Source organism: Mytilus galloprovincialis, chromosome 1 (genome assembly GCF_965363235.1).
Source record: "Mytilus galloprovincialis chromosome 1, xbMytGall1.hap1.1, whole genome shotgun sequence".
Taxonomy (NCBI): domain Eukaryota; kingdom Metazoa; phylum Mollusca; class Bivalvia; order Mytilida; family Mytilidae; genus Mytilus; species Mytilus galloprovincialis.
The window spans coordinates 92,930,959-93,003,047 of NC_134838.1; the positions used below are offsets into that span (position 1 = coordinate 92,930,959).

General features: G+C 32.3%; 2 protein-coding genes and 1 long non-coding RNA gene across 4 annotated transcripts; 2 read left to right on the top strand and 1 right to left on the bottom strand.

Moving 5' to 3' along the window:
• Positions 1–2,007: 2,007 nt before the first annotated feature.
• On the top strand, positions 2,008–7,407 carry LOC143049885 (uncharacterized). The gene is made up of 4 exons (XR_012970359.1): positions 2,008–2,144; positions 4,019–4,097; positions 4,668–4,825; positions 6,141–7,407. It is a non-coding gene; the product is annotated as an uncharacterized LOC143049885 (long non-coding RNA).
• A 5,980-nt stretch (positions 7,408–13,387) lies between these two features.
• Positions 13,388–29,392, bottom strand: LOC143045026 (solute carrier family 25 member 3-like). Its single transcript, XM_076217309.1, has 7 exons — positions 29,312–29,392; positions 29,080–29,206; positions 21,992–22,296; positions 20,933–21,114; positions 19,360–19,532; positions 14,559–14,669; positions 13,388–13,860 (listed from the first exon to the last, which is right to left on the bottom strand). Exons 2-7 carry the CDS (start codon positions 29,198–29,200, stop codon positions 13,706–13,708), a joined length of 1,047 nt encoding a protein of 348 aa, XP_076073424.1. The 5' UTR covers positions 29,201–29,206; positions 29,312–29,392; the 3' UTR covers positions 13,388–13,705.
• A 9,130-nt stretch (positions 29,393–38,522) lies between these two features.
• LOC143045033 (pyruvate dehydrogenase E1 component subunit beta, mitochondrial-like) lies at positions 38,523–52,586 on the top strand. Of its 2 annotated transcripts, none has more exons than XM_076217321.1 (12): positions 38,523–38,576; positions 42,186–42,248; positions 43,849–43,956; positions 44,678–44,740; positions 45,964–45,999; positions 46,530–46,592; positions 47,119–47,163; positions 48,630–48,807; positions 49,990–50,100; positions 50,780–50,871; positions 51,225–51,366; positions 52,202–52,586. In XM_076217321.1, the coding sequence occupies exons 1-12, from the start codon at positions 38,538–38,540 to the stop codon at positions 52,348–52,350; spliced, it is 1,089 nt and encodes a 362-aa protein (XP_076073436.1). In that variant the 5' UTR covers positions 38,523–38,537; the 3' UTR covers positions 52,351–52,586. The 2 variants fall into 2 exon arrangements, with proteins under 2 accessions (XP_076073436.1, XP_076073445.1); XM_076217330.1 differs by having other exon boundaries at positions 38,541–38,680.
• Positions 52,587–72,089: the final 19,503 nt, after the last annotated feature.

The window sequence follows — 72,089 nt, forward strand, 5'->3', positions numbered from 1 at the left end:
AATGGTAAATTGAATATGCATATTTGATACATTTTTTTAGAAATCAACCAAAACATTCAGTAACTGGAAATACCTTTACTATTGTCTTTAGAACCATAAATTAAATGTACAATATAATATATATTCAATATTGATCAAACAATTTCATGAGGAGGAATCTACGTCATCACGCAGGGTGTCGGCGATTGAAATTGGACCACCATCTTGTCGCGTTTTTATTTTGATGACAAATGAGATTTGCATTGTTTTGATTTTTTTACGGATGGCGATTTAGTGGGCGATCTGGGCGGCTGGTGAACATCAAGTTGTATTCGCGATCGTTTCCGCCTGCACAATTTAGATCTAGTCACATGTTGAAAAACATATGTGTTAAAAATAGTATATATGATGTGTCCCCGACATCCTTCGATATTCGATGTGTTGCCGACATCCTTTTTACATTTAAAAAAAAAACATGGTTTTTCGACCATAATGACGGATATTTGTGAGTAACAAGCATTTCCCCCCGAGTACAATAAAGAATTCGGACATGTTCATTTGTTGATAAAGTAGGCGGTTCTTGATAATCAAGATGTTGTTATGAAAAATTTTGCCGATATCCTGCATGTTTGACCTAATTCCTAAAACTGGTATCGAAGTGTTTGCAAAATTGAGATAACCAATAATATTGAGCGATGGCTCATTAATTTTCCTACTTTATATAGTCTTTGGTGGACTATTTTGTACAATCATAACCCTCATATAACTATCATAATAAGTAAAATTCTTACCTTGAAGCGACAAGATGGTGGTCCAATTTCAATCGCCGACACCCTGCGTGATGACGTAGATTCACCCCCTTTAAAACGCGTGATGCCTTCGGCATATAATTTAAATGCATCGTAAGCTGTACACGACGTCTTTTAGACATCGTATGGCCATCGCACCATCATCGTAATCCATCGTGTAGCCTTCGTAATCCATCGTGTAGCCTTCGTGATCCATCATGTAGGCTTCGGCTGAGATATGAAGCTTAAATACCCGTCTTCGATTAACCTTCGTATGCCCATCTTTTGCTATCGTATATAATTTCGGCACCATCGTATAGACTTCGTTATTCATCGTACTTGCTTCGGTCACTTTTTGGTATTTTAACGAGATCGATACCAACTTCGTACGAACTTACAATTTTCGCATTCGGGTGTCCATCGTATATAAAAATCGGGACAGTGTGACGCGGGCATAATCAAATAACAAAATCAGAAGCTCAAAAACATCAAACAAATGGATAAAATTGAGAACGGAAATGGGGAATGTGTCAAAGAGACGACAACCCGACCTAAGAGCAGAGGAACATTGTTTATCAATATTATGATTCGTTCGTGCTGTAAATATTTGTATTTAAAAAGAAGAATATATGCCAATGTATGTTATAGTAATGATGCATTGCATTGAAGTTGCAGAAGAACCATCAACATTGTCAACTTTTGTCAACAAAACAACTTGTCAGAATACAGAATGACTTTAATCTTATCATTTGCTCTGAAATCTTTAATTGTGCATTACTAATATTTCGATAACATATTTAAACAGATGGGGTTTTCTTATTTGTTGGCTCGTTATGTGTATAAGTGTTTATTCTAGTACGAAAACAACAGTTCACGACATAGTGATTCCTTACGATACGTTGAAAACAAAATGTGTTGATGACCATATGAAATTAACGGAATGCATACATACAGACAATCACACGTGAACATTAGTTTTATACAATAATCACAAATTGATCTACATTTGAGGGTATATTTCAAATAACTATACTCCTATGACAGCGTTACCTTTTGGGGTATGTTAAGGATCTTTTAACTTTGATAAAATGATTGTTTTTATTTTAAAATTTATATTCAAGTAATATGAAACAGAACGTACAATCACCGTATGATTGGGATATGCAAACAAAAATACAGCGTTATCTTTGTTAATTTCTAATCAACATTTATCATACACTGTATTTAAATAAACTTTCATTTTTGAACCAAATCTGAAATTTCAACCAATTTGATCTAAAATATTATTCTCGCCATCAATGCAAGTTATAATGGAATATTCAAAAAGTCTTTTCAAATGGTTTGCTTGCCTTGATTTTCTCTTTCATATGTTTGAAGGTAAGCTTCTAAGCTACTTTTATTTAAATTTTGGCTAATTGCCAACATTTATAACACGGATTAATTCAAAGTGTTGATACAATTTGTCCGCAATTTCTATCAATAAATCAACTTTTCATATCCTCCTACTGGAATATTTGTTATCTTGTTCTTACAATGAGTACGCTTGAATGATTTTCCACTAAGTTGTAAATCGATTATCATTTTGGGTTTCAATGCACTTTGACTTGGTTCTTTTCTTGGCATCTTTAACTTTTTAATTCGAGCGTAACTGGTGAGTCTTTTGAAGACAAATGCGCGTCTAGCGTAAAAAATGTTCAACCTGGTAATTCCGATTAGTCTTACCTTATCATCAGACTGGGATAAGTTTCATTCTGGGAACTTCGTGTAGTATCAACGTATTAAATGCCATTGGTTGTTCTCTGTTATCACAATAGGGAGATATATATATTTTACAGTAGACTTTAGGTAGAATTATTTCAGTCATTAGATATAGTTGACAGAATGCTTATAGTATACTAGTAAACGAAACAAACTAAACCATGAAAACATTACATTGACCAATGAACCATCAAAATGAGGTCAAGGTCAGATGATAATTCCAGACAGACATATACACATTACAATCATTCCATACCATTCCATATAAATAGTTTACCTATTCTATTGCTTATGTATTAAGGGGAAAACAAACCATAAGAACTTGACACTGAGCCTTGAAAAGTGAAAATGCCTGTACCAACTCAGGAATATGACAGTTGTTATCCTTCGTTTGGCATGTTTCAGTTTTTGATTAAGACATTTGATTAGAGACTTTTCGTTTTGATTTAGACATTTGATTAGAGACTTTTCGTTTTGAATTTTCCTCAGACTACAGTACTTTTTTTACTAAGGTCATATAAAACATGTCAGACTGGCATGTATATTGTTAAATATTTCCAAACAACAAAACTAGTTGACCTATATTGCACATAGTATCAGAAAAAAGATCTAAACACAAAAACCTAATTTAAACCACTGAACCATGAAAATGAGGTCAGACACTTCCTGTCAGTTGGACATGTTCATCTTACAATCATTCCATACACCAAATATATACCTATTGCTTATAACATCTAAGATATGACTTTGACCACGAAAACTTAATCTTATTAACTGATCAATGAAATGAGATCGAGGTCAGATGAAAACTGTCTGACAGGCACAAGGACCTTGCACGGTACACATATCCTAAATATATTTATCCTTTTACTTCTAAGTAGTAACTTAAATTAACCATGCAAATAAGGTAAAGGGCAATAGACACATAACAGATGGAAACTTCTTAACATAAGGCATCAAAAAACAAAGTATGAAGCATCTAGGTCTTCCACTCGTAAAATAAAAAAAGCTTATAAGAAGTTAGTTAACGCCGTCGCTTTAGCCACCGGATCACTATCCATATGTCGAGCTTCCTGCTGAAAGATCGACATTAAAACTATTTTATAAACCAACTTTGTAGCAATCTTATCTGGCTTCATATGTGAGCGAACAAATTTTAATCAAGATTCCTAAATTTTAAAGTTTGGTTTTTGTATGTTTTATAGTACGAAGCCTTAGATAGGCAAGGGGAGGTGTTAGTGCATATTTTTAAACACCTTTGAGGTCTACCACAGTATGACCCTATACCAAGTCAGTTTATCTTGACCTGTTTGTGTTTGCCTTTCTTTATATCTTTCTATGTTGGATGTGAATACGGTCATGTATACTGTTATAAAGTTTTTGAAATTCATGTAATCTCTGTTATGCATTTCTTGATTATTTTTCCAGAAATAAATGATATGTGTGTCTAAAACCAATAAAAATTGTTAATCACCATTTTTTGTTTGTTTCAGAAACGGGAGCCCTTCGTAGTGGCCGTAATAACGGGGATAATCATTATTCATCTGATCACAAATATAGATCAGCGACTGTGTAAGTTTTATGTGCCCTTTCTAGCTACCACAAGTATTGTATTTTTTATCAAAACAGATAACTTGTTTTACCACTACTTGGTTCCACTTGTCCTACGGGTCTATTTATCATTAACTAGTGTCATATTTGCCAAAAACAAATACTTCAGAACCGGTATCGGGTATAATATGTGATGCCATTACCATCTGACACATGTTATAACTGCATATTAAAAAACACTTCCAGCAGGCTGATGTAAATGTACACTATATGTTCGATATACAAATTATTTTATGATAATTGAGTAGGTCACCTCGGTTGTCCAGTGGGCTGAGTAGTCCAACTACTATATCACTAGCCTGTCAACACTGAGAGTTCGGATCCCGAACGTAACAAATGAACTCGACTACAATCATAATTGACTAGGACTGTCAGTTTTCTATTCGAAAGTTGATGGTTCTCTCCGTGAACTTAAAAAACCTGACTGCCACGAAACAGCCCAAAAGTATTTAAAGTTGCTTTAAAACGCACAATCTATCACTTGCGCTTTTAACTAAGAGCTTTGCATTGTATTAACGTGTTTTTTTCCAGATCAACAGCTGCATTATGGGGATATGTAATTGGACCAATTATAGTTATTGTTATTTGTATGGTTTGTTGTTGTTATTGGCGACGTAAGAGAAGCTCGTATGAACACATAGAACAGACTCAGCGGTTAACAGCAGCAATACCAAGAATGACATCAACAGGTTTGTTATGCAGTGTAAATTCCTCATTCTAATTAATATCCGTCCAACGGGTTTGCGTTCTTGTCTTCCATGGCGGTCAATTCATTGTAAATTCATCATTCTAATTAATATCCGTCCAACGGGTTTGCGTTCTTGTCTTCCATGGCGGTCAATTCATTGTAAATTCATCATTCTAATGTACTTCAAACACATTTTTTTGTTTTTGTCACCAATAGCATCGATCCACCCATAGTGGCCTGTTAATTATAAATACATCATTATTATGTCCCACCAAAAGGTTTTCTTTCTTGTCCTCCATGGCGGTTAATTCATTGCAAATGCATCATTCTAATGTACTTCCAACACGTTTGTTTTCTTGTCACCCATAGTGGTCTATTAATTGTAAATGCATCATTATTATGTCCTACTAATCGGTTTTCCTTTCTTGTCCTCTATGGCGGTCAATAATTCATTTTAAATGCATCATTCTAATGTACTTCCAACACGTTTGTTTTCTTGTCACCCATTGCATCGATTCACCCATAGTGGTCTGTTAAATGTAAATGCATCATTTTTCTGTCCCACCAACATGTTTCATTTCTTGTCATCCTTTGTGGTCTCTTCGTTGTAAATTCGTCATTCTAATATCCGTCCAAAAGGATTGCTTTTTTGTCCTCCATGGCCGTCAATTCATTGTAACTTCATTATTCTAATGTCCCTACAACATATTGCCTTTTTTCTACTCCATATCTGTTTGTTTGCCAAAAACTGATCATGCCAATGTCCGTGTAACAGGTTTGCTTTCTTGTCCCCCATAGCAGTTTATTCTCTGTAAATGTGTCATTTTTTTTTTATCCTCCATAGGTTTTCTTTCTTGTTATCCTTATGGTTATTCATTGAAAATTCATCGTTCTAATATCCCTCAAACGGGTTTGCAAATTAAGCCAATGACAAATCTATAGAAGGTTTGTCCGATCTCGTAAGTTTATTGAATGACTTGATACAACAGAATACTAATGCATTATTAATAATCTTAATGTGTCTGTCCCTACCATGAGCCTACAATCATGTTGTTGTCTTTTTGGACCGTCTAGATTTTTGTTTTCGTTTATGGCAGTGCAATGAATAATACCTTCCGTTTTCTCTTTTAAATGGTTCCGTTCCACATTTATTCAGTTCGAAACCTTTTCGGCATGGTGACCTTTCGTTGTATATATTTTTTTTTCACGAAACTTTATAGTAAAAGAGGCACAAAGGGAGTTCCTTTGGGAAACTGCATTGTCTATATTAACAGAAATGCAACCTGTACGTACATGAATACAATGCTTTTTTACAGATAAAAGAAAGGAACCAATAGTAATGTTTAGTTGTCATTCCAATCAACAACGACTTAATTATTCACCAGCTCCGTCAATAGAAGATAGCGGTTTCCATGAATGACATGCAATCAACATGTACAATCATCCTTATATAAACTATAAAAGACGTGTTTGTCACGGTTTACTTTAGAAGAAAAAACTTACGACCATGAAAACAAACATGTCTGGAACCGACTGCAAACAGATTGATAAAATTGTATTGAATGATAGTCTTGATCAACAAAATGCTCTAGCATATGCTTTTACTTTCATAATTATATTATGTTCATTCAAACTGTTTAGGTGTGAAAGTTTATAAGAAATATAAAAGCAATATAGCATAACTTGGAGGTGCATATGATAGAAGTAGTAAAATTTAAACGTGTTTTGCTGAGTCCAGTTTGATATTCTAGAATGATAATCAATCAATTAACAGATTTTCTTCTGATAACGGAAGACCTTGGAATCTAGCCCCTCACATTTGCCTTTTTAACTTTTTTGATTTGATCGTCACTGATGAGTCTTTTGCAGACGAAACGCCAGTCTGATGAACAAAATTTTAAGCATGGGGTCTTTGATGAGCTTTATGTTTTGATTTATATAATTGATATAAATCAAAACATCGTGTTATTTCTGATTAATTTTTCGAATTACTTTATTAAGGTGTTGAGAACCTTTGGTGACCCCATAGTTTAAGTGTCTTTAAAAGTACATAGTGAGCAGTGGTCGTTACATACAAACGTTCACCTAAATTGTCCCAGTCAATGGATGAATTTAATGTGTCAATCAATGGCCACAGCCACACTGTTTTGAATTTCATTCTAAAGAACTTGTGCATCTTTTTCATATTTTTTTTTTTTTAACTAACATCCTAGAATTAAATATTTTGTTTCTTTCTGTGATTTGTTCTAAATAAAAAAAAAACTTATGTTTATTTTCCATTATTTTCATACGTGTATTTGAATTATTGCTTGTGTCTACTAAATTAAAAAAAAAACTGTGCACTTTTAGAAAAGGTTTCGGTTTAAGCAGATGGCAAGATAAGTTTGATTTAACGTGAAGACCCACAAATAAATTACCAGTCAAGTGATTCAAGCAAACAGGGACGAAGAAGCATTAAAAACACCAACCGATCAAACGTTTGAATATTAAAGTCTTTGTGGTTTGGTGATGGATGATACATGTATCAAAAATACTCGTATCGTTATTCTAATTTCAAATTTCATATCACTTATGTATCTATACCAGGAGAGCGTATTTTCTAAAGAAACTTCAGTTATTTTTTTCTATTTACCAATAAATACGTTAAACATAATGGTGTGCCATCTTGTAACCCATTGCCGCTCCATAAATAGTCAAAAGGTGATCTCAATTAAAGGTGTCATTGTGAGCGTTTAAACCAGACATCCAGTAGGGCTTCTTAATTTGTTATTGGTCAAATATAGTATGCGCAGAATACAAATGACCAATAACAAATCAGGAAGACCCATTGGTTGGACTGAGAATAATTCTGGATTTTTATATTTTAACCTTTGTCAGTATGTTGATAAGAAACTAACCATCTCAGACCAAAGACATTTCTATTTTCTATAAGAAAAACGCAAACCTTATATCTTCCTATTGTCGACAGTAATTTTAGGAGGCATACTTGGGAGACTTTATGAGGAAATTAAGGAGATAAATTTGGGAGACTTTGGAAGACTATTTTGGAGTAAATATATTTTCTTTAGTATTAAAGAAATAGATTGTCTTGGTGAAAATCATAACAAGTTATGCTGATAGGAACTTGAAATAGATGTTGTTGATTTAAGGCTACATACTTTTATAGGTGTTCTTTTATTGAGACCCTTCTAAGCCTGAGTGAGCTATACGCTAAGGCAGCAACCATTTGATTTTCTGGGGGGGCTATGGGTTTTTTTTCTGTACAAACTTTTTTTTCGCGACAAGTCGAAAACAATTTTTTTCTTTCAATTTTAACATTACATATAGTGGCAGCTGAGGGTGAAACAAACAATTTTTTTTTCTCAGAATCAAAAACAAATTATTTTTTTCTCCAAAAACTGGAAACAAACTTTTTTTCCAAAAAAAACCATAGCCCCCCCCCCCCCCAGAAAATCAAATGGTTGCTGCCTAATGATAGTTTTTAAACTAGTCGAAATTTACAGAGTGGTTACTCTGGATTGTTGATAGTTATTTTGAATAAATATTGTTGATTTAAGGCTACATACTTTTATATGTGTTCTTTTATTGAGACCCTTTGTAAGCCCAATTGAGCTATATGCTATGAAACTGTAATTGTTTAACTAGTTGAAAGTAACACTGAGAGTTGTGACTCTGGTTTGTTGTTTACATTAAATAAGATAGGCTAACCATGCCGGGAGCCTGTACAGCCATTCTTCTCCGCCATTTTACTTATAAATAAATAATTCGAACTCTTATATGCTATGTCTGCTGTATCTTTTATTGCTAAATAATACGCAACCTAGATAGACCTCTAGAGTCTAGTTTAACGAAGATGTAAAGTGTCTTGGTTCGACGGTATTCCAATCAGACGTCGGGCCTTATATTATACAGCAAATCATCATACCAATTAAAGAAATCCCTTTTATTTGTAACCTGAGATCTCTGGTGACCGACTCTAACACCAGGGAGGCAGCGTCATAATACAATAATTCTTATGTCCGGTTATTAAATTTCAACGACGAAGGACGCCTTGATTAATTTCAATCAAACAGTCATTTCTCTGCCAATTTTCAGTGTATTGCCGGAGTCTAGTTGTTTCGAATCTCTTGTAATATGTTACAGCTCAAACCATGTTTATAAAGTGTTACTTAGCAATGGATCGATACCGCTGCTGGTTGACTGCTAGTCTCCGATGACAGACAACCCAGTAATCAGTGCTGTCAAACTGACAGGATTTATAACATTCTGTTCTGTAATTGTCCGTTGATAAAGAAAAAAATATGATTATAAACTTGGTTCCATCTCCCTCAGGACAACTCGACCTTGGAGGGAGTTGGCTATTATGTGTCCCATTTACTCTGAAAGATGACTCTTCAACAAACAACGTGGGTTTTCTTTTAATCTTGACTTTCAAATTGCTATGACAATAGGATATTCACAAAATACATGCTATGACAATAGGATATCCATCAAGTAACTGATATGACTATAGGATATTCATCAAGTACCTGATATGACAATATGATATTCATCAAGTAACTGCTATGACTATAGGATATTCATCCATTCTCGTATTTGAATGTAGGATATTCAACAAGAAGCTGTTATGACTATAGGATATTCATCATTTAACTGCTATGACTATAGGATATTCATGAAGTACCTGATATGACAATATGATAATACTCAAGTAACTGCTATGACTATAGGATACGGTTTATTAGTTTATATGCATATCACTGATATCAAATGCATAAGGGGAAATAACTCTCATATGGACAATCCGGAGAACTTTGGTTCAACCCAACTCATCATCTTGAAGATATAGCAAGCACTTTGGTAAAATAGATTTGTCGTAATCCTTTATGGTTGTGAAGGAGTAGTGGACACAAGGAAAACAGTGTTCGGGGAGATTACTCTTACAATGTAAAGTGTACGGTTTAACAGTGTCAGTTTCAAAAGCGCAATAACTGTTCGATATCATATGCGAAAAAATCTAGGCGACATCTTGCGAAACCACAATACTACGCAAGAACAAAATGTGGCGGAAGAAAAAAAATAAATCTCAGAACAAAACCAATAGGTCTTTCCACGGAAAAGTTTAAAGACCTAATAATCAAAACCAAATAAATGGGTCTTTCCACGGAAAGGTGGAAAGACCTAATAATCAGAACAAAATCATTAGGTTTTTCCACGGAAAGGTAGAAAGACCTAAGTAATATGATTGTCAATGAACTATGAAAGTTATACTATTATTCTAGCAAATAACCTTATGTCATCTCCGTGCCTATATCATCGTCCTAAGAACATATGAAATATTTGCCTCTGAACGTTAATCAACCAATAATCGATAATTCATTAATATGTCAAACCATTGAAGGTAACATGGAAACTAAGTACAAACTAGTATGATTGTCAATGAACCATAAAACTTATACTATTATACTACCAAACAGCCTTGTGTCATCTCTATATTATAGCCCTAAAAAACATGACATTCTTTCTGGTGAAATTTCATATCTCCAAGTTGATTTAAGCCTTCGGAGCGTTTACACATTGTCAACGTGTAGGACCCTTCTGTTGATACGGACAGTTCCACACGCTGCTGTATCGTAATTTTCAAAAAAAAAAATTCTACAAAAAGTTCTGGGCTTGAAAAAGTAATTGTCTGTGTCGACATTGTACCCTTTACCTTCTGTGTGTGCTTCCTGAAGAGACCTTTTCACAACATTACTGGTAAGGTGTAATTGAAAAGTTGCAAGTCTCCCTGTACATGTCTATAAACGATACATGGAAACTTTGAGACTCAGCTAGCATCCACACTTTTACTCTCCATTTATGTGGCCTTGAATACATATTTTTTTTAAATTGAACTCTACCTTTAAAAGGTATGATACCCTTCGTCTATAAGTCGTTTCTTTAATGGTTAAATCAGGCATTGACGTGATCAATCAGGTGTTTGACCATTTAAAACAAGGGTCATAATTTTCAGCACCTGGTAATGGCTTTAGCTCTGAATTTGCAATGTGGAGATATCTCCTTATCTGAGTGAAACTGTCACGACAGACTTATGGTGTTTGGAAATACAGGAGTATCAGTTGACCAGTACATTTTGGTACATGGTTTCCCATCAACACCCATTTGGAAACAGAGTCCAAAAAAAGTATTCATTTCAGCAATTGGGGTCTTTCCCATGCCATTTTGTTTTGATTTGGGTGTTGCTCTTTTTACTGTAGGGCATAGTGGTCACTTTCGTCAATCAAATTTTCAATAAGCATGCCAGTTACGAAAAGATTTAATAAAGATCCTTGTCTTATGGGATGATTCAAGCTGGCCCTGAGATTCTAGAAGGTGTGACAAGGTGAGGCATTCTTGATCTTAGTACACAATATTTCAAGCTAACCATTAAGACTTAACCGGCATCACGGGCATGCCCAGGAATACCATCATTGCCATCAATGTCTGATGTAGGACCGTCGAAGTGGTTAACGCATCTGACTACTATCAAAAAGGTTCCTGGTTTGATCCCCATTCCGGTGTGAAAATTTCAAGGAATGAATTTGTGACTCTCCCTCGTCATCATTTGCAAGTATGGTCTTCAGAAACGATGATAGTCCGTCGCAAAGGGACAGTAAATTGCTGACCTGTGTTAAGAGAGAGCCATATCTCTTGCACGTAAAAAAACACCTATGTAGATTTTTAAAAAGAGCAGGGTAATGCCTCTACAAGGCAGCACTTGCACCCTCAAAGTGGAAAGGAATTAATATAAAATACAATAACTTTTTTCCCCAATACATAATAAATAAATATGTTAACTAAACTAATGTTTGAATCACCCAACTTTATGAAGCGGTCACTGTCATCACCTTCACCCTGCTGAAGTAATTGATGCTGATAACTAGCTGCAGTTTCATCTATTTCACCTTGTGAACAGTTTTTGAATTCTTCAGATGAATTTTTCTTTAAACCTTTTTTGACTTAAGTGACCAAACAGTGAAACACGACTGTATACCATCTCTTCCTTGTTTTAACAAATAAACAATGTGTGTCAATGGAACACAGATGATGCCCTCGTTTTCATATAATATAAAGGGACATAACTGAAGAACAGTAAAAATGACCCTACTAAAATTTGTACTTGATCTGTATTTTGATGTAATAAACTGCTTCGCTGGGCACAGCTGGATACAACTGCAGAGGTTCAACTCTGAACAGTTGGGGCAAAAATGGACACAATATTCAAGCTTGATACAGGTCGGAATTTGGATTGCAATTAAATATTTGACATATTACAGGTTTCTGAATAAATGTAATCAAAGAACTTGAAATATCTATATATGGTTACATGAATGAATTTATATTCAATTAAAGATTTCTTGCTGTTGTGCATTACTCTGTACTGTTGCACAAAAATTAAGTAAATCTATAAACAAAGTCTAATTTCTTCTCAATGTCATTTTCGAAATTTATGAAAATCCGTATGGGAGATTACATCAATAGTTATAAATAATTCACCAAAGTTTCATGAGATCTGCTGAAAGTATTTTTGAATTATTGTCCAAAAACTGGAAAATACCCCCTTTTTAAATGAATAAAACCCCATAACTCAGAAATGTAAAATCTAACATTTATAAAATTCTAAAGGGAGCTTACATCAACAGATATAAACAATTCACCAAAGTTCTATGAGAACTGCTGAAAGCGTTTTTTAGTTTTTGTCCAATAAGTGGAAAATCACCCTTCTTTTACGAATAAAACCCTGCAACTCAGAAATGTAAAATCTAAAATTCATAAAAATCGAAAAGGAGCTTATGTAAATATATATAAACAATTCACCAAAGTTTCATGCATATTGGTTGAAGCGTTTTTGAGTTAATGTCCTACATGTTGACGACAGACGGAAAGACAGAGGATCAACAGTATACTATAATACGTCTCATAAACGGGTGTATAAAAAGTATTGTGTATACTTAGTTTCATAACATTTGGTTGAGGCGAAATACAACAATTCAGAAATTTTTCTAAGGGGACTGATTGATTGTTGGGTGTTTTAACACAACTTTTAAGTGCCACATTTGGGCTAATTAGTTATGGTAATAAGTATTTTGTACATGTTTCAAAACATTTGGTTGATGCAAACTAAAGTTTAAAGAACGGAAACAAAACATTTAGGTAATTTTTCCATTCGTTTAGGGGCATTAAAGTGACACAACCAAAATTCAGACTGCTACAGCGGCGGCTTAATAAAAATTGTAGTAAACACCTCTGCAGTGTCAGGTTACATGACTTAGAAAGTTGATTTTTTATATTAACTTCTTATTTAATTTAACAGATCTGTGGTGCTCAAAGAATCATTTCAGTTTTAAAGGGACAATAACATGAATAATTGTTGATGATGCAATTCAGGACGACAGACATTCAAGTAACTCTCCAACAACTATTGTTGCTGGCAAGGCAATAAGATATAAATTCTGCATTTTTTTCTTTTTTATTCACTCATTTTTTTGCAAATAAGTCTTTTCACTAAAATGATTCCTGGAAATTATGACATGCCAACAAAATGTTTAATAGCTGATCAGATCTGTCAGTGTAACAAAAAAAAAATAACAGTTTGAACAACTACCAAAAACTATCACATTTGACATGGGATTTCCACCCCCTCTTTGATGAGCAGTCAAGGTCACACTGATAAATTATCAAAACAATATACATCAAACGAGTTAGTGTTTGCACATGTGATTGAATGTAAACGTCAATGAAATTTTCAAAGTATTTTTTGATGGTCAAATATAAAAAATACTTTGTAAAAAATTAGCCATCTATTGTTCAATTTATAAATATTCCTAGGTTAACATTGTCATTAAAGTCCCATTTTACGCTTCAATGATTCTGGCATCTCTGGTGGTGGTGGACGTGGAAGTCTGAAGTATACCTTAACAGAATCATAGATGAACCACTGTAGTGCTGTTAGTGTACCAATCATGATGATTCTGGGGAATAAGCCCTTCCACATTCCTAAAATAAAATTTAAAAAAAATGATATCAGACTCAAGACTTCTTTTGAACCCAAGTTTTACTGTGTATATTGATGTGTGTTTGTTATTTTCACATTGGCTACAGGTACAGGGGGAGGGTTGAGATCCCAAAAAACATGTTGGGTACAGGATTTTCTCGCTGTATTGAAAACCCATTGGTGGCCTATGGCTGTTTTCTGCTCTTTGGTCAAGATGTTGTCTCTTTGGCGCATTCCCTTTTTCAATTCTCAATTTTATTTATTAAAAAAAAAATTATACTTTACCAACTTGCAATTAAATTTTACATCCTCTACTGAAACATGTTAATTCTGTTGAGAGCATTAGTGTATTGGAGTAAGGATATGCTATATTTTTATCACTGGCCATAAAATTCTGCAGTTTTTTGTGTGCATTGTGTTATTTAAAGAGGTTTTACAGGTGAACATGATTGGAACTTTTTTATTCTGATAAATTTCTAATATTTGTAAAATTGTAACAAAGCTGCACATACTATAACTATCATGCAAACAATCTAATACTAATAAAGTGTCTTCCCTCTCAGTATGTACCTATCACTATCACATTGGATTTTCCTTTTGTCTCATTTTATCATTGTAATATGACTTTGTTTTTTACATGTAATGTTAGATGAGATGTGATTTATACCAATTGTTTTCTTATCACAGAAATTAAACTCACCCATGAATCCCAGATCCTTAGCAATATCCATAAAGTTGCTTCCCTTAGCCTGGTTGAGTTTGGATACAATGGTGTCAGCAGGATGAGACACAATAGCACAGAATACACCAGCTGAAATACAAAAATAAACAGTTTAAAATAAACTATGTCAATACAACTGCTTAAAGAAAGTATTCATAGTCTTTCTAAATGAGAGATAACTCTTGATCAAATTCTTAAAACATTGGCTTGCTAACAGAACTTTTGTGTATACTGTAAACCAACTTATTTTGGCGGATACTTTATTTCGCGTTTTACCCTTTCTAGACTATTTCACGGCTATTTTATTTCGCGATATTAGATTAACTTGATGTAGTTTAATAAGGAAAGATCCAAGATTTACATATTCACAACGATTTATATTCGCAATATTTTTCTACTCGCGAAAATAAGTTGGTTTATAGTATAACAAGAGTGCACACACTGAAATGTCTCGCCTTCTTTACTATGTTGATAGTCCTAAGTATAAAGCGTTATTACAACTGTCACATAAACTTCACATTAAACAAGATAGTTAAACAAAGACCAATGAACCATGAAAATGAGGTCAAGGTCAGATGAACCATGCCAGGCAGACATGTACAGCTAACAATGCTTCCATACAACAAATATAGTTGACCTATTACTTATAGTTTAAGAAAAATAGACCAAAACAAAAAAAACTTAACACTGTCCAATGAACCGTGCAATTGAGGTCATGGTCAAATAAAACCTGCGGGACTGACATATAGATCATAATATATTTCCATACACCAAATATAGTTGACCTTTGGCATATAATATTAGATAAAAAGATCAAAACTTAAAACCTTAACTTTGACCACTGAACCATGAAAATGAGGTCAAGGTCAGATGACATCTGCCCGCTAGACATGTACACCTTACAATCATTCCATACAACAAATATAGTAGACCTATTGCATAAAGTATGAGAAAAACAGACCAAAACACAAAAACTTAACTATAACCACTGAACCATGAAAATGAGGTCAAGGTCAGATGACACCTGCCAGTTGGACATGTACACCTTCCAGTCCTTCCATACACCAAATATACTAGCCCTATTGCTTATAGTATCTGAGATATGGACCTGACCACCAAAACTTAACCTTGTTCACTGATCCATGAAATGAGGTCGAGGTTAAGTGAAAACTGTCTGACGGGCATGAGGACCTTGCAAGGTATGCACATACCAAATATAGTTATCCTATTACTTATAATAAGAGAGAATTCAACGTTACAAAAATTCTGAACTTTTTTTTCAAGTGGTCACTGAACCATGAAAATGAGGTCAAGGACATTGGACATGTGACTGACGGAAACTTCGTAACATGAGGCATCTATATACAAAATATGAAGCATCCAGGTCTTCCACCTTCTAAAATATATAGCTTTTAAGAAGTGAGCTAACACCGCCGCCGCCGTAGCCGACGCTGCCGGATCACTATCCCTATGTCGAGCTTTCTGCAACAAAAGTTGCAGGCTCGACAAAAATCACTTACAGGAAGGTATTTATAGCTGAACTGTTGATTTTGAATTGTGAAATAGTCTGGTTATTATGAACTGTTGAGAGACTAAGTTGGGACAAAATGAAGGGATTGCCATTGTAAAATATCACAATGTTTGTGAAGTAACTATTGTAGTATTTTGTGATACATGTAAATCGTATAAGACCTTTATTCAATCTTGTATTAAGAGAAAGTCAAAATTTGTATTGTCTTTCATGTTGCCCTTAACCCTTTCACCAATAGCTGCCCAGACAGAAGCTACTCTGAGACAATGGCTTCCACTGCTACTATTACTCAAGTGGGAGATCTTCATAATAAATGTCAATAAAAACTTATCTGTAGTTATTTGTGTCTTTATTTCATTCACTAACACCATGTTCACAGTTTTGTTCATGTTTTGATAATTTTTTCTTCATAAAATATTCAAACTTTCAAATTTTCAGCATTATCTGGGCCTAAAATAAAATTTCATTTGTTTGGCATTGCCGCCCGACCCACTGAAAAACTTGCCGCCCAAATAATTTTATTTGCGTTTCAGAAATTATTTTTTTTTTATTTAAAAAAAATCGAAATTGTGCCGGAATTTGATCGTATCCGCCGAGTTTGTTCCTGACTTTACTTATTTCAAATCACGATCTTAAAAGCGCTTGCCTTACACCGTATTGGGAGCAAACATTTAAATGACATGGAATAGAAAAAGTCTGCCAAAAGTAATGTCAAAGAGGCCGGCAGGGGAAAGCATCTCCCTATGCTGCAATGCATTGGTTAATGGAGATGGATTTTATAAAAAATCAAATTTTCAGCTATTCTTTGAAAGAAACGTTCTGAGAGACCTTGAAGAGGACTTAAATTCTATCTTTTGTAAAGCAGAAACAGATGATTTCTGCTTAACTTTGTCGCTTCATGAGATAGAAGTTTTTCTCCGGGACATCACAGAACAAATATGCGTGGCTCTTACATTTGTTGAACTTATTAAATATTTGAAATTTATTATTGACAAATTTTCCCTTGAACCAGAGAACAAAGTATCTACTATAGTCAGAACCACAATGATGCATTCAAGATAATTATGGCTGTAAGCACCAAAGCTTAAAGACCAAAATGGTCCCAGATTTACAGGTTTATAGTAGTTTTGTACCAGTAGATGCTAGCCTGGTACAAAACATACATATTTTAAAGACTAGCATCTTCTGTCAATTGAAGTACTTCCCCCTTTTCTTGCCTTTCTTCTTAACATGAATAAGATAATTCTTAAAACATAAAAGATACTGACAGAAACATATTTATAAATGTATCTAGTGTACTAGTGATGAATAAAATCCCCTCCTTTTCCACAATTCTAAGGGCTCATTAATTTATCTGTATTCATGTAATGCATGTCCAGATTTCTGTTAATCAAACAGGCATTACAACCCATAATTTATTTATCTGCAAAAATTGTCTGTCCTGCAGCATATTTCCATTTTGAATTTATCATACGTTTTAAACTTAGCCCTGAAAAACCTTGCACTTGTATTATCACCATGTCTATTTGTGTCAACCTTCCAAATTTTTAATATTTTGCTATCCTAATTTGGTACAGGTCCTTTATCCTCAAAACTTATCAGGGGCAGTAGGCGTGTTTGTATGGTAGTTCGTCACATCTTGCATGTATGATTACTGGCCTCTAGGTATTGGTTTGAGCCCTAGTTGGGCAGTTGCAAAATTAAGGTTTGATTTTCATGTCATATGTGATAAGGTTAGTCAGTTTCCTCCCGCAGGTTGGCGTTTTCCTTCAAGTACTACGGTTTAGTACACCACTAAAACTGACTGCCATGAAATTATTCATATGGTGTAGAAAGTGATGTTTATAAAACCAAAGCAAACAATCAAAGTTTTAAATCTTTGTCCATTTGTACAAGGAGCCGTAGTGGTTGAGCCATTTAACTTATAGTAATTTTACCAAACTGTGACCACAACTTCAAGATGTGACATGTACATCAGGCCTCTGTTCAATGGGCAGTCCCACAATAAAACTTCAATTTTCACGTCATACATTTTATATGGTTAATTTGTCAGTTTCCTGCCTCAGTTCTGTGTTTTTTTCTGTGTACTTTGGTTAACTCTGCCAATAAAACTTACTGTCTTACATGAAATTATCCATATGATGTAGAATGTGACATTGACTGTTGACCCCTTTCAAATAAACCACCAGCATATACACACAACAATGCTGCAATGCTTTATACAACATTGATCTAGATACTTCATGATTTACATGTATAAAGCTTTTAAATGTAAAAAAAAAAAAAAAAAATCCCTACCTACCTACCCACCTGCTGATAGTGTGGGTCGGCAATGCCAAACAAACAATTTTTTAAGGGTGGCCCTAGTAAAAATTCTAAAAATTCTGTCTTTGACCCAAAATCGTACTTTTTTTTAACCCAAAACGGCAAAATTTTTAAAAATTTAATGAGGCTGTACAAATTCCTTACACGGAATGATGTCCAGTCCAAGTGATTTGTACATAAAACGACATTTTATGTAAAAAAAAGTATACTAGTTTGGCTTCAATTCTTCCATATTCTTTCTAAAAAAATGTTCCCTCATTTCAAATTCACGTAAATTCCGTAAATTTCCTCTGATTTTGACACGCTTTTCAACAAACGGAAGCGCCATGTTTACACTTTCATCCGGGTATTCAAACAAAGAAAGATAACTTGTTTTTGCACTGTTTTTAGCAGGAAATATAAAAGAGGTATTCTGATCCCCGTAAAACGGGACTCATCATTAGCTGTCAGAAGCGTGAATCCTGGTAAACGGGGACTCATCGGCGAAAGGGTTAAGGCTTTAGAATTTTCAGCATTATACATGTATGTTTTAAGTGTAATGTGTTATGAGATAATATGATTTTCAATATTGAAAAAAGACAACATATTATAGTTATATTCACTTTCAAATTCAAGAATTTCAATATCATAGTACAAATGTTATATTATCTATTGTACATATTGTGCTAAAATTGTCCCACGGACTAGAAATCGATTAGGTAACTAAGGTTTAGTGAATTTGAATTGATTGAACTTTTTCATTTCCCTTTTGGACAAATTTGTCTGGACTTTCAAAAGCAGACTACTGAGTGTCACTACTTGAAAAATTGTATCCTACAAACTAAATCTATAAGTGTACATGTGCATCTCATTAATATGACCAAAAAAAGTTTAATAAATGCCTTGTTACACTTAAAACTGACTTATAACCCCCTTTTTACTTACCAATATAACCAGCTAAGAAGGTGACTGTGAGTTGTTCTGCCTTGTTACATTCAACTCTTGGTTTGGGAACTACATATTTATACAAGGCTTCTACTGTTCTCTCAAAACAAGCAAATTTCATCATTGTATATGGGATCTGTCTGCACCATAAAGGCACCAGTCCTTTGTAAAATCTGTATAAAAAGAAGACATACATATATATACAATGTTATTTGTTATAGAGGTTTACTCATCATAAGTTTAACAATGCTTATTTTTTCACAGTATGTTACATTGTATTATATTTAAGTACACAGTTATTCTGTTACACCGTTCCGTAATTTATATAGTTCGTTTGATTATATTCTTAATCTATTTATGTGTTCCAATCTAGGAGGATTATTCATCTTTAATGTTAAAACATCGTACAGTCTCTACCTTTCCCTCTCTCACAGGTATCCGTTACATGAAAACTGCAAGGTTATAACGATCACGAGGAACATTTCGTCGAGACGTCATCTTGGACACAATTCGTGGCCAACCATAGAGTGAGTAAATTCTACAACATTGTATTTGAACACTTCAAATTGCTCTCTACATATTTGAACCTTTTCTCCGTGAAATACCTGAAATTTAACTGTTCTTGAAAGTACAACATTTTCTCGCTTCAACGGACTGTGCTATCTATTACTTTTGACATTTCGTTTTGATAACATTAATTGAACACATTGTAAAATTGTATTTTATTGGTTTTTCAGCTTTTTACCATTTGTTAGATTGACTCTTGATTAAAGTATCAGCACCTGATAGTCTTTTCTGCTTGAGCCCAATCGTCGGTTATACTTAGTGGTCAGGCCATTACAACAGTGATGACTATTTTTTCTGAGATTCATTCCAATATCAAGTAAAATGAACAAATGTATCAGAATACTGTTTTTGGTTTTTGAGATATATGCCCAAAACTGCATTTTTTTACCCTGAATGTATGTTCTATTTTTAGAAGCAGCAACCCATTTGTTGATGGATCAAATCCCCAGATAACATTTTTAAACAAGATATCCTATGCAACATTTATAAAGTTTGATAACATTTCACCCAGTAGTTTCAGAGAGAAGTTTTTTTAACGTTATAAATAACAGCAACAGTTGCCAAGTGATGACAAAGATCATCACTGAAAAAAATTGAAAGATCTAAGATCTCAGACATTGTCAGCGTAGAAATGTTGCAAGTAAATAATTTTTAAGAAGAAATCTATGTTAATAGTTATGTGTTTCCATAATTATTCATTTTTCAGCAAAATTTTTATTTTGAAGCATTCTGATGAATCAGGGATAAGCTATTTCATTCTCATAGCAAAATGGACTTATCATTTGAAATATATAGGATGCAAATATATCAATACATCTTTAAAACATGCATACATAAATGTGTGTTGGAGTAAACCTATCAAATATTCACTTCTAATGCTGCAAACTTATTGAAAAAGTCATGACAGAAGTTTCAGCATTAAATTTTAAAAATCCAACAAGATAATGGATGTGTTATTAATATCTAAATCTACATCACTGTGTATGTACATAGTTATCAAACCAACCCGTTAACTCCTTCTTCTTTTAATATCCTTGGGAAACCTTCTCTCAGTGTTGTACTCCAGCCTGCCTGTGTTTGGATTCTGACTTTACAAGCTTCCATTGGACATAGAGCAATGTCAGCAAAGAATTCAGCTGATGCACTGGATATCAGGTATAATGATGTTCTCCATAAAAAGCAATTTTCCTATTCAATATAAGGCAGTAAATATTTGTGTTTGATTCAAATATGTATCAATTGCTCTTGTGAGAATCTCTCAAAGTCTACAATAATCTACTTAATAATACATGATTTATAGTTAATCATATTTTTTTCTCTCTCATTCAATTAAAAATGATCTTCTATTTCATTGGGTTTTGTCTCTGAAATGCATTTATAATCCACACTGAATGTAAATCTATATGAATGAAATATATATGTATGAAAAAAATACTAATAATATTTATATCCATTTTTCTATCATTTGTTCTAAACAAAAATTGAAATACATTTTTTTTCACATGTTTTACAGGTGCATTTTGCCATTTAGAACATATAAATAATGTTTTCTGTGATAACCACTGTTAAAGTGTGTCTTTAACTACAATGTATGCATTTAGTGGTTGTATCCTTGATCTCTTCTATATATTTGTAAATCTATTGCATGCTTTTCTTTTTAATTCAATAAGTATAAACTGGAAGATGTGTAGGAATTTTGGCATTGTCATGGGTGAAGCAACATTCATATAATTTGGTAGTATTCACTGATTAAAAAAACAAATGATATGCTAAAATGGTATTCCAAAATACATTTATATGTATAAAGTGTCTAGGTGTTCTGGATCCTTGGGCATTGGCCTGCCTTTGCCTTTTCAAACTTACTTTTCACCTTTTTTCACAATGTAAGAACAAATGTAAATTGTGTTCAATAATTTTATAATAAATGTCAATGTACATGTATACTGTAAATTGTGTATAAATATTCAATGTGAAATCTTCATTGTTTTTAAATATATTAAATTTTCTCAATTTTTAAAGCCACTGTACATTCTTCACAAAATCATGTACATAGTTCTGTTCATACCTCTCCTAATAAGTTTCCATAAAATATCTTGAAGACTTCATAGAATCCAAATTTGCAAATTCCTTGCATTGAATAACCAATTAAAGTTGGAGCCCATCCTTTAGTCAGTTCCAAAGCACCTCCTTCTTTGATAGATACTTTGAAGCCTTTGATGATACCACCATATTTTTCAGGTTGTACTTGAATTCTACATTTAACCAAATCAAGTGGCACTACAGCTGTGTGTGTTATGCCGCAACTCAATAAACCACCAAAACCACATAAGGCATAGTACTTGTTAGATCCAAATTCACAGCTGGTCTCCTCTGAAATAAAGTCAAATGTTATTTTGAGAATTTTTCCAAAACACCTTCTATTTTTCTGCCAAGACTTCAAAGCCAAAGGCATACATATGATTCTTCCTTTTCAGACCCTCTTCCTTCCCTCCCGTTAAAATTTGAATCTTCTGCTTTTTGAAAATGTCAACCTTGTAAAATTTTCACTACATGTTTTTGTTTACAAAATCGAAAGGGACAGAGAAAAAGTCAGAGAAACTAGAAATTGATAGGGGAAAATTCCAAGAAAAACAGAAGTTTCCTATTGTCTCGGAGGTAAAATGAGGTTGTAAAAAAGTTAAAATCAGCCTGAGGTGTTAAGAATTAAACTGTATATATATGTTACAGTAAATAGGTGAAATTAGGAATTACATGTAATCACTAAAATTTAGGGATTACATGTAATTCCTGATGCACTTAGTAAATACATGTAATTCCTGAAACCGCCCAGTTATTACCAGTAATTACTAATTTTAAAACGAATTTTTACAGCTATTTACTAACCGTTGAAAACAACATTTATTCTTCTATTCTTGTAATACTTTGAGCAAAAAATGCTCATCTGCACAATAGAATGTGATTCAATAATATCAGTTTGAAAAATAAAAGACAAACATAATGCACCCTTGCTAAATTTAAACATATTTGAAAATATCTATTTGATTTTTTTGGAAATGTTTTATTTCTGTGATACGTTATTAAACCTTTACATGTACTGTACATTTGCTATGCAAAGATCTTTTTTAAAAACACATATGAAACTGCGTCAATTAACTGAACTATCGATGCGGTCTATAATTGTTTTGCAGGCAAATTTTATTTTAAAACTCACAATCTAACACAAAAGATGATAAATCTAAACACAAAAAAAAAGAATAACCTAAAAAAATTGCCACGGAATCTGTTAAGGAATCGTAGCTATCACCTTTCTATGTTGTGATGTTACACTATTGTTCCAGATAAGGGAGAAGGTTTGGTACCTTCAAACGTTTACTCCCGCTGCAATTGTTTTCACCTGTCCTAATAGTTATCAAAGGTACATGTACCTAAGTCAGGAATCTGATGTTCAGTATTTGTCGTTTGTTGATGTGGTTCATAAGTGTTTCTCATATTTTACATATTAGACCGTTGGTTTTCCCGTTTGAATTGTTTTACACTAGTATTTTTTTGGGCCCTTTATAGCTTGATGTTGTTGTGAGACAAGGCTCTGTGTTGAAGACCGTACGTTGACCTATAATGGTTTACTTTTATAAATTGTGACTTGGATGGACAGTTGTCTCATTGGCACTTACTTATACCACATTTTCCTTTATCTATTAAACAAATTCAAGTATGTGAAAATATTCAGATATAAAGATGATGCTTATGATTTCAATACAATTACCGCTTTTCTACCTTGCTCAACTCAGTGTTTCCGAGTTTCAAAAAAGTACTGTTATAAATCATTATCAACAGTACTCTTACATGTCTTAAGTAACAAAACCCACCAACAACGTCAATTACATTACCATCAAAATACCATTCTTCTTCTACCCTTACATAACCACCTAGATTCTAAATAACATCATTTGTGTGATGGAATTGTTAAACTCCATTTACAAGTGTACAATAAAATTGAAAATGGAAATGTGACAAAGAGACAACAACCCTACCAAAGAGTTAAAAAAAAACAGCCACTGGCCAACAATGGGTTGGTGTTTTAAATTTTATCATAGTACCTTTTACAGAATCAGAAAACAATTGTATCATCGGCATACTTAAATAAATACAATTCCTGTACATCATAAGGCGATTTACCATTGCTTAAAAATTCCCTTTCAAAATCATTCACATACAATGCAAATCCTGTTTTATATTTTGTCTCTCTTGAAGAAATATTTGAAGTGATCAAGAATTCCTAATGAATATTAATCCAGAAAAGTGCTTCGGACACCCGAGATTTATAAAATTCACTTTTTTATAAGGGTTCTTGAATTATGTCAAAGATATTAAAACAAAAATATCAAGTTAGTAAATTATAAAATAGCTGTAAAAATGACAAAATAAATCAGTGATTACCTGTAATCACTAAACCAATCAGTAAATACATGTAATTACTAAATTGACTAGTAATACAGGTATTTACTGAATTGGTTAGTAATTACATGTAATTCCTGATTTCATCTTTTTACTGTAACATATATACAACAATAAGGCCAAAATAAAAAGATTGTATGTTTGCCCAAACGCGACCGACCCAAAATAAACCCGCCGACTCAAATTCTTTTTTTGACGTTTTTTGGAAGAATTTTTTTTTTCGGATTTATTTTGGGTCCGCTCCGTCATCGTACAAAACTTACTGTTTGTCGTCTTTGCGTTTGAAAGTAACCGTGAATAAGATTAAAAGAAAGCTTATTGTGACGCAGTTAAGCGATATTCGATGTTCTCTGTTTTTATCTTCTGATTTAACGAACGTAAAGAAGTAAAACATGTGAAGTTGCAGAGTTTTTTTATGCTTTAGTTGTTTGTACTACCAAACCCTTACCTATATGCTCAATGTTAATTTCATCGTGTTATCGAATATCTGATAAGAATATTCAGGTAGATTTGTTCAAAACCATGTGCAATCGAATATTTTCAATGTTATTCTGACAGGAAATGGATCCGGAAGTTGCGAATTTACAATCTTGCAAGAAGATTTTGTTTTTACTGAATAAAAAGGAATTATTTCTTGATAAATTGTTGTCTTTAATTATAATCTTCCTTTATCATGTAAATTAGATGCCCTTTTATTCAAATAGTTCAAATTTACAAGTCTCATTAGACAGTCAGTACGTTGCTGTTTGGGAGAATTTGATAAAACTATAATTGCTCACAGAATCAGAAATATAATCTTAACTGAATGTAACTCCTTCTGAATAATTTATTGCAATATATAAATATAAATCCCTTTTGACAAGAGAAATCTGACTTTTGTCAGAAATATTTTTTCACATGTGCAAAAGTAAAAACATGTAAGGGAGCTACCATTTGATTTTTATGGGGGGGGGGGCTAGGATGAAAAATTTTGTCCTGCATTTTTTTTTAGTTGTAATCTCTGTCCTGCCTTTTTATTTTTCACTCTATTTGGTCCTGCCTTTTTTTTTTTATTAGTTTATCTTGACTTTTTTTACCTAAATTGTCATCCTGCCTTTTTTTTTTTTTTGCAAAGTCTCATCCTGCCTTTTTTTTTTACTCAAAACTCCTGTCCTGCCTATTTTTTTCAAATTTCATCCTAGCCCTCCCATAAAAATCAAATGGTAGCTCCCTTATGGACGCCATATTGGATTTTTATACAATTTGTGAGGAAGCCTCTAGAACCATGTCCTAAAAAAGTCTTCAGAAAACGTTAACTTTATGCAATTATATTTGATCAATAATGATTAATTTCAAAAATTTAAAGTTGATTATTTAAAGAAATAAAATTATAACAAATACGTTTTTAGTTTGGAGATTCTACAGAACATGCTTTGATCTATTTATAGCCAAATTAGTTTACCTGTCAGTGTGTGATAATGTAAAATATAAATTTGTTTTCAAAACATAAAAAAAAACACAAACTAAGGATGGTAGATAATAAATCATATAAATATTTTAGGACATTTAATCTATTTTAATAGAAATAGGATTTAAAAACTGCAAACAAATTTAATCATTACATAATCAGCTGATATTTTTTTTACACAAACATCGTGTTGATGGAACTGTTGAAAATCACTTCACAAATCCAACAGCCCTTTCAAACAGTTAGCAATTGTCAGGGTTACAAACATCTCAGGATACAAATCATATAGTAGACTAATTTATTTATAGAGGTTTTAAATTCATGGCTTTTGGTTGTCTCTACAAAGGTTTGACAGAGAAAAAAAAGATATACTGTTTTAAGATCTTTTAATATTTTCATGCAAATTCGGATAAAAAAAAAAAAAAAAAAAAATTTGCCTACCTACATTTGTACCTAACGACACCCAGTCATCATGGGTCGGGTATGGGCAAACTGAAATATTTTTAATTGTGGCCTAAATCGAAGATAATAGGCAATTACATTTTTTGTACCTGGTGATCAACTAACTAGTTTAAGACACAAGCCTGGTTGATTAAAAGTGAAATACTGACAAAGGATTAAATTGACTAATTGTACAAGTTGTATAAACAATGATTTATTTGATGCTGTTGAGAACATGGAACATTTACTGAACCTCAAAGACAAATGAAATCAACTCAAATATGATATTTATGGCTCGTTTTCTATCCAAGCCAATGGAATACCTTACCTATATAAGTATAGTTCACTAATAGTTGTCTTGGACTATTCTAAAATTTTAGAATTTGACAAAATGCAAACCATATTTTATCACATGGCATTGTCAGTTTGTTTTAGATTTATGAGTTTGACTGTCCCTTTGGTATCTTTCGTCCCTCTTTTATCATCAAATACCCCAGCAGCAAATAAAAGAAGACCAAGTATCTAGCCAAATTCAACTCTGCCTGGAGATCTGATTTCAAATGGTGCAGATCCAGTACCAAGGGTCAAGACCATGCTTACTTAAGTTACTACACTTCATGCAAAGCTGACTATGGTTGCCCTAATGACTGGACCAAACTTATGGAGACCGCTACAAACAGCAAGCCTACAACTCTATCAATTTAACACCTTCTGGTACAAGCATGTTCAGTAATGGTACCAAAGTTGACAATGTAGCTTAATAAGAGATACTTTTTGCCAACCATGTATGATGGCTGATCACTTTATCTTGAATTATATATAATGAATAAAATTTGAAAACCCCTCATCTTTTATTTTTAACAAGTAAAAATGGATATGCGGGTGTTTAAAGGTATCGAATTATTGTTCCTTTAACCAAAAAAAGGAAGATATGCAGTTTAAACACACAAAAAACATTGCATACATAGATACAGGTTGATAAAAAATCTCCAGTTATGAGACCAAAACTCCAGCTGAAAATTTCCAAATCTCCATTTGTAGCTTGACAACTCTGTCACATGTATGCAAAGGCAGGAAACATATCTTTTCTATTTCGTTTTGCCTTAGAAAAGTGACTATCTATAACTTTGCCACTGTTGTCGTTAGTGTTGTTCCGATGATCGGAATAAGTCGGAAATCAGTTGGTTGGGCCTCACGATGTCGATAATCGATTGGGATTTTGTTCAATCGATTGTCGCTATAGTTTCCGGACTTTTTGCGTATCAACTTCCGGTCCGTTTGCGGTTTGAATTTTATTTGCTCAGTCAAACAAATTGCAACAAAAAATATCAGTGGATGACAATAACAATGTCAAACATCCTATAATTAAAGACAAAACCATTTTTTCCCCTTTAAAACATGACAAAAGTATTGACTATATATATACAGATTGATCTTTAAAATAAATAACTTTGTATGAAATACTCTCTCAATACCGGATACTTGTTACTTGAGAGCGTACATGAAATCCTTCAGATTTTAGACAAAATAATTTCTTTACTTCATTAGAGCGTGTCGCAAATTGCCTTTTATTAATGTTTTATCCATTAGTAGCGTCAAAAGCGTCATATTCCTTCCCAAATTGCTTGTCAAACATCGTTTATGTTTGTAAATTTTCTGAAATTTGTCCGCCATTGAAATACATTAGAATCACGGATCGGATACGGTTCAACTATGTAATAATTCCGCATTTTTGCAATTATAAGTTCAGACGCTCGCTTGACACAATTGACAGAAAAATGATGATCATAAAGTGAAAAAAAAGCATTCTACACGAATTAACAGACATTGGCTGGATCCTCTTTGTTTACTGTATATATTTCAATGCAAATGCATTGTTTTATTTTTTTCTGTTAATCTTAAATTTCTTAAAGTAAAATACTTTATATATATCTTTTCTTACTGTGAAACATTCAAATGTTTATACTGCTAAGTTATTGAAATTATAATGTGAGTTACACCATTGAAATTTAGAAAAGTTAGTGTCACTCTTGGTAATTAATGTTGTAATTATGAGATAAAATATGTTCAATCTGAATCTGGATTCTAATTAATTCATTTTTATAATTGCTAAATAAAATATGAAAAGGAAACAGAAGATCAAATATTAACATATAAAACTCTGCAATGAAATGGAATATATATACACATTAGACATGACCAATGAGACTAAAATGCATGATTTCATTTAAAAAAAGGGCTAAGTATTCTGATGCGATTATAACCGATAGTCGGTTGGTTGCTGTCAAACGATTGTAATAGATAATCGGTTGGTAATTTCAACCGATTATCCAACACTAGTTGTCGTGTTGACCTTCACAATATGCATTTTCAATAATTCCAAGTATTCTGATTTTATTTGCATTGTAAATGTATATATTTAGGATATAAATTATATACCAGACAGGTAATTACAACTTATTAGGATTGGAAGAACCCTCAAGTGAGGGATCAGTATTATAATCTATGACTATTTCATATAAAAATTTTTATATACATTGGATAGATAGTTATTTCAAGTTTCTAACTGGGCAATGACTACTTCCAGTTTATCATAGGTGAAAGAAATATTCTATTATAACATTCATTCATAAATATAGTTTGCAACTAAAAAAATTAAACAAAATCACGAGTGTCCTTGAATCTGACAGCTGACCAAATTGCAAATGTAATTGTATCATGAAGATCTTTTACAATTTTGATGATTTAGGTCATTGGTAATTAATGAAATACAATATATGTCGCCTATAGAATGTGTTTCCTTGATTTACCTTTAGCAGATGCAGCGGCGATTGTTCGTGTTTCGTTCACTTTGAAACCTTCACATTTAGCCTGATGGAAAGGGCTGCTGAACGGGTTGTTTTTCACCGCGTTGGAGATTGCTTCCATCATTTTGACCTGAAATATACATGAATATTATATATAGACTTGTCGTTTGAAATTTTGATCAAAGTTTTACTACAGTTAAGATTTAAATTGACAACCGGCGTTTTGTCCTCTTACCGTTCTGGCGTGTTGCGACGGAAAGGACTGATAAAAGGTCAAACAGGGCTAAATTCTTCATACAGTTGTGATTGGACGGTGCTATTGTGACGATATCGTCTGGTTCCCTGTTGCATCCATAAAAAAGTTTAATAATTGATGATTTTGCTATGTATTATTATAATTTATATAAAAATTTTCAACAATTTAGTGTTGGGAGTCGTTTGTGAATGGAGCTAATTTTATAAAGTTGTTGAATCCAATATATTCTTCAAGTAAAATAATTCGATGCTCAACATATGAAAGTCTACAGTTCGTCTAACCAGAGACATATATATGTAACGGTTTATTTCTTCCTCTGTAATATTTGATCCTGAGGATAATTTGTCCCGGTAATTTTTTTCCAGGCATGGTATTTTACAGGTTGATTTTTTCCAGAGGAGTGAAAATCTATCTGTGTTATGTGGATAGTATGTACCGGTATATATTTGCCGTACTATATTTCACAGAACTGTGTGAAATAGAGTCCCATTAACTACTATATAAGTTACTCACAATCAATATATACCTGACTATAATTATAAAATGTTTCACAAAGGTAGACCAAATTTGCATAATTCATCAAAGGGAGGTAATTATGAGCAATTTATATTTTATAGATATTAATATAATATATTCTGAATCTATTTTATAGTGAAATTTTTCCTTGAATCTTATTTTTTATATAAAAAGATGACTTACAACTTGATTTAATAAGACAGATAACATTTCACAGGTAAAAACTATCTAGCTGTTATGCATGCTTTTGTTCCAATATATTGTTATACTATGATTTATTTGATTTCCATATAATCAACAACTACATGTCTGTCCCCAGACAAAACTATTTATATAGTTAAATATCATCATAATCAAATTCTTCTTTTACTGTTAACAGTAGTAATGCAACTACATTTCTACCTTACTTTTAAATTTATATTTGTACTGAGATCTGAAAACAACTCACTTTTACATGTATTTCACTAACCTTATTTAATCATGATATTATTTTCACAATTACGATCTTTGAAATTACTTCTGGTTTTCTTCCCTATGTTTCATGGTAATTTTCTTATTATAAGGATGATACTGACTTGAATATTTCAGGAATTTTTTTCAAGGATAATTTGTGAAATTATTTCCCATTATAATACATTTTTTTTTAACAATTTCACTTTATTTCAAATACACTATTATTATTTCATAGTATTTTTAAAGGATAAGTTTTTTTCTAATAACTATTCAATAAGTTAACTACCCAGATAGAATTTCACGACAAAGGAAAAAATATCCCCGGGAAATATTTTCCTCCGGATAAAAAAATAACAACAACTACTGTGACATTTTTTCCTCCGGATCAAATTTCACCCGGATATAATTTTGCTTTACATATACACATAAGTGTATATATGTCTCTGGTCTTAACTCTTTCGTGAACAGTGGTGAAAAATACCAAAATATCCGTCTAAAAAGCATATCGGTAATTTTTTGCATACAGCTTTGCACATTCTGGAACTTGGGACTTGCCATTTTTACATGTGAAAAGGGAGGATAAATACTTCATTGTTTATATCAGAGACATATCTAGATAGATATACGTCTGTGTTTTTTTTTTTAATTTATCCAACCCCTTAACTTAAACATTTAAAAATATGACCTTCCCCCTCTGTTATACATACCATAATTTTAACATGCAAAATACTAACCTTTGACACACATGAAATGTAGGAAGTGTGACTTCATAGAGGGTGGTAAAAGGGGGGGGGGGTGCTTGCACGAAGAAAAAAAAAAACGTGAAATAAGACATAATTTCACGTTGAACGTGAAATAATTTCTGTAATGAACGTTACACGAAAAATAAATACTTTTATGTGAACCTATTGTGACTGAATCATTGTCTTCTTGTATATATTAACTCTTTGTTTTACTTGATATTCCCGATTTAGTATACACATTTCTTGACGATCCCTGCCAAGTGTTTGAATTTTATTTGAAAAATACCGAGCACGCAAAATAAGACTTTGAAAATCACGATGCACGTAAAATTAAATAAGCAGAACACGTTGAACGAGGCACCCGTCTTGCACGACTGAACGTCAAATAAAAAAGTAAAACACGTTGAACGTGAAATAAAAAACGGCGATCACGTTGCACGAAAATAACCCTTTACCACCCTCTTCATTAGAGATAAAATTGAACCCCTCTTCAAGTTCCACTTACAGAAAAAAATCTTGATCCCAACTACATTTCGATTAGTCCCCTCTCCCGGGTGAATATGGTAAAATATGAAGATTTTCTACACAAGTCAAAACTTTCATCTCTTACGGTCAGAATATTACGAGCAATAGCTATATAGATTTTTTTAAATTATACACAAAAAGAGTCCTTCATATTCAAATGATTTGGTTAATAAAAAAACAGTTGAACAGCCCCAGGTCACGGAGAACAACAGCTATATACATGGCTTCAATTCGTTTAGATACACAGCTGCAAAATTTGGAATGAACTACCCCAAGTTTTAGAGATAAAAAAAAATTTAAACAATTTTCTAAATTTATTGTCGCCTAAAGTGGTACCTTATGTCGATGCAATACCCGCACATTATTAATGCTATACTTTTTAGTGCTTTTTTTCTGCTTGATGTTCTATAATTGCTTATGTGTTTTAAAGTGCTTTGTATGTTGGCATTATTGATTGTTTATGGTACTTTTAATAGTTCTGCATAGTTTAACATATTTAATTTATTCGTGTCATCTATATCGTAATGTATGCTTCAATGTAATGATTATTTTTGTGTGTAGATCAGTCTTGTGTGTGTAGCTCAGTCTTGTGTGTGTAGCATGCTTGTTTTGTTTTAAATGTTTTGTTTGTAATTATAAGACGGTATAAAAGCTCAATAGCTTTAGAGCTATAATGTTTTCTGTATACTGATTTCGTCTATAAATAAAGCCTTTGAACTTCAAGGGAATTTGGACTTTGACTTTATCTTTTACTCATATGGCATCAGTAAACTTTTCGATGCATATACATGGATTTATCAGAGTTTTAATTTAGTCAAAATGTGTTTATAAAGTGCCAACAATACTGAGTACAATACTTCATCTCTGTTGCATTTTTATGTTGTAGAAGTCACTTTTCGAATTCAAGCGGCATGTAGCTGAACGCTTGAGTAAAATTAATACTAAATCTTTGTGCTCTGACTTGTTTCACAATTTACTATATGGTTTGTAATCAAACAAAAATTTAGTCATTATGATGTTTGAAATACATCTATAGAGAATTTGATACACTATCCTTCTGGTATGTACATATGCAAATGTCAATTCCCGAGCTCTTAATATGCAAATGCACTGCTTCTGCTTTTGCTTCTGTCGGATAATGGCCACAATCAACGAGCTGATTATTATGCCATGACTTAGGTGCGCATACAGACCCCTCCCCCCCATTTGATAATTTAGTTCAACTTTGTCAGCGAGGCTTTAAAGGCCTCGACTGACGGTGCTGATGCTACCCCAGGAGGGAGAGCGTTCCAATCCCTGATCGTTCTCGTGGAAAAAAATAGTATTTCCTGTAATCACTTCTGGATGCTGGAATTTGGAAACTTTTGTCGTGCATGTTCCTCGACAGTCGTGTTGGTTGCATAAAACGACCTTCCTTAGTTACAGCCACTCTGTTGTGTTCTATTTTATAGAGCATATTTAGCCTAGCGTCTTTTCGCCTTTTTTCCAAGAGATGGTCAATCCGGGTGCTCAATCATTTTGCTGACACTTGAGTGATTATGGTGTTTGTTGGAAACATATCTTGCTGCTCGTCTCTGGACCATTTCTAGACGATCTATTTCGGTTTTAAAGTATGGGTCCCATACTTGACTTGCATACTCTATTAATGGTATTGCGAGGCTTTTGTATGCATTTTCTTTGACTGAGGTTGCTACTATGTTTAGATTTCTCTTAAGGAAGCCTATTGTCTTATTGGCTTTATTGCATATGTTATTGATATGATCATTCCACTTCAGTTCGGATGTGAAGGTGCAACCAAGGTATTTCGCACTTTTGACAGGTTCAAGTTTGTGGCCATGCAATGTGTACGAAGTTGGAATGGTGTTGTTTTTGCGGCTGATGGTAAGAACATTGCATTTGTCCGGATGGAAGGACATTTTCCGTTTGACTTTCCATGTTCCCAGTTTGTCTAGGTCGCTCTGGGGGTCGTTTGAATCTTTGTCAGATGAGATGGTAAGATATGCTATTGTGTCACCAGCAGGATTTGATCCCATCTGGCATGTCGTTGATGTAGAACAAGAATAATGCAGGACCAAGTACAGAGCCTTGGGGAACTCCAGATTCTACATCAATATGTTAAGAGCTCTCTCCATCCATTACTACTGCTTGCGTTCGATGGGATCAGAAGCTAGCAATCCATCTATTGGTTTTACCACCGATACCGTAATGTTCTAGTTTGTGAGACTATGATCGACTTTGATAAATGCCTTTGAGAAATCCATTATAAAGAACATCTGTCTGTTTACCTGCACTCATATTTTTAGTGATGTCATCCACGAATTCGATTAGTTGGAGGATTTGTTTTTGATCGGTTATTTATTTTTGTAAACTAAGAGGACATGTTATCTATTTTCTGCACTATTGAAGCAAGATTTTTTATTTTCATTAAAGCAAGGGACTGGTTATTTAAGAATTGAATGCTTCTTTTTGTAAATTTATTGGGGTGTAAAAGCGTTGACCGAAGTACATTTTGTATGAAGCGCGGAAGCGCTTCATTCTAAAAATGTACGCACGGTCAACGCTTTTACAACCCTATAAAGTTACAAAAAGAAGCATTCAATACTTATAATTATACATTTTTTAGCTATGATCATAAAAACACGAATTTTATATATTTTATCATTTAATTCACCTGTGCACTTTATTGTTGGAGCACGTGTTATCATGAATGAAAAGTTGTATTGAGCAATGCAACTGCTTACGGAATAACACGTGATGTGCAGTTAGCCAATCAGAATAACATATCATAATGAAACATACATCTAATGTAATTATTTGTTTTTACAACTATATTTATAATATTCGAAAACATACAATTTTTAAATTATTTGTTTATACATTATAAATAATACATGTATAGTTAAGTCTTCATGTACCATTTAATCAGAATTAATCATTATCCTCTGCAGAAATGAATCTTCTATATTCCCAACTGCATATACATGTATTGCTTCCAGACACTATATTGAAGATTGATTGTATCTAGCCTATTTTAAAAGTATTGGCAAAACATGGTACGCCGAGCGGAGCGAGGCAATTTTTTTTAAAAGGGTTTTGGTGCCACTGAAGGCACAAGAAGCTTTAGAAGAAATGATGCAAAAACATGCTTTTTGGGTGTTCCCTAGACCCTTTCTTATTTTTGGTCTCAAGGCAAAATGTATACATTCAGTGTAAGACTTAAGTTTTTAGGGACAACATTAATAGACCAATATGCATGATAAAGCAAAAATGTAATTCACATAGTTGAAGTCGGGGGCTTCTGTTTTTTAAACTCATGATCAAGTTAATAACAAAATTACTATATTACAAAAGGAATGCAACACTAACAGAATACAGAAGGGCAATCAATGAACAAAAGACAAATAAATAAGAAACATTGATCCTGAAAAATCAGGGGCTACGTTTTAGGGATAACAGAACTTGCTTCTTGCAAGGCACTCGACGTGAAAACAATTTGATATGGAGACAAGCGTTTGGTTTTGAAATTTTCTACATGAGGCATTTGCCTTAATGTACAAAATGTAGTTACGGCCCTGTTAAATAAAAGTGAGGTAAGTGTTGCTGAGAAAACATACCTCAAGTTAAATGAAGCCAATTTACAGACATTTCAAGTATATTTAAATAATATTTATACTTTTATTATTAAACAATTTAGGCAGTGTTTGCCGAAGGCGATTTTTTTTTTAAAAAGATGAATTTATGAAGAATCTGGTGCCAACTCATACTTTCGATTAGACCTGTTGAGTTATTTATTTTCAATACATTGCAAGTCAGGTAATTTATTTTCAAACTACCACAGAACAAACCATTTTTTTTTTGTGATTATCAAGGCTGAGTTATTTATTTTCAAAATCCTCCTCCCCCTCCCTAGAATATCAAATGGTCGTCCCCTTAATGCTGAGTTCACACGTTATTCGAATTCGATTCGCATTAAATAATTCGAATTAGTTTAATTCGCATTACGTCCTAACGTCCATTCTAATTCGAATTACAATGCGCGTCGAATTCGCTTTACTGTCCAAACGACGTTAACTTTTTATTCGTATTAACAAAAGCGTATTTCTAGTGCGAATTGGAATTAGTCAATTCGAATCAATTCGAATTCAAAAAGAAGAGTGTGTGAACGCGATTAGCGAATTCGATTCGCATTCAATTCGAATTAATTGTACGTGTGAATGAAGCATAAGTTATTAACCGACAAATAACATAGGAAATAGGAATACGCAATATAAACACAACCACCCTACTAGCAAGATTTAGTCAGTAGACCAAGAAAGCACAGGAAAATATAAACGGAAGTTAGAAATCGTTTCGGACTTTATTGCAAAAAAAAACGGACGTTTTGACTTACCAGAACATCTGCAACCCCAATCGTAACAGCAAGAACAAAATTAAAGTACATGGAGAAAATTACAAGGAGAATCCACGTAGGTTTTACATGTATCAATTAGAACCGTTATGCCTAAAGGCCATACGATTGAGGATTGAGGAAGTTCCTTCAAATATACCATTCATGCACGGGAATGAATTTGTGACGTCAAATATGATAACAACAACAACAACAACAACAATACTTTATTTTAAGAGGGTTACACAGTTAGCTATATAACTAATCTTCCCTGAGGCCCTCGTAATGAAAAATCAAACAAAACACAAACATATACTAGTACATTGCATACATACATTAGCATAAAAAGTCAAGTGTGATAATAATGTTCAATACAACTTGATAAAATGTGATGAAAAAATAAACATGATGACATGATCAGTTTTTTATATTATTTATACAGCTAGGTTGATTTCAATAAATGATCTGTTATTTTGTATTTGAAAGAATTAATATTTGTAATATTTCTTAACGGTATTGGCAAATTATTCCACAAGAATGGTCCAGAATACATAAAAGATTTTTTGAATAATTCTGTTTTTGGTTTAGGGAGTATGAGGTTTCCTTGAACAGCATTTCTCAAGGGGTACGGATTTCTGTCTGAAACATAATGAAACTTGTTAGTAAGATATGATGGGGCATCATTATTAATACACTTAAATGTCATCACTAACTTATGATATTTTATTCTCTGTTCAACTGTCATCCAGTTTAAGTGTTTGAATAAGGGTGCAGAAGGAGCGAATGGGTCTGTTTCTAGTATTAATCTAGCAGCCCTCTTTTGTAATTTTAATATCCTTTTTAAACCCTCACTGCTACAACTACTCCACACTATACAACAATAATCAATAAGTGGCAAGATATAACCATTATAGAATAATTTTCTGCAGTCTAGATTTAGAAATTTTTTAATCTTTAATAGTAGATATAGTCTAGATGATATTTTTGAGCAGATCAAGTCAATTTGGGTTGTCCATGATAGACTGGCTGTATGTATATTTTCTACCTCCATGTGATGAATTATGAATTTGAATTTTGAATTTGATAGATTTGTTCTTGACACTGGCTATGGTTACATGGAAATGAAAAATATCGTTACGATCATAAAGTATCTTGAGTCTGAAAATGATAACACTGTTTTCCCCAGTTTCAACCATAGGTGCTTGAGGACAGGATCCTGTTATGAGCACCCCATATTCCATCCCCCTTATTATCATAAATCTTAGATTTTTTAATATATCACTTATTTGTACCATATATACTAATATACCATATTTTTCTTTAACTTGATATGCATGTTTACTATCAACGTGAATCTCGACTAGACATTAGTTGATTACTTTCACAATTGACGTGTCATTTTAAAAGGGACACTAGCTACGAGATGTATAAAAATCTAAAGTATGATTTGTTTTTGTTCAATCAATAATAAAAGTGAAATAGTGAAATAATTCTCTTTTAGCAGTCAAAAATTGGAACAATTTTGTCAAATCTAGGAGGTTATATTAGAACATATAACCGGTCAAATTAAGCTAAATAATATTGATATTAAATGAAGTATTCACTTGCAAGTGAATAAGTCGACCTCATTAAATCCGTATTCATGTGAACTTCAATTTAACCCCTTGACTAGAGATGGACAACGCATGCTTTGTACGTGTACTGTTTATTTAAAGGAAAGGAATGTCATCATTGAAAGTGAAACAAATGTAAATCATTTGATGACTGATTCGATCCACTAACAATCTTTCTTCTGCATGAAAAAACGAGGAGAAACATATATTTTTATCCTATAAAATAAAATTAAACAGACCTATAAAAATCCAGCTGCACGTGTTGGCTTAATCTATTTATATCTAATCATTAGTATATTTATGTTTACATCGCTTATATGGTCATCTGAGGTCAACTCGATATTTAATTAAATGGAGTCTTACTCTAGACTAAAATACACACGAAACGAAACTACATATTATTGACCCTATGCTCTGTAAACTGTTTATTTCACACTTTTGATAGTTTGGATAAATGTTTTGCATTGTTATAAATAAAATATGAAAATTTGAGTCAAATTGGTGACCATGAATTGCGTAAATGTAAATCTACTTTTTTCAATATAGTATAGTTTTTTTGTAGTCATGCGGGTCTAGATTGGGGTGGGGGTATATTCTGTAAACATTAAATTTTCACCCCTTATTTCTCTAATCTTTAAAAAATTAAACCCTTTTTCTCTAATCTTCAAAAAAATGACGCCTTTTGTCAATTTTTTTGCCGGTTATTCTCTAGCTAATCTTCATTTTTTTCATTATTCTTTAATCATTTAACCCCATTCAAACCCTCAGTTATATCTTCATTTCAATTAAATCTGGGAAAAGCTTAATTATCAAGGGTAAGACACCATATTTTGGATATTTAAAAGTGGGCAGAAACATAAAATCATGCTGCAGTCTTCCCATAAATTATTTAATTATAGAATGTCAAACTAGGCTGACTGTATTTTAAATTATGCGCCCTCTATCGGCTGATAGCTCTTCGATGAGCGATGGCAGATTGGTGGAAAACAACGGCTGACAATATTCTGGTACGGTATTTAGATGAATCCAGATTTTTTTTCTTCAGTGGAACATCGCGTGAAGGTTACTGTGATCCAATATGGCATCCGCTGTAGTTCAACGAATTGTGCGAGTATGTTTAATGAGTAGAAAATGTATCTTGGGCTGACGAAATGCTAGAAAAATTGATCAAACATTTCGGTCAGGGAAGATGCTTGTTGGTTTCATTCTGAGGGTGTCTGTGTGTTTTCAGAAACATACATTTACAGTGAACTCGTCGTTATTTTCACTTTGACACTTTCCGACTGTTTCTACTAAACACAAAATGAAATACCACACTCTAGTGTTGATAAAATATGAAAAATAGTCAGATGAAATAGATTGATCATGTGTGATGATACTGATAGAAAAGATCTGTAACTATAGTTACCATCAGCTGATTTGTAGCAGTTATTGCTATTGGTAAAAAAAAATCTAAACTATCAATCGCGTTCACTCATAAATCGTCAAAAGAAAAACCACTACTGACCTACCTTATAAGTGATCACACTGTAATAATCCTGACCTTCACATTTTCCAGAATGTTTTTCATTGTAATTCCGCCATCTTCGTTCTATGAGGATAATCTTTGTTTACATGTGAAATTCGTCACTTTCGGAGTTTCCTGTAATATTCATTTCATTGATGTGACAACATTTCCCGCGCTTTATTCAAATTTTCAGAACTTGAACTCCACAGAAACAATTCCTGTAAAACAGTGCCTGATTCCACCATTCAAAATCGTCTTGGAAAATGTGAAGCCTCTGAAGGTCAGGATTATCACAGTGCAATCACTTAAAAGGTAGGGCAGTAGTGGTTTTTCTTTTGGCGATTCATGAATGGAATGTGAAAAACTATATCATGAGTAAACATGGTTGATAGATTCGATTATTTTTACCGATAACCGCTACAAATTTCAGCTGACGGCAACTTTATGCATTATACTTGCTGTAACACTTACAGTAACAACCTTTGTAATTGTTTTTACATGCTCACTGTAATCAGTTTAAACAGTTACATTTATGATTCAAAAGCTAATTAACATGCTGTCTGTATTATCGTAACAAAACTATGATTACTCACTTAATTTATTATGTCCTAGCTTTGATTCAAGGGCACATTAATTAATGTTAGGTGTCAAACAGTCATTTTAGACTACTGTTAGCGTCAAATGGATTAAAATTTTACTGTGATTCGTCAAAATATCCTTATCGTGATTTGTCAGAGGTCCCAAATAATTATCATTGCCATTATTTTTGGAATAAATTAATGTGATTTCGTCAAAATCATTCGATTTTTTTTTATCGTCTAAATACAAGGTTTGAAATTAGCAGGGGCCCGCTCGCCCATGGCCCTAATATTTGGTGTGGGCTACTTAAATTTCTGCTTATCTTGTATAGGACTGTATATCAGGGCTACAAAATTTAAGCTGTGGGCTACAATTAACAGTCTCAAGTTCAATCCCTGAAATAAAAGTACATATTCAGGGCTCACACTACTTCAGAATTATAGGGAGAAGTGACTTCTCTTTTTGAAACTGATTGGGAGAAGTGGTAAGATTTGAAAGAGAAGTGCTCATTCGCGCGGTGCGCTACAATGTTTGGATTTTACAATAGTATAAAGGGCCATATGTAAATAATGTTCTTTTTATGTTGTTCAATTCATATGAGTAAAAAAATACAATAAAAGTAACATTTGAAATTAAAAGTTGTTTAAATTTTACTAAGGTTCTTGTGAGAAACTACCAACTAAATATCTAGCACTAAAAAAAAAAAATTATTTTAAAAAATGTAAAGAAATTATAATATATCAATTACAATTTAATTAAAAATTATCTTGTGTATGAAATTTAGTGTTTCTCAGTAAAAAATATATAAAAGTTATTAAGCTGGGCCATAATATATTGATATTAGTATAATAGTCTCAGAGTTAAGCAACTTTAATCAATACTTTGAAACAATCCATAAAAAATATAGGGAATTATATACACCAATCAATTAGATGTAACCAAAAGTCTCTTAATGCGTGTGGAATGCGTAATTTTTCCCTTTGGGATCAGTATTCTTCTGTCAGCTGTTCCATCCGTGCGTCCGTAGTAATTATTGTAAAAGTACGGATTTCGGTCATAGCTGGTCCGGTTCAGATCCGTAGTTTAGAAATTGGTCAATGGCGGACGAATGCAAGAAAATTTACGAAAATAAACGATGTTTGACAAGTTATTTGGAAAGGAACATGACGGTTTTAATGCAATAAATGGATTAAACATTTACTGGAGGCAACTTTAATCACGTTTAAATGAAGTAACAAACTTATTTTGCACGCTGAAATTTAGGTTGATGTACGTTTTCGAGTAACAAGCACCGGAACTTGCGAAAATGCACGAAGTGATAAAAAGTTGTATTTTTATCAAATAACCTGTTACACACTGCGAAGACAATGCTTCAACCTCTTTTCTAAAGATAATGAATCGTTTATGTCTGAATTTCTTTAATTATCAGTAAAAAATTGATGTTTCATCAACTTGGTAAAAATTGAAAATGTCCGATGACGGAAGCAACTGAAAGCGACTATCGTCAAGAACAGGGCGACTTGTTTTCGCTTTTGGGGGGCGTGGAAAGCGAAGTGAGGGTCGGGAAGGCGACTTCTTCACCCAAGTCGCCTGGTAGCGTGAGCCCTGATATTATCGTCATGCACCAAAAATTATCGTTAACATCAATTGGCAAGAATTTTTACCATTATTCGTCATGAAGGTACCCCATTACTACCCTCATAAAAATGCATTAGTACCATATCTTTTTTGAAAAGGGGATTGGTCCATTGGTAATAAGATAACCCTTTCAACGAAAGGTCAACTTGTAACACTACAAAGTGGTACAGATGGAAACTTGTACGATAAAAAAAATTATGCAATATCCAGATTGTTTTGTGTAATATACAGCATTTATACATGAGAAACTTCTGATGCCACAGATGGCTGTACCATAACAACATGCACTTCTCTATGAAAAATCTACATGGACATGAAATAATCAACAAAAAGATGTATGACATGCTTATTTCTGTTATCAGAACCTTTTGTAGCAGGCTTCCAAGTAGGCCAACTGTAAATTCATGAAATTATTTTGTCTTCTTACTGGGAAATGGCAAATTTTGGCAATTTGTGAAATGGCACTCTACTGTGAATTTCATTATCTGTCTTTTCCGATTATACTTACATATATATGCTTGTTTCCTGCACAAACTGACACCAAGTTTTATGCAAACCCTAAAGTATTTTATTGCATTGCAAAAAAATCATTCAAAAAGTAAGTTTTGAGAGCTTTCTTATTTGACTACAAATCCAATTTCTACTGGAGTGATTACTCAAATTTGAAGATGTATGCATATTGAGTGTAGAACTTGTCAAACATTGAAAATCATAAACCTATCATCATGCAATTGCATGTTCAAATTACCTCATGTATATATAAATTTTTTCTGAATTTTGTTAACATGCAAAAGTGTATATTTTTTGGCCAAAGGACCATTGTGTAGAATGACTTTGAAAAAAATAAACAGTATTTTAATTTTGGTCTGAGCATTTTGATTTACAATTACAGAAAGTGCCATTGAAAAGTTTCAATAAACAGTTTTCCACAACGACAGTTAGAGCTGGATCTCAGGTAAATTTACATTAAGTCATTTGTGTAGAACAGTCTTCATGAAAAACTTTTAAATCAGCAGGCACAGAGCTCAAATTTGGGAAAGTTCAGTTAGATTCTGTTAGCTTAACTTGTAGAGATGATTTTTATGGGCCTCAAAGTCAAAGCAATTTTACATGTCTGGGCTGCTGGGTCTGTGGCTAAGCGTGAAGAGTGGTAGAATAGTATATTTTAAATCCAAATTAGAAAAAAACCCAGCAGTGGTCTTACATCCATCACACATCAGCTTCCTTTTTACCACATATGTTTAGCAGGGGTTACTATTTTATTGTCGAGCCTTCGACTTTAGTCGAAAAAGCGAGACTAAGCGATCCTACATTCCGTCGTCGTCGTCGGCGGCGTCCACAAATATTCACTCTGTGGTTAAAGTTTTTGAAATTTTAATAACTTTCTTAAACTATACTGAATTTCTAACAAACTTGGACAGAAGCTTGTTTATGATCATAAGAAAGTATCCAGAAGTAAATTTTGTAAAAATAAAATTCCATTTTTTCCGTATTTTACTTATAAATGGACTTAGTTTTTCTGCGAGGAAACATTACATTCACTCTGTGGTTAAAGTTTTTAAAATTTTAATAACTTTCATAAACTATCCGTGATTTGTACCAAACTTGGACAGAAGCTTGTTTATGATCATAAGATAGTATCAAGAAGAAAATTTTGTAAAAATAAATTTCCACTTTTCTGTATTTTACTTATAAATGGACTTAGTTTTTTTGCCAGAAAACAAAACATTCACTCTGTGGTTTAAGTTTTTAAAATTTTTACAATGTTCTTAAACTATCCTGGATTTCTACCAAACTTAGACAAAAGCTTATTTCTGATCATAAGATATTATTCAGAAGTAAATTTTGTAAAAAAAAAATTCGCTTTTTCCATATTTTACTTATAAATGGACTTAGTTTTTCTTCCAGTTAACATTACATACAGTCTGCAGTTAAAGTTTATAAAACATTTATTAGATTCATAAACTATCCTGGATTTTTTTACCAAACTTGGAAGCTTCTTTCAATCAAAAGACAGTATCGTGAGGAAAATTTTTATTGATGTTTTTCCTCATTTTTGTTGAGTCTGCGATTAACAGAAAAAGTAGCGAGACACCGGGTTCCGTGGAACCCTTACGAATTTTTAACAAAACCATGAACAAAAAGAAATAGGATATACAAATGTACAGCAACAAAAGACAACCACCAAATTACAGACTCCTAACATGTTTGTAAGCCCTAACCCACACGGCTAATCTTGGACAGTGGTGAAGCAGCTCAACATTACTATAAAATTCAGTTGAAAAGAGCTTTAACTCATTAGAATAATACAAAGCACAAAAGAATAAAGACGTCACTCAAACAAAAGATTTGAGAGTAATTGGCGTTACTGAAAGCTATTTGAAAGCCAATAATAAGTATTAAAAAAATCATCTATCTAAAACTAAGTTATCATTCAGTTCACATCCAATGTTTGCCTGTCATTGACTAACCTTTGTCTGTGCCAAAATTTTAATTAATAATATCTAATTTCAGCACATTCAATTACAAATAAATCTAAATGATTGTTTTTACAGTTAACTGTCAGGGATGCCTTGAATGCTGCTATAGATGAAGAAATCAAAAGAGATGATAAAGTTTTTCTATTGGGAGAGGAAGTTGCATTGTATGATGGTGCCTACAAGGTTCTTTATATATTCTCACAAAATTGAAATCAGTTTGGCCCATTGAAAACTTGCTAATCCAAAATACAATGATATATAAATTAAATGTTTTAATTTTTCCTTGAAAAGTCCTTGTTGTTCCTGATTGAACAGTTATCCTGCATCAATATTATTATGGATAATTGGAATAAATTCTATAGTGTTATAATTTTAAATAGAAACTTCCTTGTAATGTTGAGAACTTCTTTGTAAAACATGTGAAAGAACAGATTATTAGCAGGATAATGGCCTTAGCTGTAAATATCTACATGGCTACTTAAATGTTCTTCTATGTTCCAGTTATTAAAGCTTTATGTTCTACGCATCAATGTTACGATGTACAAACCTGTTTAAACTAGTGAATTTGCCGAAATTGAAAAACTGCCATCATTATAAACCAAAAGAAAAGAAAAAAAGTTTTGATTTATTTTACATTTATTTGTTGTATATGCAATAAATGTATCTGATGTTAGTAGTAGATTGAAAACAACCAAACTTGAAGCTCTAGATTATCAAACATAACTTATTTTATCAAAAGGCATGTGACGTGTACCTAAATATTTTATCCTGTAATTTCTAGAGCGAAACAAAATTCAGCAGATTTCATCTCTCATAGCTGTCTTCTACTACTGGTTCTTTTGTTTATGTAAATGTGATATAAAGAAGATATTTTTCTTCTCTGAAATTTTCTTATTGATTACAGGTTAGCAGAGGATTACACAAGACATATGGAGACAAGAGAGTAATAGATACTCCTATTACTGAGGTTTGTTAAATTTAAAAACAAATTTAAGCTCACCTAGCCAAAACTTTAATTATGACAGGCTTTATTATAAGTCAAACTTAACACAGATAAAGTGCACACAAATACCAGAATTGCTGTCTCAGAGAAATATTTAAATGTTTTTTGGTGTTTTTTTTCATACTTTTTCCATGTAAGGGTAGATAATTAAGAAACTCAGAATGATGTATTGTAAATTCTAAAATTTGTTGTTAAAGTTTTAATGTGGGAAAATGTAACAAAATGTTTTTACATAATCACATAATTAAAGTTTGCATTCATTTCTTTTAATTGAAATTCAGTACACGAAATTCATTCACCAATCTCTTAATAATAAAATTGTTGTTTCTCTAATTTTTGTGCTATTTTCACATTTCCTGACTGGTGTGAGAAAATTATTTCTCCTCACTAGTGAAAAATCAGCAAATGATTAGTCGAAATTTGATTTATATGACGTCAAAATGTTTTGTTTTCTTCTCAATTTTCCTATTGTGATGTCAGGAAAAAAGGCAACCTTGCCTGATGACGTCGCACAAGTTTCTGAAAATCTTTGAAAAAGAATGATTAAAGTCATCAGAGAAACAGATTCTGACACTATAACTCCTGTATTATGATATTTTTCCATTCTCGACAGTTAAATTTAATTATTTTAAATGCTCGGCAAGCCTCGCGCTTTAAATAATAAAATTTAACTGTCTCGAGTGGAGAAATATTGTAATACACTTGTTGCAGTGTAGGAATCTATATTTCTTGTTTCAAATTCAAATTATTAATCCACTGATTAAATTTTACTTTTATACTGCAATTATCAGTTACTGTAAATCAGAAAATAGAAGTTTCACAAATGGGGAAAGTTAATTATTTTGTGTTTCATAATTTTCAGTTTTTCAAAGGAACTTTATTTTACTAACCAATTATATGTAAATTGTTTGGGGTCTTGAATTTCTAGATTTTGAAGTAATTACAATGGGATTAGATAATTGACAAACCCAACATTATTATATTATTCTTGCATATTTGATTTTCAAAATAACAACCTCAATGTCACAAGTTGAGATTTAAAAACAGCAGCTTTGTAAAATGTTAATTTCTACCTTTATTGATGTTTTAGGATTATTTAAATAGACAGTATGTACCTGTATCTTCATGCCTCTATATTGTTTGTTGTATTATTTCATCTAGAAATTTTCTGACATTTTGTTTTGCAGATGGGTTTTGCTGGTATTGCAGTAGGAGCAGCTATGGTAATAAACTAAATAAATCATACATCTTGAATTTATTATTAGTTCAAATATATGAGATAACTCCCCTCATGTTAAGTCTGTTATATTTAAATGCTACAACGGTCCGTATTGACATTTATTCAGGGGAAGCAACCCATCTTAATCTTTATGAACAATTTGATCATTGTACATAAAATAAATTAGTTGATTTTTAAACTTGATAGTAGCATTAACGTGTAAATCAGTTGGGAACCTTAAACTTTACAGCATGCCTTTATTTTTATCACTACATTGGATTAAGCATTATCTGGAAAGTAACAGTAGCTGTTTGTCCTGTTTATTTTTTAATACACCTATGAGCATTCTGATGAGCGTTTACATTTTATAGTAGCAAGAATTATTCTTTTCTAGTACAATATAATTGGAAATAAACACAAAAGCACACAATTTTAATGGTTACGAAATAAGCAATTTGAATGACTATAATTATACATAAAATCAAGATCACTTTATTTACCATCTAACTGTAGATGTTATTTTATTTTTTTCAGGCAGGCTTGAAACCAATATGTGAATTCATGACATTTAATTTCTCCATGCAAGCAATAGATCAGGTATAGTAACTTCTTTAATTTTATTTTCTTCTGTTATTTTTAACAATAATTATCTGTATTTTAATATAAACAGTTACACTTGAAAACCTATAATTATTCTTATGCTTAATAACTGAAAAATTATTCTTATTTTATCTTGTACCTCATTTCAAAATATTTAGATTTTTTTAAAACAAAAAAAAAAAACCGCATAAAACAAAAAAAAAGCACTGTTGATAACTTTAGATAATTTTTCGTTACATGATGTTGAATTTGAAGTTATTCTGAGTTATTGACAAATGATAACAATTCAATTCAAAGATTTATTGTTTGAATAAAGTATATTTAAGCTATAGTATTGAATTATGGCTCAGTCTAGTTAAAATCCTTCCTATACAGGAACAATAAAATAATAATTGTTTTTTAGATATATAACTACTGTTAATTAAATTTATACATCATTTTGTGTCAAAATGGATTCAGGAAAAGCAAGTTTCCCTCATCTGTATAATCAATGTGATCAGATTTATATACTTTTAAATTTCAGGTGATCAACTCAGCAGCTAAAACATTTTATATGTCAGCAGGGCAGGTAAGCTATTATAAGAGAAGGCTCTAGTAACCAGACAAACTAGTAAACAAACAAACATTTTATATGTCAGCAGGGCAGGTAAGCTATTATAAGAGAAGGCTCTAGTAACCAGACAAACTAGTAAACAAACAAAAAATTCTGTGGCTGTTAACTTTTAAGTTTTGTACATTTTTATGCCCCACCTACGATAGTAGAGGGGCATTATGTTTTTATGCCCCACCTACGATAGTAGAGGGGCATTATGTTTTCTGGTCTGTGCGTCCGTCCGTCCGTTCGTTCGTTCAGGTTAAAGTTTTTGGTCAAGGTAGTTTTTGATGAAGTTGAAGTCCAATCAACTTCAAACTTAGTACACATGTTCCCTATGATATGATCTTTCTAATTTAATTGCCAAATTAGACTTTTGACCCCAATTTCACGGTCCACTGAACATAGAAAATAATAGTGCAAGTTTCAGGTTAAAGTTTTTGGTCAAGGTAGTTTTTGATGAAGTTGAAGTCCAATCAACTTCAAACTAAGTACACATGTTCCCTATGATATGATCTTTCTAATTTAATTGCCAAATTAGACTTTTGACCCCAATTTCACGGTCCACTGAACATAGAAAATAATAGTGCAAGTTTCAGGTTAAAGTTTTTGGTCAAGGTAGTTTTTGATGAAGTTGAAGTCCAATCAACTTCAAACTAAGTACACATGTTCCCTATGATATGATCTTTCTAATTTAATTGCCAAATTAAACTTTTGACCCCAATTTCATGGTCCACTGAACATAGAAAATAATAGTGCAAGTTTCAGGTTAAATTTTTGGTCAAGGTAGTTTTTGATGAAGTTGAAGTCCAATCAACTTCAAACTTAGTACACATGTTCCCTATGATATAATCTTTCTAATTTAATTGCCAAATTAGAGTTTTGACCCCAATTTCACGGTCTACTGAACACAGAAAATGATAATGCGAGTGGGGCATCCGTGTACTATGGACACATTCTTGTTATATCATCTATTGAAATTGTTGACAAGAATTGATTTTGTAATGTTATATCATCCATATCAATCTTTTTATATTTTGTTGATTTTGAAAATATTTTTCGACTCTTGCATTCAGGTCTTCAATTAATAACAAGAGAATGTTTTCAAAAGTTACAAGAGGTTGTAGGAAAATGAGAACAGGTGACAGAGTAGTTCTTGCCATGACATCTGTTATTATACATTTGTGAATACAATGTTATATTACTTCTCAAATTTTCACATGTTTACATCAACAAAAAGTTTTAGTTTGCTTTTACACTATATCACACAAAACACTAGAATTAGAATGATATCATTAGTTTGCACTTCTGTCATAGCTCCCAATGAATGATCAGAGAGATATCTTAACAGTCATCATATTGTCTGTACTGTTGTGTATTAGTGAGATCCAATCTCACCTTAAACTATAATTTAAATCGAATTTTCCTAATTGTTTTGACAGGTTCCAGTCCCTATTGTCTTTCGAGGACCAAATGGAGCTGCAGCTGGTGTTGGAGCCCAACATTCACAGTGCTTTGCTTCATGGTACAGTACTTGTCCAGGACTAAAAGTTTTATCCCCATTCTCTTCAGAAGATTGTAAAGGGTTATTAAAAGCAGCAATTAGAGATCCCAACCCAGGTCTGTATGAAGGGAAGTTATCAAAATCTTAATTTTTTGCAGGTAATTGAAAGGTTCTAAAATAGCAATGACTGAAGCTTTAGGATAACAAAGTAAATTTAAAAAGAATCTGTATAATCGCTAAAGAAACAACTCTCCAACAAAGACCAAATGACATAGACATTAACAACTATAGGTCCCCTTATGACCTTTAACAAAGTGTAAAACCTATAATGCATAGATAGCTTTAAAAGACCTGAAATGGCAAATCTGAAACACTTCAAATGAGAAAACTTAATAGCCTGATTAATTAACCAAACAAAAGTATAATATACAGCAACAAATGAAAAACTTAGAATTACAGGCTTCTTACTTTGGACAGGCATATACAGAATGGGTTTAACATGTTTGCTGGACCAACCTCTTCCCTGAAATATACCTGGGACATTGGTTTAACAGTACAACTTAAGAACAAACTATGAAAATCAGTTGAAATGGCTCATACTTAACACACATGGTATATTTTCCACTTGACTTATATCAACCAACAATCAATCAATCAGTTGAAATGGCTTAACTCATTAGATACAAAGCAAATCAAAACCCTGACAAAAACTCAAAAGAGACAAAGTACAGATCTGAGAGTATGCAGTTTCTGAAAGCTAGTTCAAAGCCAATAAAAATTAATAAAAATAATGCATCTTGGGACTAAAGTATCAATCACTACACATCCAGCATACAACAGATTTAGTGTAAAGACTTCATTAAAATCACAGAAAACAATGCCAAAATAGAGGTATTAACAGATTGTAGAATTGTGAACAACAGTAATATTTAGTTTTGTTTAAATTTTCTGATAACAAACAATATTTATATGGATAAAAACAATATTCAAAGATCTAATTACAGTATTGAATTGGTAACATTTTAAAATAAGTTTATCCCAAGGAGTGCTATATTTATTCTGATCGTATCTACATTTACAGGCTTAATAAACAACACTTTAAAATTTTGAATATGCTATCCTGTTTGTCATATGTTTTCTAAGTTGGTGTCAAAGGAACATCACTGCCAAAATAGAAAATTAACAACAAGAAACAAAAAAAAAAACTGATTTTCGTACATTTTAGTGTAGATATTTTTGTGTAAATGGTGTGACTTTTACTTTAAATAACACTGATTTAAGATATTTTTTCTTTCCAGTTGTATTTTTAGAGAATGAGATTATGTATGGAACATCATTTGACATGTCTGATGAAGCTATGTCAGAAGATTTCGTTATTCCTATAGGAAAAGCTAAAATAGAAAGACAAGGTTAGTATTTCATATGTCAGATGGAATCTTGATGCTTAGAGCTGAGGGGGCATTAAGTTTTACCAATGTCAACTGTATATACATACGTCCATACTCCCCAAAGTTGGCTTCTGTTCTCTAACTTTAGTTTGCCTCAACAAAATGTTGTACAGAATGCTTATTACCACAAAACACAGATCAAGTTTGAATTTTGGTGGTGTAACTTTAATCGTTCTAGAGTTTTTCCCCTTTACAAATAGAAAATGCTAAATTTTTCATTCAAGTTCTCAAACTTTAGTTTGCCTCAACCAAATGTTATGAAACTTATACAAAATGGTTATTACCACAAATCACAGATCAATTTTGAATTTATGTAGCATCAATTTAACTGTTTAAGAGTTACACCCTTTACAAATGAAAAAAAAATGCTGAATATTATGTTTCTGTTCTTTAACTTAAGATAGCCTCAACCAAATGTTATGAAACTTATACACAATGCTAATTACTACAAAACTCAGATCAAGAACAAATTTGGGTATTGTCACTTTTAATGTTCTTCGTCACATAACTTTATATGATATGCAAGCATCTTCTGTGTCAAATGGACACACTCCCCATTTATTTATTTGATACTCCATAGCTTCTTTTTCCTGCAATGTTATTGAATGGTTTGTTAATAGCTTATGCTTGTACTCTTTAGGTAACCACATAACATTAGTATCACACAGTAGATATGTAGGACATTGTTTAGAGGCGGCCAATGAATTAGCAGGACAAGGTGTGGAATGTGAGGTAATATTTTTTTTTAACAGAGAAAGATGATGTTTGGTAATTATGCCAGATGGACACAATTAGAATTCACATTGTTTTTCAGAAAAATAAGATCTCGGAGCACATGTGCTAGTAAGATTGTTTAACCCAATTTTTTTTATCCCTGTTCAGAATCACATACTTGCATAATAAATGAGGGCTTTTAATTTCTGAATTTGACATGAAGTATATTTTTTTATTTAGATCTATGAATAAGGCAACAATGGTATCACATGAAAACATGAATTTTGAAGATACTGCCTCATTAAGATGAATATTCATGCCATAAATTTGTATGCTTTGACTTAAAAAATAAATTAGAACTTTGTTTTTAGGTTATAAATTTAAGATCAATTCGTCCAATGGATGAAGAAACAATTGTAAAATCAGTGATGAAAACAAACCATTTAGTAACCGTGGAGGGTGGATGGCCTCAGTGTGGAATTGGATCTGAAATATGTGCCAGAGTGATAGAAAGTAAGTTGTCAGAGTCAATACTCTTATCTTTCTCTTATAAGATGAAAACAACACATTAAAAAACATGTTCAATAATTTTATGCGTTTGAAGAGCTTTTCTGGATTTACATGCATCAAGAATGCTCACAGTTGAATAAATTAAAGCTGAGGATTTGTACAAACTGAAACAGTTGCAGAGCTATATGACAAAAAAATACCTAAGAAATAGCGAAATCCATTTAAAGTCAACTTTGACTGAAGGAGTAGAAACCTTTAAAATTTATAAAAGGACAACTTTAGAAAGGTTTGTTATCAATCATGTCAGTACCAAAGTACTGACTACTAAGCTTATGATACGCTCTGGACTGATAGTCTACAAGCAGAGGTATCTTCCTAGTGCTACAACTTTAAAATGAAAGCAACATGTTAAATAATTTCATGTGTCATAAGTTATTAAACAAATAGAAGCATACAATTAATTTTACTTATTTCATAAATTTTATACTATTACATGAAAATTTTCACAAGAGAGAATTAAATACTGTAAATTCAGAAATTATTGGGAGGTTTTTATTGACAGGAATAATGCGACTGAATGAGATCAAAATAATAAGAACTCACATTCTTATATCTGATACATATATCTGTATGCAGATTTTCCTGATATCACAATAATAATTGCACGCAATAATTACTGAATTTACAGTATGCTTATTTGTTTACAGATAGAAAAAGAATTAATGTTATCATTATTTATACTTTAAATATGTGTTAGAGAAAAAAATCAACCTGAAAATAACTTTATTGAAGTATGTGTGGTACCAATAAATGCTGTAATATAATAATTATTTTGTAGGTCAAGCCTTTAACTACCTTGATGCACCTGTATTACGTGTTACAGGAGCAGACCTACCTACACCATATGCCAAACAGTTAGAAGATAATTCATTTCCTCAAACTCATAACATTGTTGGAGCAGTTAAAAAGTCGCTGAATATATCCTAACAAATACTCATTTTAGGGGATTTTTAACTGTTGTGACTTACTTAGGAAATCAGTTGAAATTGGAGATATAACTTATAATAAAATTGTTTTAGACAGTGACTTCATGTTTTGAAAACATTACTTTTAAATGGCTCAGTGTCTAAAATGAAGTACATTTTATTTTATAAAAGTTCATCTGTTATAGGTTATTTTTTTAGTCAGGTTGATTTCCTGTGGATAAAATTTTATCAAATGTAGCTGTTATTTTTTATTTATGATATATTCTGTTGAATCTCTTGAAGTGATGTATGTAATAAAGTCTTGAAATGATTTTGCTTTCTGTAGAAACCAAGGTATATAAAAGAGCATTATTTAGAGATGTTAGCTGTATGGATAGTTTGTTCCAATCTATTTCCTGTAATCATATACCTTACTTGGCAAAAGGGGGTAGTTGTGGAGGTGGAAGTTTAAAGTGACAATTTTGTCTGCCTATTCTAGGAAAGGTGGATTTGTAAAAATATTTTTGCATCCTTTTGTTAGATGATTTTGTTATCAATCTGCATTGTGTTGATGCAACTCCTTTTCAACCAGTAAATGGATTTAATTTAAACTGCTAGAAATGTTCTGTACCCAATGGCAGTGTGCACCTCATGTTTTATATTTTGACCTGACTGAATTTTTGTTTTTCCTAGTTTTCCCAATTAATGACAGGTATGTTCTATCAAAATAACGTACTACCAAACTGTTAGTTATGTATTTGTGTTAACATTCTCTGATTGCTGTATTAATATACTCAATAAATAAGAACAACATGTAGAAGGCTTTACCATTTAACATATCAATATTTAGGGGGAAGTTCTTGTTTTAATTGCAAGTTACACATTACCAGGCTATACAATTACATAAAGATATAACCTTAACCTTCTGCACCGCTTAGATTGAGATAGATGATATGAACAAGAAACTTATAATGATGATAAAATGGGGTTATTATCACAATAATTATTCATTAATTTTCAGTAGAAAGAATTTATTTAATTAAAGGATAAAACTGTAATCCATTCAAAGATTTTTCTTGAAATTAATATTCGTTTCTGTCTGAAATTTATTGCAGTATAATTGGATAACCTGGTTCATATCATCACATTTGTTGATTTCTATTATGCTTGATGTTTGTATCATTTGTTTCAATATTATTTATGTGAAAATTAAAAGCCGGAAACAAAAGCTTATGTTTATTTCTTACTATTAATAAGTTTATGAGAGAAGAACACAACGTTATGTGTAAGGAACTAATATTTGAGATATATTATATCCCTGGAACAAAGTTTTAAAGGGTATAAGGTTTTTGACCCGTTATCTGTCAGTTGGACCATCCTTCAATCCTATTTTTGTCATCAAATCACCTCTGAAATCCTACAATAGAATTTTATTAATTTTTGGAGAAATAAAGACATGATATGAAGATGTGCACGTCCTCAAGAAATTTTTATCAGTTGACCTTTGAAGGAGTTATATGAGCTGTTAACTTAGGAATCTGGTGAGATTATGTTTGCCATGTGACAATAATTGGGCAATTATGAGTCAGAGAGCATGCTTACACATGTTCATTGATTAATTTGGTGATCATGTTCCTATGACATGTAAAGAAGCCATCATTTTACAATTAGATATGAAGCCTGTTTTTTGAAAGTTTTATGTGCCTTAAATCATACAAGCCAAAGTTTTACCCGGTTTTGTTTTCTCTCAATCGTTTGATGACTTTTGCACAGCAGTATACTAATTTGTCTTTATTTAATACTGGTAGTATTCTTATCTGAAAATTTACAAATTTTGACACCTTCACTATCACGACACTTGAATTCACATGACCGTTTCTAATATGATATTAGTTAAAGTCTAACTAAACCTGCTATTTGGAGTAAATATTCGACTGAAATGAGTAACCTTATTTTAACAATATTTTCATTGTCTCAATTGTCAATAAGTTTGGCTCTATTTGTTAAATAAAAAAAACATTTGATAAATGTAATGACAAAATAATTTGGTTTTTTTCAATGCACATTAATAGGGGGTAAATGCAACTACAAGTATGTTGGTATATAATTTAACATTTGGTTTTAAAATTCGGACAAGTTTTGATCAAACCAGACATAAATACTGATAGAAAATCTATATAAAATATTTAAAAAAAAGTAAAATCACAGAAATATTGAAGATTCAAATTCAAAAGGGAAAGTCCCTAATCAAAAGATACAACACATCAAAAGAACAAACAACAACTGTCATATTCCTGACTTGGTACAGGCATTTTTAGATTTAGAAAATGGTAGATTGAACCTGGTTTTATAACGCTAAACCACTCACATATATGCCAGTCGCATCCAATTCCATTATATTTACAACGATGTGTGAACAAAACAGACCTAATTGGCAAAACAATCACAATATAGGTACAGCAGTCATCATTGTGTCACAATCTCAAAACAAATATTTGAGATATTTGTGTAAAAGGTCGAGACGCCATACATGAAATATAAAAAAAGACATTTCATCTTTTTTTTTTTTTTTCAATCTATAAAACAATCTCTAAATGTAGGTTATGGTTTGAAAAATTAATTCCCCGTTACCTTATTATCATTGTCTTGTATATTTTAAGTCTTTATAAAATTGGTGTGTGATTTGTAATAAAGGCAAATTTGCAAAAAAAAAGTAATTAATACAAAAAAAAAAACTTCATGAAAGGCATTGGTCTTATTAAAGTGAAACTTTATCCAAACATTGAACAAAAACGAACATGAAATTAATTCACCTGGTTAAAAGAACATGATTATTCTTATAGCATATGTCTTTATCTATGTCTGTATAGAGACCCTTGTAAATATCAAAAGCCTAATATTATCTCAATGAAAAACTGAAGGTCAATTTATACCTTGCATTAACTTTCAACGATCATTATGTTATAGTTTTTCAAAACGTAATTTTAGGACATTTAAATTCTTTTCTTTTCAAAGAAAGCTATACTGTAGAAAGAACTTTTGGACTGTTTTTGTATTTTACTTCAACATAGATTTATTATCTTATGTTGATTTAGTTAAATTTTTAACAGTGCAGAACACTCATAAAATAACAAGCAAAGTTTGCAATTTAGGGCGACCTGGACAACAACTGAAGGTATAATTCGAGCTTTGTATTGTATATACTTTAATACTAGGAGTTAACTAAATTACAGTTTATGCCAAACTATTATCTAAAGATCATTAGACAAACAATACATATATGATAACCACCAAAAATATATGATTGCACTGTATCCCATATATATATATAACGCATTTAAAAATGTTTTAAATATAATTGTTCCAACTTACCTAGTTTACCATAGTTCAAAATGAGATATTCACAAGAAGACAAGAAGATTGTCTGAGTGTTCAACAGTTTGAAAAAATGGGGTAAGATTTATCCTTCTGTATAGGTTTTACTTTTAAGTTGGTTTGTTTGTCTGATTTGCGAGTACTGTTTGAAAAAAGTTGTTACTATCGTATCGTGAAGTCCTTTAGTAGAGCAAAGCTAGACATAGCTATCACAGAAGCTTGTTTATGACCAACATATAGTATCCAGAGCAAAATTTTGGAAATATTTATTTTCATTTCCCGTATTAATTTTAACAGATAAAGGAAGGCCCTAACTTGACCTATAAAGGTTTACTTTTATAAATTGTTATTTGGACGGAGAGTTGTCTCATTTGGCACTCATACCACATCTTCCTATATCTAAATAGTTGTTTTTTTCACATTTAGCATTCATACGCATTCTAACGTAAAAGTTTTGATGTCACCAATAACTTTCTCAAACTTTATCGCATTTTATGAAATGTAAACAGTAGCTTGTTTAATGTCCAAAATATAGTATCCTGAGGAAAGGTTTGAAATTATTTATTTTCATTTTTCAATATTTAAATGATAAATGAACTTATTTTAGTTCATAGTTAACAAGTAGATAAGCCTGGGTTTAAGATTGTTACACATCAAATACATTGGCAAACTTCCATAGAATTTTATGAAACTTTAGCAGAACCTTTTTTTAATGATTAAGATATTATGTCTTGTGCAAAGTTTTGAAAATGTATTTTTATTTTCGGTATTTTTCTGATAGATATTTGTTTACAGTTAACATTTATAGACTGTCTGGGATTACATATATTTGAAATAAGTTTGTAAACATTCATGTAATGTTATGAGACTTGGACAGACGCTAATTTAAGACCAAGAAATAGCACGTAAAGAAACAGTTTGATTTATTTTACAATCCTGTTTTTGACCGATAAATGAACACAATTTTAAGGCAATATTACAATTTTACAATGACAGGCAATTAAATGTGAGACGCCGGGTTCCACAGAATCCCTTGCGAATTTTGTATCACATGATGAGTTAACGAAGTTATTGCATTTTTCTTTTCCAGGAAGAGTAAAAAGTACAAAGTAAAAAAAATATGGACTACGAATGATTACGCTCTCAGACACAGTAACCAACAACGATCTCCATCTGAAGAAACAGTCAGGGTCTTAACAATGCAAACACGTAACGTACCGGAAAAACCATATAGTTTTATGAAATTACCCGAAGATGAAGAGATTACAAAATATCCCGAAGATGATGAAATTACAAAATATCCCGAAATTGACGAATCTAACAAAATAGAAAAAAATAAAGAAAACTACGATGATCTTGATGGAAGTAATAAACAAAAGTCAAAACCTGTGGCATGCCTTGAATGTGTTAAACCGATTCAGGTTTTCACAAGAAAGTAGACTTAGAATTGGTACATGCATCAAACACGACATCTGGTGCAATATATAACTGTATAAGACTGTTTGGTAACAAAGCCAAACTGCTGACAGAAACAAAACGAATAAATTTAAAGAAGATAAAAGTTATGGTGTATAAATATTCGGATACAATTGAACATTTTTTGCCCAAAGAAATTGTCACTAGAGCAGTCACAACAAAATCCAACCCTGATTTCAAATACAACTTGCTAAATAATAACTGTCAGCATTTTACAAGTTAACATGGTGCGTTACAGGAAAGGGTACGAATGGTAAAGGGGCTTTTTGCAAATGAAGGATTTCACGGTATCGGCGACGAAGCTCTTCGAAATGAAATCGAATTTGATAAAGGAATGCTATGTGCACCGTGTTTCGAGAGAAATAAATAAAATACTAGATGTCCCAAAACAACCGATCATATCAAAAAGTGACGTAGAGATTGGTGACATAATAACATATACCTATTACAGATGTTGCCATTCTGCTGTTATACTTGAAATGGTTAAATCACACGACAGATCTCTACAGTGTAAAATAGCTCATTATGCATTTCGTGGTTTAAATAGGCATAGAAAAATTCGGGAAGAAACATTCAGAATTCCGTTTGATGGAAGTGTAAAAGTTACTGATTTCTCGACTGATTATACTGTCTATGCTCCAGAGGAGGTGGTGGAAAGGGCTCGAAGTAAGCTTGGCGAAAAACGTTATGATCATTTTTCAAATGATCCAAGTCATATCGCTCGTTGATGTAAACTTAAGTTGTACAGAAATTGAAATATATCACAAAAAAATCAACATTGTTACATGGAATCTTTAAAAACGTATGGCTTAATAAGTAAAACTGAATATCTTTTTTTTGTAATTGGTTGCATATCCAAATGAATAAAAAGTCAATCTGAATCATTGGCAGACAAACTTGAACCAGATTTTCAATTCCCGACTTATTAGTGAAAAATTAAAAGACAAATATAAACTACTACACATCTGTATATTTTACGAACTGCTTAATAATTCGTTGTATCTGGCTACTTGTGATCCATTCAAATGAATTTAATATAAATGTCAATTCATGACACATGATTTTAAAAATATAAAACACATACATGATATAACACAATCCTTTGGTCCACAACCATGTCGTAATCAAATCTCAAACTGAATCATATTTAGAATAGAATAAATGCTGTAGTAATCATCTGGAACGGGATATTTGTTTACGGAAAACAGAACAAAAAAGACGGCACATACTGGAAGACATATCATTAGAGAAAGAAAAAAAACCCGCAACTTTTCAATGAATTGTACGAACGTTCGAGAAAAGGATGCTAGTAATTTGAAGTTTTAAAAAATTCCCTCTTTTATGTAGTAATCGTAGAAACAAATAACTTACTAATATACTAAACAACACAAATAACGCAGCACAGCTTACCGTAAATAGACATTTTTGCTACAAATTTGTAGAAATCTGGTATATTTTAAGCATAACCTTGATAATAATGCACACAGAGACATTCTAATTTAAGTCGCAGCAATGGAGATTACAATTTTAAAAGTAAAAAATTAATAGTCATTGGAAAATAATTCGTAAAAAAATAAAAATCAAAGGCATTTTTGTTATTTTCATTTGTAAAGGTACACACGACTTTCATATTCATTAACTTAAACAAAATTTTAAGTTGTTTTGATTAAGATATTTTTGCAGGATTTCAAAACTTAAGATAAAGAAAATTCATATTTTCACAGTATTTGGGTTGTTTATGAAAGAATCATTCTTTGTAATTCGGGAGAAAATTTTAAGAATTCAGTTCGATGAAAGTGTAAAAGTGACTAATCATTCTAAGTTAATACTGATGATACCGTCTACGCTCAAAAGCATGTGGTTGAAAGGGCTAGAAGTCAGCTTGCATGTTGTAGTATTGAAATTGAAATCTACTGATACAAAAAATCCATAATGTGTATTAGAATCTGTTGGAAATGCATGTCTGAAATATGTCATCTTAAAGCATCTTGATAACTACTTCCAATTTTCATAAACAGGTGAGCTTGGGTAATAAAAAGCAATCGAATTAATTGCAAAAATCAATAGAGTAATGTGTAGTTCATTTTCCTTATATACAATTATGAGTTTATGGAAATTTCAATATTTAATATATTAGGAAATACATAATTAAAGGATTTATGGATAACTAAATATATTCAAATTGCTAAATTAAAAGCGGTTGGAGTTCAATTTTATTATAATTAAAATGGGCTTAATCCCGTCCCGTTTCCCCGGAATTGGACCTTTCGAATTAGACTTATAACCGGGTTTTCATTACATGAGCAACACGACGGATGCAACGTGTGGAGAAGGGTCTACCTTTTGGAGCACCTGAGGTCATTCTAGTTTAATGTAGGGCTCGTGTTGCTTAGTGTAGTTTTCTATGTTGTGTAATTTTGTAGTTTTGTTTCTTTGTCTTTTTTCTTTTAGCCATTGCGTTGTCAGTTTATTTCCGACTTATGAGTATGAATGTCCCTTTGGTATCATTCGCCTCTATCTCAGTGTTCTATCCTATTGAGTGTCCACGTCGGTGTAACAAAATATTGTTTGAGCTAAAATTTGAGTTATTGTCAGAAATGTTCCATCAGAAAAAATAAAATGTTATTCCCCTGTTTCTTAGCCTCATGCAATACAAGTTGATATATTAGAAAACTGAAATTGACTTAATAGTGTATGCTGTATGAAAATAAGGAGGGATGGTATGAGCCAACGATCCACTAAAGTTAAAATGAATTGAATGTAATCAATTAAAGGCAGCCATACGGTCTTCATATATACCCGGTATTTATGTTTTATAAAATATAAAAACATCGCATGACTGTCAGTTGTCGATGGTTCACAGAACAGTGCTAAGCCCAAAACTAAGCGCGTGTCGGTACTTTGTTACTATTTCGTGCATTTTTTATTGTTGCATGAGGAAGTTTTGCGAGTCTGGTAATCATTTAAGCATTTTATCAATCAAACTAGATTTGTCAGAACAAACCGAATGGCCCCGCTCGAAAAATAAGTATGAAGACATTTTGAACTGAATGAAAGGTCAACTCGATCTGTAACTCATAGTAGACTTGCATACTTAAAAATGAGCTCAATTTGTGAATGTGTCTATGAAAAATGTCCGTATAATTGTTCATGGTGGTGCTAATGAATTAGCCAATTGTCATTTTGGAACTTATGTTTTATAGAAAGCCAATACCACAGAAAGAATATTTGATAATTTTTCGTGGTTGCAGAAATTAGCAGTAATCATGAACATTTTGCTGCAGTAAATATGTCTAACATAAAAAAAATACTAAAACTTCAACAAAAAAACTACAAATAAGTGAATCTAGGCTTTACGAAGAGAGGAGTTGACCGCCGTACGTTTTATAACAAACTGTTATTAAATCAATAGGCAAACAATAAATGTGTAGTATCGACAAAATTAGATATCGAATAATTTTTCCCACATGAATAAAATGCCTTATAAAAAGCTTTACAAAATAAGTTTACCAACACATTATATACCTGGTTGACGAAGGTTAATATTTAATTCAAGATGGGACATGCACAAGAAGACAAGTAGATTATTTTAGCATTCAACAGTTCGAGAAAAAATGGGGTAAGACTCATATTTCTTTAGTGATATCGGCTTTTTTTCTAAGTTTGTGTATTTGCTTACTTTTGAATTAATGTTTTAAAATGTATAAATAAAATTTGTTTTATAAAGTGTTTTTGATAAAACAACATCAAATATCTTTTCATAAAGAAACTGTTTACTGCTTAATTGTGTGGTTCGTGTTTGCATCTTATATAACATTAGAGTTATAGAATTTATTTTCTTTCACAGGAAAAGTCTAAAGAAGAAATGCAAAAGAATATGGATCAGACAGGATTATACTCTCAATCAGAATGACCTACAAAGATCGCCATCTGAAGAGACAGTGAAAGTTTTAACAAAGCAACAATACATTCCATCAGAAAAACGTGGTTTTACAAAGATAACCGAAGATGATGAAATAACAGAAGATCCAGAAATTGACGATTCCTGCAGGATAGAAAACAGGCAGGAAAGTCATGATAATCTTGATAGTAGAAATAATCAAAACACGAAACCTGTTGCATGTCTTGAATGTGTAAAGCCGGTACAGGTTTTCAGAAGTCAAGAAATAAAAATAGGGGATCACATCAAATTTCATGGGAAAATATATGATCACCACGCAATTGTAGTAAATGTAAAACCTTCAAAAGAAAAGGATCATAAAGTAGTCGTAGAACTGGTGCATGCATCAAACACGACAGCTGGTGCAATTTATTGCTGCTTACAGCCATTTAGTAGCATTGCAAAACTGTTAAGTGAAACAAAACAAATAAATTTAAAAAAGATGAAAGTAATGGTTTATAAATATTCGAACACAGTCAAACATTTTTCACCAGAAAGAATAGCTAAAAGGGCAGTCGAAAAGAAATCAGAACCGGATTTTAAATACGACGCGCTAAATAATAATTGCGAGCATTTTGCAACATGGTGCGTTACAGGAGAGAGTCTTAGCTTACAAGTTCGAAAGATAAGACTGGTAAGGTTTCTTTTCGCAAATCAAGGATTTCAAGGTATCAGAGACGAAACTCTCCGAAATAAAATCGAATATGAGAATGAGATGCTCTGTAAACCGTGTTTTGAGAGAAATAAAAAATTATTAAGTGTTGCGAAACAACCGATCAAATCAAAAAGGGACGTAGCAATTGGTGATATAGTTACATACACCTATTACGGATGTTTGCATTCTGCTGTAGTACTAGAAATCGAAGCACACGACAAGTCACTACAGTGCAAAATAGCTCATTATGCATTCCGTGTTTTACATAGGCATAGAAAAATTCGAGAAGAATCGCTTAGAATTCCGCTTGATGGAAGTGTGAAAGTTACGGAATACTCCAAGAACGGTTATAGTGTATACGATCCAAAGGAAGTGGTTGATAGAGCGAGAAGTAGGCTTGGAGAAACACGATATGTATATTTTTCAAATGATTCAAGTCATTATGCTCGTTGGTGTAAACTTAAATTGTATAGAAAATGAATGAATATTACTGTGAAACCAAAATTCTTGAAAGTAACCTTAGAAAACAAACTGTCTTAATATAATTGAATTTTTGCTTAATTTGTTGCATATCTCATAACAACATTGAAATGACACAATAAGTCAATCGCGGAATGTACAAGACTGTTTAAGGTGGTTTAACCTCAGTTATAAATAAATCACAAAAAAAGACAGATAAAAACTTTGACACTTTAAACTGGCCTGACTTTTAAATTGATTATATCTGATTATGTCTATAATTTATCCATTGATTTTGATATACAAATGCAAATGATGAGACATGATTTTAAATGATTTTATCACGAAGGTATCAAGCATAATCCTGATATCATGACTTTACATCAAAACGTTATCCAAATAAGATGTCGAACTTATATACTTTGTACTTTTTTGGCTTTATAAATATTTTGATATGAGCGTCACTGATGAGTCTTATGAGACGAAACGCGCGTCTGGCGTACTAAATTATAATTCTCGTACCTTTGAAAACTATATATTCATCTGTAACCTTGGGCAAATTTTCGAATTGTTCTTTACACAGCTCTTTTCTTCGAGTATAACCTAACGAATTAGATTTATCATCGAAATTGTACTACATGAGCAAAATAGACGATTGCCTTAGGTGGAGCAGCAGCTGAGTACTACTTCCGAGCACCTGAGATTTCTATGATGACTTTTTTATATTTTTGTTTGTCTTTTTTGGCATTTTCAGTTTGTCTTCGACTTAGGAGATTGAATAAACCTTTGGTATCTTTTAAGCTAAATGAATAATTATTTATCAACGTTACCAGGCATATAATTTGATACGCCAGACGCGAGTTTCGTGTATATAAGATTCATCAGTGACGCACATATCAAAAAAGTTATAATGCCAAAGAAGTACAAAGTTGGAGAGCATTGCGGACCCCAAATTCCAAAAAGTAATGCCAAATACGGCTAAGGTAATCTATGCCTGGGATGAGAAAAAAAATATTTGTAGACAGGAAATTTATAAAAATGACCACATTATTGATATGGATGTAAACACAGAAGCGTTAACTCCTGAGATGTTGATTCATTCGGGTACGAAACGTCCACCAGGAGTAGCATCGACCCAGTGGTTTAAATAGTTGTCAAAGGTACCAGGCCTATAATTTAATACGCCAGATGTGCGTTTTGTCTACATAAGACAGCCTCATCCCCCCATTTTTTTTTAAAAAACATTAGAAAAATTAAATACATACACAATTAGTGAGACTTTTTAAGGAAGAACAAGTACAATTCTGAATTCAAGTAATCTATAAAAAAAAAACAGCACTTCAATATATTTTATTCCATTTTTAATGACAATAATGCAAAATATTTTTTTTTTATAAAAATCCTTCAAGAAACGTAGTCATAATGTCAAGATTGTCAAGAGATAATTGTTTAGTATCTGGTCTGCGAAAAAAGCCATAGAATGTGAAACATAGGAGTAACAATATGATTACAGCAGCATAAACTATTTATATTAAGCTTTATAGTTTAGAAAGTAAAAGCCAGAGATGTTTTATACTTTGTTTGATGATACCGTACGATAAGAAGTTTTCGTCTGTCATATGACAATTGTCCTTGTCCACATTGTCTTGGTACAGGTACTTCTGGAACGAATGTATATTTGTTTTGTAATGTGAAATTCACTCATAACGAGTAATAGTATTATTATGTTTGGCATCTGGGACCCTTTAGGGCTTACAAGGTCAATATCTCTACCAAACCGTGTTCATCTGACCTCGACCTCAATTCCTAGATCAGTAATTCAGATTGAGTTGTTATTATCAAGTCTGTATCTCACATACTGTAAGACGTAGGTAAATTATATTTTGGTGTATTGAGTTATTGAAGTTGTATTACCACCAAATTATGGTACGTCACATCCGATTGTATGTAATTGATCCTACATTTTATGGCAGTAAAATATTTCTGTGTCATAAACATATTCCTCTTAGATTTCAAACGAAAAAAGACAACACAATCTTATACATGTTATACAAATAATCAAAGCCTCGTAAATGCTAAAAAAAACCAACTGCAGTACCAATTTTAATACTTCATAAAAGTGTAATTTGCTGTTTCGACAAATCATAATATATGTTTATAAAAAAAAAAACATTCATCTAATCAGATTTTTAAAATTTAGAAGATATATCTGATTTTGTCTTGAAATCGTACCTTATTTGTTGTCAAGCAGATAATTCACCCTTCTTCACGCTACCAATCTGTAAATCAAATCTAAGAGTAAAAAAGGCTGTCCGAGCTATCTCGGACTACGTATTATTTTGACACCATGCAATAACATCCTTATACCATAAATAACTTGCCACAATGATGCTGATGCGAAAGAAATGATTTTTTTTTCAGGTCCGATTTAGAGTTTGACATACTGTATAGACAGCTAACACTATATTTGAAGATAACACGAAATCTCTAGATTTCAACACTTTTCTTTTCAATGTTTCAGTGTTATAGGTTATATTTTAGATCTTTTTATCAATACAATTACCATAATGTCAAGAAGATTGAATTTTGACTATTTCTTAATTTTAAGGTTTTTTAGCAGACATCCTACTTTACAGCAGTTGAAATTTTAACCTTTTGAAATTTTATTCTTTCATATAAATCGTTGTATCTTAAGTCATGAATTGCAATGTCTAATTATAATTTAAATAATGCATGTAGCTGTTGTTGTTATTTCGATACACTAATATTATTAGTATATTGCTAAATAGATTTGACATTCCTTTGGAGCTGAATTATGCTTCGAAATTTGAAGAATGTGCAGACAAAACCAACGACGTGTATGTTTACATTCATAACTTTTGATGACCAGAAAATATCTGAATGCAGTTAAAACTGGTATGAGGCAATCCCAATAAGGAACATCTGTACAAAAGCTGTTAAATAACGTTAAAGACGGGCAAATGAAGAATAACAACAAGACACAGCCAATATAAGTGACGGATCCAGGGGGAGAGTTCCGGGGGTTGCACCCCGCATTTTTTTTGGCCAATCAATGCATTTGAATTGGGACATATGGTTGGAACCCCCCTTTTAAAATGGCTGGATCCGCCCCTGAATACTAAATTCAATTCAATACTTTGTTACATCGTTTAGAAACTATCAGAGTTTCATTATATACCTTATTACAAATAATACCAGCCTGTAACGATTAACGGATATTATAATCGTTGTTTTTGTATTTGGTTGATTCATCTTTAAATCACTGAACTATAAGTTTAATAACAAAAACAGTTATGTCCATCACACAATAACGTAACCCTACTGGTCGAGGGCCAGTTATCGTAACTTTTTGTCAGTATATTTCATTTATCATTTTAATGTGAGAGAAGTAAAAGTTATCCATTGATTAAGAAAGTGATTAATTATGATTTTTTTTATCTCGAAAAGTTTACTTTTTACGGCTTAGGATGTTTGCTGATTTTTTAAGATGGGAAAGACCAGTTACCATCAGCACCGAAATTGATACAATTCTTTATCAAGTGTATTAATATGGTATTACGGTCTATTATTGATCTTTTATATAAAAAGATACAAATCAATTTGGAGATAAATGAATATTTTTTTAATGCTTGAAGCGTTGTCCTTGTGACGCAAACATTGTCTTTCTTTGTTTACCTCGGCAAATGTGGGTTACACTAAAGGTTAAATGGAAGTAAATAAAGATGACTGGCGCCACCTAGATTTTACATCCAAGATAATAGGTAGAAGTACATTTATTTTCTGCTGCCTTGGTAATTAGAAATTAAAATTGAAATAGTGAGAAATGGGTGTTCGCCATTGGTGTAGAAATAGCGAGAAATTTAGAGAAAACTCTCAAAGACAAGCAACATTTTCTATGCCAAATTAAGCAAGGAGTGTTCTTCATTCATACTATTTCGAAAATTCCGGAACCGTTGAGTACCCTTAAATAATGCCATTTTTCTATCAAAAAAGCTGCGGCACCATATGTGTTTGACCATTGCAATTACACCCAAAGATGTTGATAATTCAGAAATCGAAATTTTTTTCAATGGATCTTTGATAGTGAAAAAGGCAGGACTAAATAAGGCTACCATTGTCGCCTATGTAAATAATTACTTCCTTGTAACCTAAATTCTGTATAGATGACAGGATAATAATGAAAGGACAATGACAGGACCAACTGAAAATGCTAATAACTTTGGATGTCTAAAATAATATCTCAAATTTTAGATATGATTTCATCATTTAAAACACATAAATAATAGGAAAAATACAAAAACAAATATTCACAGCTTAACCATGATGAAGTGAAAAGATATTTTAGAATGCAAGAATGTAGTAATACCCTTAATCTAAAGTCGTCAAACGGGCATTTTTGGCTACCGTTAGCTTCAAATTGGTTCAAAGTTTACCGTGATTCGTCAAAATATCCTTAACGTGATTCGTCAAAGGTCTCAAATAATTATCGTTAGCGTCACTTTTGGAAAAACAAAAAACGTGATTCGTCAAAATCAGTTGATGTTTTTATCGTCTAAAAGAAAGTGTACACATTATCGTCATGCACCACAAATTATCGTTTACGTCACATAACAAGAATTTTTATCGTTATTCGTCATGGAGGTACCCTCGTTACTACTCCATGCAATGGATTTGCACATAACTTCCATGGAGATAATGACTCCCTCGCGCTGCCCAAGAAATATTACGTTAACTGGAAAACTTGCTACACAAATTACCAAGTTTCATATAAGGGATTATTGGTTTATATTAGTGGAACTGAAATCCAGCAACAAAAATCAGTGTCTCAACAGCCAAAGTAGGAAGCAAACTGGCAGTCTGCAGTGCCTTTAATTGAAGTTGGTTATTGGGTCACTTTATAGGACGCTGCTAGTGGTATATTAACTTGAATAATGTAAGATGTAAAACGGAATAAAACAAGTCAATGCTCTCTCAACAGATAATTTTGTTCAGCAAACAAAGATATGGACTTTTTTTTTAATTGATATTAATTTCCTGCAAACGATAGTTTTATTAAATGTAGCTACAACTTTAGGTTATGATATACTATTGTATTTGAATCTACAATTGTTTTATATAGATAAATTAATGGGATGTTTGAATAAATATTTAAAAACATATGATGCTATTTTTTGTTTAGAAATTGAAATAGCCAATTTATTTGAATATTTGTGATGATGTCTTCCGAAAATTATTTATAAAAAGGGCGGAAAATACTGAGTGAAGATGGATAAAAAAGATGGACGAAAGATACCAAAGGGACAGTCAAACTCATAAATCTAAAACAAACTGACAACGCCATGGCTATAAATGAAAAAAAAGACAAACAAACAACAGCACACATGACACAACATAAGTGAGCTACCATTTGACTTTTATGTTAGAAAAGGGGGGGGGGGGGCTAGGAAGACAAAAAATAGGTACAGCATTTTTTTAGTTGTAGTCAACCTCCCCCGCCCATTAAACTCAAATGTTAGCTCCATAATCATTAGTCGGTCAGAACTCATAAGTCATGATGAAAATGAAGTACACAACGAAAAGACAAACAAGCCCACAAAATACTACACAACAATCTGTAAAAATACTAATTCCACAAAAAATGTCGGCAAATCAGCTGTGTAGGAAGGGTGAGCAGATCACACACAACTAGTAACACCATTAACCCGTTATGTTGGTAAGTCTAAGGTAGACGAAACGCGCGTCCGGCATATTAAATTGTAATCTTGGTACCTTTGACAACCAATCATCAGTTCAGTAGTCAGTGCTTCGGTACTGACAAGATTTAACAAACTTTACTAAAATTGTCCGTTTATAAATTTTGAAATTATTATGAAACTAAGGTTTCAACTCCCTCAGGCAAAGTTGGCTTTAGATGAATTTGGCTATTTGTTTTAGGTATTTTTGACATATAGCTCTTCAACGATTTTCGGTACTTATACATCTTCGGATTTCAAATGTTTGGCTTTGAGCGTTCATGATGAAGGTAAATCTAGAAAAGCGCTTCGGACGCAATAAATTATTAAACGTGTTGTTTTCCATTTTTTATAAAATAGATTGTAAGACTATTGCAGTATTGTCACAACTGAGGAACAGAAGACGGAATTGTTGTTACGACAATTAGAATAAAGCCATTGTCTTCAGTGAAACGGATGGTCCATAACGGTCAACCTACCCACGAAGGCATTTGTAAGACATTCGAAGGAGTAACTTTAACAATTAGAATCGATGAATCAAACGTTTCATTGAAAGCAAGAAATCAGGGTTGAGTTCAATATCGTAGCTTTTATTATTTTTTTTTAGCAACGTTTGGTTAGATGTTTCTATCCCTCTCCAACTTAATAATGTGAAATATTTGTGTAAAAGGTCGAGAGGCCATATATAAAATACATATAACACATTTCATCTTTCTTTAAGACAAGTTCTATTTTTTTTTCAAACTATAAAACAATCTCTTAATGAAAGTTATTGTTTGAAAAATGAACATCCGCTACCTTATTATCATTGACTTGTATATATTAAACCTTTATACAAAATACTATTGTTTTGTGCTTTGCACTAAATGCGTATTTGTGAATTCTAATAAAAACAAGCAAAAAACCTTATGAAATGTATTGGTCTTATTAAAGTAAAACTTACATAAAACATTGAGCAAAAACGAACATGAAATAAATTCACCTGTTTAAAAGAACATTATTATATTCATAACACATGCCTCTATCTTTGTCTATTGAGACTCCTAGTAAGATCAAAAGCCTAAGATTATCTCAATGAAAAAATGAAGGTCAATTTATACCCCGCATTACTTTTAACGATTATTATGTTATAGTTTTTCAAAACATATAATTTTAGGACACTTAAATCCTTTTCTTTTCAAAGAAAGCTATACTGTAGAAACAACTTGGGAACTGTTTTTGTATTTTACTCCAACATAGATTTATTATCATTATCATGTTGATTTAGTTAAATCTTCAAGAAACAGTGCAGAACATTCATAATATAACAAGTAAAGATTGTAATTTAGTGCGATTGCGACCAGGACAACAACTGAATGTCTACTTCGATGCTGTGTATTCTATATATAGGAGTTAACTAGTTTACGGTATATACTCTACTATTATCTAAAGATTATTAGACAAACAATAAATATATAATAGCAAGTAAAACATATATGACTGCACATTATCGAATATATTGTCACGGCTATGACCATGATGACTCATGTACCTTACGCCGAATGTCAATATGAAAAATTATTGTACGCACAGGAACCTGAAGAGGTCTTACAAAAACTATCTTGTTTAAAAAAAGACAAAAACAAACTTGAACAGCGAGGCTGTTTTTATATTTATTTTCGTTACACGAAGAGTCGTCACATGATCAAAGTTGATAAAGAATATGTATTCTTATATATAAATATATATATTGTTGTAGTTGTAAAAATTCATAGTAACATGGGTTTTGTTACAAACGTTATAACGTTTAAAGATGTGTATTGTAATTTTACACACATCTATGTCATTGTCTTACTTTGGAATGTGACGTAAACAAACACTGTCTAGAACAAGGTAGATAATCTGGATGCAATAATCGTCGTTCTCAGCTAACACGAGTCTTACCAGCTTAAATTAATAATCCATGGAACACACATAATCCAAAGAATAACTTCATAACAATTTTAATAGAAGGTGACAGCTGAATATACAAATATGCGGTCTAGAGTTGATAAGAAACTGACGTTGTTCCAATCGAAATCTAGACGGCACAATATTCATAGCTGTTGCATGCAGCTGATCACTTAGAAAACTCGTATCATAATAAACGAGATATGCTTGAATTCCTCTCCATGTCTAGAATATAATTATACAAATTTTACGACGACGTAAATACGGAATAAAGACATATTCACAAAAGTCTGTTCAGGTAGGAAACGGAAATATGACGTTTCCCGTAGAAATCAGTTACTGATTGGCTGATTGGTTATTGAGGTAACCATATGAGACCTCGTGAGAAGCACGAGGATAGAGCACGTAAATATTATTATAAAACATCCTGCACAGACTGTGGGCAGTCTTGCTTCAAGGCTCAAGGCGGAAACGAAGCTAGAAATAAAGAGAACTGCTAGGCTGAAGGCAAGAGCAGTTTTAATTATTTGTCTAAAAGAGAAACAAGGAAAGGTTTCTAGAAACGGAATATTTCTGAAAGAGAAATTAATTTAATAATACAAAGAGGGTGTCTTTTACTTGCACCGTAGTTACGTAATAAATTGTGAACGGTGTTCATACATAACAATTAAGGTTCAGAAGTACAAATGTTGAATTTAAATATAATATTCAGCTAGAGCAAATACGTAATATTTAAGGAAAAATATATATTTTACTTATATGTAATATAAGTTTTGTTTATACAAACAAGAGTATATTTATTATCTGGTGAAAGATGCTGACATCATTAATACATTTAACATCATTCACCACCTGTTTTAGTTTGAGAATTTTTTTTATGGTATTTGACACTTTGAGGTTATGGAGTCTCACCAGGACAAACATTAATCTTTTCCTAATCAGATACATGTCACAAACAATTACTCTTGGTGAGGAAATGCAGATTATGATAACAGATCTTATAAAATTTATTGCACAGCAATCAGTATATCATTCTGTAGGCCAAGTGAGGTCAGTCTCCTCCCACTGTATGATTTGATGTACCCAAATCTGTGTGTGAAGCCATATGCATGGTCTTCGTATAATCACTTTCTATGTTCACAGCAGTCTGACTAGTGGATATAGTTTACAGTGCTATTGTTCAATTTACCACCCACCGCCCACCTTCAATAATGTTTCATGACAAGGGAAACATTTCAGCAATTTTACTAGTGATATATATTATTTTTCTTTTCATATTATATTTCCTTGATGGAATTTTATCACTGGTCATCTAAAATTTCATTCATCCCCAAGCATTTCGGGGACAAATTTTATCTCAATTATTCCAGCGCCAGTTTGATAGACCATGCTACTTACTACTTGTAATAGCACCACATGGGCTATCCCCTGATGCAGACCTTGCACAACCCGGCTGCAGATGAGATGTCTATTCTCATCCTCTCTGTGGAGACACTCCACTTCCTGGCTGGCGCATTGTCGGGCAGGCAGGTTCTTTCTCACACTGGAAGGTTGCAAGCTGACTTGCTCAGGCAGGAACTCAAAATTTTATTTTGTATGCTGAGTGTTTCTCAAGGGCCAAAACTGTTTTGATTGTTTATAATAAAATTATTATTCTAACATATCTTCCTGCTTTAAGCCAGAGTGACTTGCAATGATTATGTCTTGGTTAACACACAGATATCCCTTATGTTAAATTTGGTTTAGTTGTGTTTTGAGCTGGTAATTGGTGTACAATGCTCAATGTGTGGGTAACTGTCTTGACTTTAATTGAGATTTGTTTTATCAGGAGAGGTTACTTGAACCAATTATTGAACTTCAGGACTTCTCATCAATACACACAGAAAATAATTTACCTAAATTACAGCTGTAAAATACAGGTTGATGCATGAGATCATTAACTTTTCTTTTCATCATTGGAAGGCTTACATTATAAAACTTTGCTCATTGGGATAGGTAAATGAATATAACTCAAAATATTTAGTATGCCTGTCATTGGTGACCTACTTTGTTTTGTTTCACTGACACTATACATTTATAAAAGAAGTGTTTGCATACCACTGGACAACAACAAAATAATAAAAACCACCTTCTTAAACTACAGGAAATATTTACATCTACAAGATTTCAGGAAA

Coding starts and splice junctions, on each gene's coding strand:
- LOC143045026 (XM_076217309.1), bottom strand. CDS start 29,200: ATGATGGAAGCAATCTCCAACGCGGTGAAAAACAACCCGTTCAGCAGC. Junction 19,533..20,932: donor AAAGAAGAAGGAGTTAACGG/GTTGGTTTGATA, acceptor CTTTTTATACAG/ATTTTACAAAGGACTGGTGC. Junction 13,861..14,558: donor TAAGGATCTGGGATTCATGG/GTGAGTTTAATT, acceptor ATTTTATTTTAG/GAATGTGGAAGGGCTTATTC.
- LOC143045033 (XM_076217321.1), top strand. CDS start 38,538: ATGGCAGATTGGTGGAAAACAACGGCTGACAATATTCTG. Junction 48,808..49,989: donor AATTAGAGATCCCAACCCAG/GTCTGTATGAAG, acceptor TTTTCTTTCCAG/TTGTATTTTTAGAGAATGAG. Junction 51,367..52,201: donor ATGTGCCAGAGTGATAGAAA/GTAAGTTGTCAG, acceptor ATTATTTTGTAG/GTCAAGCCTTTAACTACCTT.